This window comes from Garra rufa, chromosome 10 (genome assembly GCF_049309525.1).
Source record: "Garra rufa chromosome 10, GarRuf1.0, whole genome shotgun sequence".
NCBI lineage: Eukaryota > Metazoa > Chordata > Actinopteri > Cypriniformes > Cyprinidae > Garra > Garra rufa.
Genome location: NC_133370.1, coordinates 14,824,425 through 14,894,348, shown reverse-complemented (window position 1 = coordinate 14,894,348; position 69,924 = coordinate 14,824,425). Strand labels below are relative to the sequence as shown.

At 35.0% G+C, this 69,924-nt stretch overlaps 7 protein-coding genes across 9 annotated transcripts; 4 read left to right on the top strand and 3 right to left on the bottom strand.

The window, feature by feature from the left end:
• The first annotated feature begins 2,134 nt into the window (after positions 1–2,134).
• apoda.1 (apolipoprotein Da, duplicate 1) lies at positions 2,135–3,261 on the top strand. Its single transcript, XM_073849784.1, has 4 exons — positions 2,135–2,256; positions 2,332–2,453; positions 2,539–2,624; positions 2,759–3,261. The coding sequence occupies exons 1-4, from the start codon at positions 2,146–2,148 to the stop codon at positions 2,992–2,994; spliced, it is 555 nt and encodes a 184-aa protein (XP_073705885.1). The 5' UTR covers positions 2,135–2,145; the 3' UTR covers positions 2,995–3,261.
• Positions 3,262–3,682: 421 nt separating this feature from the next.
• On the bottom strand, positions 3,683–18,860 carry copa (COPI coat complex subunit alpha). Its single transcript, XM_073848815.1, has 29 exons — positions 18,642–18,860; positions 18,082–18,195; positions 17,931–18,004; positions 17,453–17,533; positions 17,284–17,360; positions 16,281–16,390; positions 13,623–13,732; positions 13,393–13,492; positions 12,374–12,592; positions 12,139–12,289; positions 11,981–12,047; positions 11,820–11,895; positions 11,656–11,738; positions 10,924–11,149; positions 10,661–10,799; positions 10,400–10,562; positions 9,142–9,288; positions 8,844–9,033; positions 8,104–8,199; positions 7,932–8,020; positions 7,735–7,858; positions 7,547–7,636; positions 6,759–6,865; positions 6,503–6,652; positions 6,059–6,382; positions 5,474–5,584; positions 5,211–5,372; positions 4,209–4,403; positions 3,683–4,040 (listed from the first exon to the last, which is right to left on the bottom strand). Exons 1-29 carry the CDS (start codon positions 18,679–18,681, stop codon positions 3,981–3,983), a joined length of 3,675 nt encoding a protein of 1,224 aa, XP_073704916.1. The 5' UTR covers positions 18,682–18,860; the 3' UTR covers positions 3,683–3,980.
• A 1,650-nt stretch (positions 18,861–20,510) lies between these two features.
• Positions 20,511–26,145, bottom strand: pex19 (peroxisomal biogenesis factor 19). The gene is made up of 8 exons (XM_073849251.1): positions 26,081–26,145; positions 25,544–25,635; positions 25,224–25,386; positions 25,039–25,124; positions 24,443–24,613; positions 24,151–24,309; positions 23,878–23,922; positions 20,511–21,872 (listed from the first exon to the last, which is right to left on the bottom strand). The coding sequence occupies exons 1-8, from the start codon at positions 26,139–26,141 to the stop codon at positions 21,786–21,788; spliced, it is 864 nt and encodes a 287-aa protein (XP_073705352.1). The 5' UTR covers positions 26,142–26,145; the 3' UTR covers positions 20,511–21,785.
• A 1,147-nt stretch (positions 26,146–27,292) lies between these two features.
• Positions 27,293–31,090, top strand: tspan37 (tetraspanin 37). The gene is made up of 7 exons (XM_073849763.1): positions 27,293–27,462; positions 27,899–28,087; positions 28,170–28,244; positions 28,321–28,419; positions 28,492–28,644; positions 29,832–29,915; positions 30,005–31,090. The coding sequence occupies exons 1-7, from the start codon at positions 27,400–27,402 to the stop codon at positions 30,080–30,082; spliced, it is 741 nt and encodes a 246-aa protein (XP_073705864.1). The 5' UTR covers positions 27,293–27,399; the 3' UTR covers positions 30,083–31,090.
• Positions 31,091–31,200: 110 nt separating this feature from the next.
• Positions 31,201–39,962, top strand: elavl1a (ELAV like RNA binding protein 1a). Of its 3 annotated transcripts, none has more exons than XM_073848346.1 (7): positions 31,201–31,297; positions 32,919–32,978; positions 34,255–34,432; positions 34,868–34,971; positions 35,390–35,543; positions 35,628–35,853; positions 36,843–39,962. In XM_073848346.1, the coding sequence occupies exons 2-7, from the start codon at positions 32,943–32,945 to the stop codon at positions 37,168–37,170; spliced, it is 1,026 nt and encodes a 341-aa protein (XP_073704447.1). In that variant the 5' UTR covers positions 31,201–31,297; positions 32,919–32,942; the 3' UTR covers positions 37,171–39,962. The 3 variants fall into 3 exon arrangements, with proteins under 3 accessions (XP_073704447.1, XP_073704445.1, XP_073704446.1); XM_073848344.1 differs by having other exon boundaries at positions 35,625–35,853; XM_073848345.1 differs by having other exon boundaries at positions 31,213–31,297; positions 32,772–32,978; positions 35,625–35,853.
• Positions 39,963–40,535: 573 nt separating this feature from the next.
• slc1a8b (solute carrier family 1 member 8b) lies at positions 40,536–52,474 on the bottom strand. Its single transcript, XM_073848930.1, has 13 exons — positions 52,303–52,474; positions 51,674–51,729; positions 50,535–50,785; positions 49,520–49,599; positions 48,651–48,866; positions 46,192–46,234; positions 45,891–46,101; positions 44,744–44,843; positions 44,120–44,353; positions 43,303–43,497; positions 41,917–42,051; positions 41,709–41,826; positions 40,536–41,239 (listed from the first exon to the last, which is right to left on the bottom strand). Exons 2-13 carry the CDS (start codon positions 51,705–51,707, stop codon positions 41,087–41,089), a joined length of 1,770 nt encoding a protein of 589 aa, XP_073705031.1. The 5' UTR covers positions 51,708–51,729; positions 52,303–52,474; the 3' UTR covers positions 40,536–41,086.
• Positions 52,475–56,571: 4,097 nt separating this feature from the next.
• On the top strand, positions 56,572–62,817 carry LOC141344750 (receptor expression-enhancing protein 6). Its single transcript, XM_073849644.1, has 5 exons — positions 56,572–57,854; positions 59,103–59,196; positions 59,369–59,507; positions 62,121–62,277; positions 62,443–62,817. The coding sequence occupies exons 1-5, from the start codon at positions 57,737–57,739 to the stop codon at positions 62,475–62,477; spliced, it is 543 nt and encodes a 180-aa protein (XP_073705745.1). The 5' UTR covers positions 56,572–57,736; the 3' UTR covers positions 62,478–62,817.
• The last annotated feature ends 7,107 nt before the right edge of the window (positions 62,818–69,924 follow it).

The following is a 69,924-nucleotide window of genomic DNA, read 5'->3' as shown; positions in this document are numbered from 1 at the left end:
ATAGTAAAAATATTTCAGACTTTCACTGTTTTTGCTGTACTTTGGATCAAATAAATGCAGGCTTGGTGAACAGAAGAAACTTCTTTAAAAAACATTAAAAATCTTACTGTTGAAAACTTTTGATCAATAGTGTATATGTCTGTATGTATGTTAAGTTATTTATTTGTTGGCTTGTTGGCAAAAAAATAAAACCTCCTACATTGTTGTTGTTGTTTTTAAACATATAAGATGTTATACAATTTTTTTCCATTCATTGTTTAGTTATGAAAGGGGTGTGCAAAGTGGTCATGTCACACGAGAATCCTTCATGTTCTTATCACTCCAGTGCTGTTTAACTTATCACAAACACCTCCAACATGCAAAACACTCAGCTACACGTGAGGACAAGGTCCTTATGTAAAGACATAGATTTACTACAAAAATTTTGGGAAAACATACATGATGTGACAGGGTTTTTTTTTTAAGACAAAAAAGGTAAAAAGTGAAAAGTTTGCGAGGTGAAGGTCACCCTTTCCTCTGGGCTTAGTTAGGTTATTCCATCTTTTTTATTAACACGGAAGTAAGCCTATGGGTGAGACTTCTGGTTAAGAATATGGTAAAACTGTTTTTCACTACAAACCAGAGTGTTCATAATTAAGATAATACATTGAACTAATATGGTAAGAGGCACCAATTTGTAATATCAAGCTGCGAAATGAGTGTTTTGTACAGCTAAAAATAGCTGGACGCAGATGAGACTGGAAGCCAGACCCATAAAATTTACAAATGGCTGCACACACTCTTACCGGAAGACAAAGGTGGATAACAGACTAGATCTTGCCACAGAGGAAAACTCTTCATTTTAATCAGTGCTCAGACCCAAAATGACACAACAGTAGAAACTAAATATGAGTTTAAAAAGGATAATGTGAGAGCTGTTTCAGATACAAAATCTCATAATGTCACAGAATCTTTTTTGTCAGCAAAACTGTGATCAGAGAGATGAACATTCGCCTTGATATAGCGCCCTCTGTCTGTCAGCATCACTATCATTAAGCCTGATGCCGATTCCTCCTCGATTTCAAAGCACAGGTTCATCGTCACAGATCACTTAAAGGAGTAGTTCACTTTCAGAACCAAAATTTACAGATAATGTACTCACCCCTTGTCATCCAAGATATTCATGTCTTTCTTTATTCAGTCATAATGAAATTATATTTTTTGAGGAAAACATTTCAGCGGACTTCTATGGTGCCCCCAAATTTGAACTTCCAAAATGAAGCTTCAAATGGCTCTAAGTCTAAACGATCAAAGGAAATCCGAGGAAAGAAGGGTCTTATCTAGCAAAACGATCGGTTATTTTCTAAAAAAAAGACAATTTATATACTTTAACCTCAAATGCTTGTCTTGTCTAGCTCTGTGTGTACTCTGTGTAGAGATTGAAAAGTATATAAATTGTAAATGTTTTTAGAAAATAACCGATCGTTTCGCTAGGTAAGACCCTCCTTCCTCGGCTGGGATCTTTTAGAGCCCTTTGAAGCTGCATTTAAACTGCATTTTGGAAGTTCAAACTCAGGGGCACCATAGAAGTCCATTATATGGAGAGAAATCCTGAAATGTTTTCCTCAAAATCATCATTTCTTTATGAAGAAAGACATGGACATCTTGGATGTCAAGGGGGTGAGTATATTATCTGTAAATTTTTGTTTTGAAAGTGAACTATCCCTTTAACAACTCACTGCCCTAAACTAGCGTATGTCAAAAATAGGTTGAACTTGAAAAACACAAATTGAATATTTAGAAGAAGAAAAAAGGCTGTTTGAAAGACAAAGTTTAGTTTAGATATTCACAACAGAACATTCTCTCATGACTTCAATTTGCTTAATCACTTACTTCATGTCAGGAATAAACTCTGGCCTCACAAAGACTCCTTCATGACATGTCTTCTGCAGTCACATGATTCAAATAAATAGTCTGAGAGCTCCACAGTCCATCTTATATTCAGCACGACTTTAAGAGGTAAGGGTTTGTTTATTTTTTTTCAGTCAAACTGAAATTTTGAATTTTGTGTATGTACATCTTGAAATGTATGCTGTATAACTTTACTTAATATTTTACATTTATATTCTTTTTTCTTTTATTTTGGCAAAGGGCAAAACTAGTAAAATGAAGGCCTTAGTTGTTTTTGCCCTTTTTCTGCCCATCATAAATGCTCAGGTGCCTCACTGGGGGCCGTGCCCAGAGCCTGATACTCAGCCTGCATTCAACCTAAAGAAGGTAACAACTGCAACACAAGTCTACTACTTTGCTCTTAAACATTCTCATTGTTTGCTTTTCTGTATCTTAATGTAGTTTATGGGTAGGTGGTTCGAGATCGCTAAACTTCCAGCACAGTTTGAGCGAGGGAGATGCATCGAGACTAACTTCACTCTCAAGCTGGATGGAACGGCTCATGTAAAGAGCTCTGAAATCCTGTGAGTACCAACAGTTAAATCACAGTAATTCCTTAAACTTTTATATAAAACATAATTGTTAAACTATAAACTTTATTTTAATTAGAAAAGGAGAGTTAAAAACAATTGAAGGGACAGCTGTGGTGGAAGATAAAAGAAATCCAGCAAAGCTTGGAATCAGTTTCTCTTACGGTACCAATTTGATTTTCTTTTTTAAACATTAAATGCTTTGCCATTGCCATGACATTTCAATTTCAGAATTAATAGGAAACAACATGTAAGCCTAAATCATAATTTGTGTTTTGCATCTCTACTTAAATTGACAGTTTTGCCTTACACGCCATACTGGATTTTGTCAACTGACTATGAGAATTCAGCGCTGGTGTATTCATGCACTGATGTCTTGAGACTGTTCCACGTAGACTTTGCTTGGATTCTGGGCCGCACCCGATCTCTGCCTGATGCCACCATCGACCACGGAAAAGAGGTTTTCACCAATAACAACATTGATGTGAGCCGGATGATCTTAAGCAGACAGGAGGGATGTGACAAAGAACCTTAAATGACTGTCTGACTGGAAAAACCTGTTTCCAGGTTTGAACTGCAAAAAACCTGTGGACTACAAAAATAGTGTACTATTCCTTTTAATAAAAACACAGCTTGGTGAATAAACACTCTTATTTAAGTTTTGAATTAAATGGCTATGGAATCTTGGATTTGCTACATTATTTTTTCAGGTTTGCAACCAAAAATGTAATCCATCGTCTTTGTGAGTTATTGTACAGAACTGAAAGCACAAGTTTCTAATTGATCAAAATAAATTTGAGCACTAACCAAAACCATGTGAACTTGTTTAGCTTAATTCTCAGTGACTTTTGTACATTTAGCACCTCCTTGTGGTCATATAGGGAAAAAAACATAAACACGAAATAAGTACAGGTACTTTCAAATCACATTTACTCATTAATATCCGCCATGTTAGCAGTGTTATATATTGATATGCTTTTATAGCTTTTGTTAATGTATCTGCTTTATTCTTCAACGCAAATGTAAACTTATGGGCGAGACTTCCGGTTCCGGATTTTTTAATGTTTGTTTTTAGTTTGAACCATTTTAGCACCTAAACTTACCATTTTAAATATATATTTTTTAAATTGTAAACGTTATTAAAAGAAATTAAAAGTTTTATTTCAAGTAATGATTTTTTAATGGTTTTAAAAGTATGGAGAAGAAAAACACATGGTTAAACATTTGTTTACCAGATTTTTATTTCAATATTTAAAGAGTTTCACAGGAAAGGAAACTTGTTTTGCACTGATCGACAGAGTCACAGATGTACACTTAATTATTCAGATTAATGAACTAGAAGCAAGCATACACTGTAGAGAGCTCAGATATAATAACAGAAAGCACAGTCATAGATTAGTCATGTAACAAGGTATTTTCTTGAATTTTCTCATCTTAACATTTTTATTACTTCATCTTATAAAGGAAAAGCATAGGTGAGAGAAGCACGTTTGTTTTCATCCATGTTTATGCAATGCTTGTTCAACGGAACTGCAGAGGGCTGACGCGCAATCCGATCACATCTTTACCAATCTCGGTTACCTAGGAAACAGCAGAGAGAGCCAATGAAATCGATCATTCACTTTATAGCACTGCATGATCAGACAAACCACTGAACAAGGGGAAAAGCAGTTACTTTGTCACAATTATAACAATATTATATTTTCAATTCTATCTTTAACAATAATTAAACATGGACTTGCAACTAACCTGTGTGACCCTGCAGACCTCTCCTTTGTATTTGGGGCAGTAGCAGGCTCCAGACAGGGGACATTTCTCTACTGGGCGCCCACGGTACAGAGGCGTATAAGAGGCTGCGCAGATGTCGAAGGGATTGTGGGGGTCGTAGTTCAGTTGGTGAGCATCTGTCAGGCTCTTCTCACATGCTGCAAGGATCTTTCGTGTCTGAGAAAGTAAAGACAGGGAACAACAGGTTATTAATGAAGATGTACACAACGGAAAAACCAGGGTGCCTCAACATACTTCCATGATGGCTTAAAATCATTCAATCTAGGGTTTGTTTTTAAGGACTTCAATCAGAGATCTCACTTATTATACAATATCTTCTTTTTCAAATTCTAAAAGTAAATAAAAATATACTAATAAAATCTTTTAATTGAATCTGTTTTATGCTAGTGAATCGCTTAAAATGAATGATCGAATTCACAAGTTTGACTCACTCGGAGCAGTTCCAGCATAAATGACTCAATTGATTTGGTTCATCTGTTCCTCTTTTCGTGTTTTTTTTTTTTTTTTTTACACACCATTATCAGTACTACTACTAGTTTAGCTCACTAGTTTTATGACATTAACTGTAATAAGCCACACAAATTTCTTGAATTGTGATTTTTGCATGAAAAGATATTTGCTTATTGAAAAAAAATTCAACATTTTATACACTCTTTCAATATTTCAAGCCCTTAAAAAAGTAGAATTCAAGTACTTAAAGCACTTTAAGCACCTTGTACCAACCCTGTCTATCATTAGTAAATATATTTTAATTTAAAATGATAAAAACAAGCTTTAAAAATAATAATTTTATATTTAATGTTTTTTTTTATTAAATGCAATTTTTTTTATAAGAAAGATTTTTTTTGTTTTACATAAAATGTTCTGACAAATATAACACTAAAAACAAGTTAAAGATTTTTTTTTTTTTTAAATACCAACACATTTTTTTTATTTTTTTTTAAATTACAATTATCTGTTTACCTGCTGTGCAACTTCTGGTTTGGGGCCCAACTCAAGCAGACGGCGAGCGAAACCTGCTGCTGTTTTGAAGTTACGCAGTTTGAAGAAAAGATTAAGTGCTGTTCTCAACACCAACACCATGTGGACAGGTTGCAGACTGCAATGTGTGAAATATGCTGCCATCTGAAACACAAAGAAATGTGTATTAAGATAAGATTCAGTGCACATACTCAAAAAAAAAAAAACCCATTTAATTACCAAAAAAATGCTTAAAATACACATACCTCACAAAGCCTCTTCTGCTGATCGAGAGTGTCTTTAGGAAGTTTCTTCCTCTCTGTCTCCATGGTTAGGCCAATAATATACTCTTTACAGATAGTGATAAGCTGTTGAGCCTGAGTGAAAGTAAAGACAATGTTTAGTACTTAACCACTATCAGGGTGATAGGAATTCAGGAAATGAATGAGGGTTTGTGGCAAAAATGCCACAAAATGAACAAAAATGCCCCATAAATTCAAGACAGAGGCAAAAAATGCCCCTGCACAATTAAACAATGTATTACGGCTGTCAGGTTTAAAATTACATGCGAAAATAAATGAACAGTGTCGATTCACGGAATTACATTTAGATTCACTCATTTAAAGAGTCTACTGTTATTGAAAGTTTAAAATATTGACAATAAAGACAACATCATATGGTTTTTATTATAATAAGGTGATTATGTAAATTGCTTACACAATTGTAAAAAAACAAATGCCCCTGGAAATCAATTCCAGGGCTAATATTGCCCCTTAATGGAAAAGTTAATTTCTGACCCTGGCCCCTACCTACATAAAACAATATACCACTCATCCTGAATAAAAACACACCTCTGCAATCTCTTGTTTGTTGTCGACCACAAGCAGCGGCACGGAGAGGAGAATGGCTCTGAAACGCTCAACGGCATCTTCAAAGCGCCCCGCTGTGGTCAGCTGATAGCACTGCTGCAGGCGTGAAATGAGATCAGAGAGACGCATGCCCACCGCTGGAAGACCTCCTTTGGCCCCACTGTCCTTCCAGTTCCTCTGGGGGTAACTGTGCAAGCAGGGCAGAGACGGCAGGCCCAGGTAACAGGTGCGCCCACGGGACAGAGTCTGCATGAACAGCTGCTTATAGGGTCCAAACTGAACCACACCAACCTGGTCATGCAGTAACTGCAGAAAGAGAGAACGAAAAACATTAGAGGCAGCAAAGAAACATCTGCTACATTTCAGTTTAGACTCTCCACATCGAATCATGCAGCCCTAATTTATAGTTTTGTGAAATCCCTTTACCCTCATAGCAGTCTCAAAAGATCCAGCCAATATGTGATCCACAGACAGCTGAGAGTTGTTGCACCACATCTGTGTGGGGCTTGTGCCCTTAGTGGGCGGCACAAAGAAGCCTTCACCCTCTGCGCCACCTCCGCCAACAGAAGGTACGTCCTGTTGGTTAAAGTAAAGACAGCAAGATATTAAGTTACTTAGGATTCTGTATAAATCCAGTCACAAACAGTAGTGATTCTACATTTTGGTTTTACATAAGACTTACTAGTTCTGGCGGGAGGTCCAGATCTTCCTCAACATCCCAGCCTCCTCCTTCCTCTTTCCCAATAGCTCCCTCATCGCCCAGTCCCTCTTGAGCATCCATGAATCCATCTGAGGAAAGCATGAGATATGAAACAATTAAGTTTTGTTTGGGTTCCCCCTTCAAAAATAGTTTAGCGATGTAACAATATCAAAATCTCTTCTTAACTAAGAAAACTTGACCTGAACTTTAAAGGGGACTCAACCCTCTTTATATCTGTGGTATACTGTCTCAGTCAACATTTTATATTATTGTTATTCCTATAAAAGTAAAACCCATATATTGTAAATTAATTGCACTGTAAAATAAATGAAAATATATTTCATTGGTATATATTTTTTTGTTTAAACTACAGTAAATAAATTACCATACTTTTCTAATTTCTACACTTTTGAATTTGGACTGCAACCCATTTGAACTGCTAGCTCTCAGCAATTCATACTGCACTTTTAAGCTTTTATTTTGACGGAAATGGCAGTAGAGCTTTTATTTTGACTGAAAACTCCAGCAAAAACAGGTTTACAAAAACATATCTAGTTAAATGCTGCAATTATCTGCCACGAAAATAAAACATAGCTGTGGGCGTTGCGTTCCCAAACGTGTTAAAGGAGTTCACTGCATTCACAGCGAAAACAGACTTGATGAAAGGCCATAACTTCATAACTTTTCATGTGACCACGATAATACCAAGACAGTTTTGTTATCGCGATACCATGCCTAATAGTTTTACTATAAAATATGATAGTAAATACCTTCATCTGGATTAAGTTCTACATCTTCACCCCAGCCTTCTCCTCCTGTAGCATCCATGTCCAGGTCAGCAACCATCTGGCCAGCACGTCCTATACAAACAAACACAAAATTACACATTCTTTAAAATGAGATCCAATTTAATCCTGGTTACCCACTCTGAGCCAGTATGTGTATCACAAAACCTCACCTTTGGCAGCAATGGCTCCCTCGAAAAAGCCCTTGGAGACAGTGAGCAGAGGCCAGTTGGTGTCCAAGGGGTTGATGGGAGGTGGTGGCTGCAACAGCTGGGCATTGGGATCCACTTCTGGCACCTGCACATGGATGGAACCTATCGCTCAATTGCTCATCTACAAATGAGTAAATCCCTTAGTATGGAGAACATACCATTTCTTTTTCCAGGTCAAAGGTCTCCTTCAGGGCTTCAGCCTCCTCATCCATCCCATGAGTGGCAGCAGTCAGGTAAGCCAGAGATTCTGAGAATGTCATACAGATGTTATTTTCTTTAAATAAGTCTCATTAAAACATTCATGTGAACAAAATAAGTGGCAGCACTCACTCTGTCCACAGTTCTTCAGGATTCGAACACGCTCGCTGACATCACCCAGGTAAAGAGCGCCCTGATAGTGTCCACTCATGTCCTTTCTTATTTCAGCTGTAACAGGAAATGCAAACATAATTTTAAACAATCCATAAAAATATATGTGACCCTGGACCAGTCATAAGGTTAAATTTGACAAAACTGAGATTTATGCATCATATGAAAGCTCAATAAATAAGCTTTCCATTGGTGTATGGTTTGTTAGGATAGGACAATATTTGGCCGAGATACAGCTATTTGAAATCAGAAATCTGAGGATGCAAAAAAATCAAAAAGACTGAGAAAATCACCTTTAAAGTTGTCCAAATTAGGTTCTTAATGCATATTACAAATCAAAAATTACATTTTGATATGTTTACAGTAGGAATTTTACAAAAAATCTTCATGGAACATGAACTTTACTTAATTTCTTAATTATTTTTGGCATAAAAGAAAAATATAAAATTTTGACCCATACAATGTATTTTTGGCTATTGCTACAAATATACCCCAGCGACTTAAGACTGGTTTTGTGGTCCAGGGTCACATATGATCCTTAAAGGCAACCTCAGATATTAAGACTTGTATGGCTTAATATAAGAAATGATTAATATAAGAAACCCATAAAAAATATACTGATATGATGCCATGTTGTGCGGCTTTTCGAGTGTTTTAACTTTTGAGCGGTAGCGTACTAATGCTTTTTCCTTGTCACTCACCTATCTTCATCATCTTCCTGAGCTTGGTCAGGTTGCCAGTGATGAGGTACAAGAAGGTGAGTTTGTCAAAGTTCTTGGTTCTCTGGTAGCACATCTCCACAACCTGGTGATGGCCCTGCAGAAGAGCAGCCTCACCAAGACGCTCCCAGCAGTTTCGTTCATCCAGGGCTTTTGCAGCCTCCAGTGCCACCTGCAGGAAAAAAACAAACAAACAAAAAAAAAAAAACAAGATTAAATACCTGTTCAGATAAGGGTGTTGAAGACTTGCTCCTCCATAAATGTCAGATTCCTATTATACCTCAATGTTTCCACACTCCAGAGCCAGGCTGAAACGAGTCTTCTCGTCTTTGACAAAGTGCAGCGCAACTTCTGGGTAGCCCTTCTTCTGCAGGTAGGCAATGATGGACTGGCCAACCAGTTTTGCATTACGGACCATATGAAGAACCTGTGAGTGTTGAGTAGAACAAATAAATAGAAAAATGGTCATTAACAGTGTTATTGTTAACTAAAATAAAATACATAAAGGAGGCCAAGATAATTAGAACACTTGTTATTTCTATCGTTTGTCAGTAGGAAATATCAGTTTACATTTCCAAACATTCATTTTGCCAATAACTTTAAAAATCCAGTGAGATTTTTGTTTGCACAAGGAGTTTGACAACAGTCAGTGCTCCACACAGAGATCGGATCTCATCATCATCCAGTCTGTCTGGAATGACATGAAGAAACAGAACTGAGACAGAAGAACTGTGGCAACATCTCCAAGATGCTTCATGGAACCTACCTGCAAAGCTACAGTAGTGTAAAGTTTTAGGCAATTGTGTAAAAATGCTGTAAAATAATAATGCTGTCGAAAATAATGTCATGAATAGATTCTCTTCATCAATGAACTTCCATTAACTAAATTAAATCAACATTTGGTATGATCATCCTTTGCGTTTAAAGCAGCTTTTGCCCTAGATGCGCAAAGTTTTTCAGGTAGCTTTGCAGGTAGGTCTCTTGAAGCATCTTGGAGATGTTGCCACAGTTCTTCTCGATTTAGTCTGTCTCAGTTTGTTCAGTTTCTTCGTGACAGACCAGATGATGAGATCCTTGTGCAAACAAAAATTTTACTGGATTATTACAACTAATGGCAAAATGAATGTTTGAAAATGTAAACTGATATTTCCTACTGACACACTACAGCAAAAGATAGAAATAACTGACTAAAACCCATTTTTGACCACCATAAAAAATAAAAGCAAAATACAAAAAAAGTTATAAAATTACAAAAGCACTTTAACCTAAAAAAAAATTGATAAAAGCCATTTCAAAATAATAGCTATTAAAGACAAAATCAAAATGATTTTTACTGTTACTGACTAAAAATAACTCTCCTGACCTGTTTCAGTGATATCTTTCAGGTTACAAAAACATTTTATGTGTAAGTAAATAATTAAATAAATAAATAGCTAAATTAATGTACAAAATTATTGGAATAAATTTTAATTATTCAAAAAAATAAAAACAATAAAACATAGAAGGTGCAACTGTCAATGTTGAAAATACGCTCTGACCTCCTCATATTTGCGATTGACCAGAGCCAGTTTAAAACGGTACTCTGTGGGGTCGATGTTAAGCACTCGTGGTCTGCACTCACGATCCAGACAGTACACACTGTTGCCCCTGACTCTTGTTACATAGATGGGTAGATCCAATGTACGGATTATACCATGATCGCTGTAAGAAAAATCAATTTAAAGATCATCATTTCATTATTAACAAAACTGTAGGTTTTCATAATGACATAGTTGAATGTGAGGCTGTTGGTGCAGTACCCGGAGGTGAGGGCATATTTGATGTGGTTGGAGGTGGTGTAGATGAAGACTTCATTCTCAGCCCAGGCGCCGCTCTTCACTCTGATGTTCTCATGGATGTTACACAGGCTCTCTAACTTCTTGTTGCAGATCATGATGGCTAAAAAGCAAAAGCAGAGAGTCAGATGTGAGTGATAATACAAATATGTGGGATTATTCTAGTTGATACAAGGCAAAAATGCTTGTACAACCCTAAAGGGTGGGTATTGGTGAGTTCTCAGTACCGTGTTTAGCCAGCAGGGCCACATGGTTGGCATCGGAGCTCCACACCACATATTTGACTTTAGCGATTTTGACTGTAGCGAGGGATCGCTTCTGCTGCACGTCAAACAGAGTGACTCCTTCAGCATCACGCAGCAGCAGAGACCCAGTTCCAGCGTAGAAAATCTCCTCACAGCTTGGCACCTGGACCTTCTTCACAATCTCATTTTTCAGGTTCTTTATCAGGAGCTGGAGCAGGACAAGCATAGAGAATAAGCCTTTGGGTTTAAGTACGTGTACAGTGTCATACTCCTTTTTTGATAGTATAGAGAAGGAGGGATGACATTTTTGTATGCCATTTTAGCACTTTTGGCTTCATCGTCCTAAAGTCAATGGGTTTTATGAATGGGTTTTTGGTTAAATGCCTGAAATAAGGAACTGTGCAAGTTCAACATATTGTCATGTTTTATTGTAAGATATAAAATACATCAGTTATACCCCCTTGTGGTTGTTTTTTTTTAACCTTGTACAGTTTCAAATAAGTCTCTAAATGGGACTAGAGTAGCTGTTTGGCTTTTACTTCTACAGAATCTGTTTAGGCTTTAAAATGTATTAAAGCTGTGTTTATTAGTGAAGATTATGCAAGTGTAAGAATGTGTAAGAATCAAACTTTGTGAAAAATTGTATTTGGGCTTTTGCAGAGGGAACCATGGTAATGCCATTTCTTTTAAATAAATGTAGCTTGATTCACTTACCGAGTGCATGCGGTCAAGTACAGCAAACCGGTTCCTGGCCACCCAAACGGCAGTCAGACCAGAGGAACGTTTTCCCTCAGGAGCTGAAAATGCATAGAAAAAGTTAACGATTCCATTTTGCACAATAGCTTAGAAAATTCTAAAGAGAAAGGTCAAAATGTTACCATCAGGGTTCTGGGAGTCACTCTCTCTGGGAATGGAGTACAGATCATAAGTGCTGTTTTCAAGGTTAGTAGCTCTCTGAAACGGAAAGAGGAAGAAATGAACAAATACACAACTGAACCTTGATTTGATTAAGCAGACTGATGGAGTCTACAATACTCACAGTGCACAACAGCACAGCATTTTCTGCAGGGTTGTAGGACATGCTGAACACTGGGAATTTGGATCCACTGTGAATATAAACGAAAAAGTTCAACGGAAAAGTTCAACTGCACTACACCTTTTGCAGATGCACATTTAGGGTTTTTAGACTCCACACACCTGCGCAGTTGCATGACGGCTGTATCCTTACTGCTGTTGAAGTCTAGCTGACGCAGGAAGCGGTCTTTAACATAGTACAGCATGTTACCGTACACGGCATAAGCTGGACGTTCCCTTTCTAGTTTAAACACCAACATCCCACTGTCATGGCCTGGAAAAGAACAAAATTACACTTCAATGAATCTCATTTCATTGCCAAAACCACTTGCTTAACTACTTATTGCTAGTAACCTACCAGCAGCAAACAGGTTGAGGTTGGGGTGAGCCCCCAGCACCCAGAAGCGGTCGTGATCTCTGCGAAAGGTCTGGACGCCTGTTCTCTTGGACATATCCCATACACGGATACTCTTGTCCTCAGAGTTGGACAGGATGAGCTCCTGACGAGGGTGGAACACTGCACAGGACACATTGTTGTAGTGCCCTCGACAGGTGTCCAACTCCCATGCTTTTGACTCTAGAGGAAGGAATAAATGGCAAAAAAGGAAAATAAGAACTAATACATAATGGGTGACTTTAGTTATAAACAAACTTGAAAAACATCAGTACTTATTTTGAAATGTCTAAGCTTTACTATTATCAGCACAAACTGAATTTAAAACAGATTCAGGAGTTTAGATGAGGGTCAAAGAAAGCAACTGTCTGTGTAGGCAGTAGACAGCAAGGTAGTTCAATAGTAGGGCCCTATGATTTCCACGATGCAGAAAACGCAGACGGAATTGTGGAATCAAGTCATAAAAATGGACTTCACTGTATCTGCCACCTCAATATATAAATACATAAATACAAAGAGTCTCTAGAACTGCTAGTCACTTCATGAGCTATTTACAGTTTCTTTTGAGAAAAACTATAGTCATATAATATACAAACAGAAACTAAAAGTCTTCACAGCAACCTGTCAAAATATAAGTTTGGTTTAACTTGAAGAAACTGTGACAGAAATAATTACTTAATGTAATACCACAACTACTACTAATATAATTATAACTACACATTATTACACAGAATTTGGTAAAAAATAAAAAGGAATTTGAGAAAAAAAATTAAATGCATTTCATATGGCCTATTATTTTTTTACCATTACAACAATGCAGAAAAATTAAAACGGACAAAAATGCAATGTAGAAAAAAAAAAAACTTTTTTTAGGGCCCTACAATACATTTTGGAGCAGACTGAATATATTTTAAATATTTGCAATGTATTTTTTTTTTTTCAAATCAGAACAGTGACAGCCATTTTTCCATGAGAACATGTACCGTTCATCCTCCAGATCTTGACCTGCCGGTCATCTGCTCCTGACACAATGAGAGGCATGCTGGGATGAAAGGCTGCCCAGTTTACGCCTCGATCGTGACCCTGAGACCGGAGCAAGAGAACAAACTTTTATTCATACCAACAACAAACTTCATTCATTCAAGCCCAACCACACTTTACAACACAAAGTTCCAGTGCATTTTTTTTTTGGCCATCACAACCATATTCTTACCTCCAGAACATGCTTCACTACTGCATCAGATGCCCCAAACAAGTCGACACCAGAGATGCCGCGCACCTCCGTGTCCACAGCACCCGGAGACAAGTTCTTCTTCCTCAAACCTGGAAGCAATATTTACAGTCCGACACACAGAGGACCGTTTACAAAATACACAGGAACACCCACATACCAGGGAGGGAAGAGAGAGGAACAACATTACAACTGCTACTCAAAAACACATATGTGACAGTGAACACAAAAACATTTTGTTGGGCTGTTAAACATTCACTGGTGCTCGAGAGCACAAACACAACAAATGTCCTCCACTTGGTCTAAACCTGAGTTAAGGAAAGTACAGTAAACCTAACTCCCAGATTAAGAGCAAAGACAACAATCAATCATTTAAAATCACAACATAGATAAATTACAATCACAGAGAGATCAAAATCACTTGAGATTGGGTGAGATGCATGTAAATCAACGACAGAGATAATCAGCTTAACTCAGGTCAGGACGCAGAGAAAAAGAGAGGAGAACAGAATGTGTGTCTGAGATCTCAGCACTCTAGATGACTGCTAAATGAATAAAAGTCCAACAAAAGCTGCACTAGAAACCAATGTACAGATGTGGATGTTTCCAGAGGGGCAAAGGAGCTGAACAGGAAGTGAGCAGGGATGGAACTGAATGGTGGATTGATGGGGGTGGAACGTGTCAAAATGTTCTCTGGAGGGGCACTGGATGTTAAACAAGTGAGGAAGACTCTAGTTAAGTCATGCATTTGTTATTGCATATTGTAATGCATTATTAGATGGATTCCATCATGCATTCAAGTGGTGTTATGAGACTTTTAATGATTAAATAACAATCTATGTTACTGTTACTAATCGATAAGTTGCATTCAGATAGATGAATCAACTTGGATGTATTTAACCAATAATATTATTTATGAATGACAAATGCCATCATGCAAGATATTAGAAAGCATTCAAAAGCTTAGAGTCAGTATAATTTTTTTTGTGGGGGGCAAAGAAATTATTTAAAATTAATACTTTTATTTAGCAAGGATGCTTTAAATTGATCAGAAGTGATGACATTTTTTTTTAAAAAAGGTTTCTATTTAATATAAATACTGTCCTTCTGAACTACTTTCTAATAATCAAAGAAACATCATGATAATACTAAATGTTTTGTTGAGCAACAAATCAGATTATTAGAAGGATTTTTGAAGGATCATGTGAAAAATATTTCAAACTGTTGCTGTACTTTGGATCAAATAAATGCAAGCTTTGTCAGCAGAAGAGACTTCTTTAAAAAACATTAAACACCTTACTGCTCAGAAACTTTTGACTAGTAGTGAATATTTTAATATCTATAAAGAATATACACTTTTCAAGTTATGTCAGAGAAATTCAGCAATTTTGTTTTTACAAAATCTCTGTATAAACCTTATCCATTAAATCATGAATGAATGGAAATGTCATGGGGCTTTTGAATATTGTGGTGGAGAATGGGGGGCCTAGTAGTCAAAAAGGTTGAGAACCTTGTGTTAAAATAAAGAGAATGCAAAAAGAATTTAGTTTTCATTATCTCATACAGTCGCATACGAATGCGTATTACCCATGCAGCAATATATTAATTTTTATATTTTTATGTGAAGGGGAAGAAGATAGAGAGAAAGAACTAAGTGTGAGTATTTGCTCTCAGTCAGTGCAGACAGCAGCAGTTTAAAGGGTTAATGAGCAAGAAAGAAGTTCAACAATGAAAGCAAAGGATATAGACATTGACAATATCATTAAAACATGCAGAATCTTAAAAACACCTCTGACATTCACTTTTTCTTAAAGACTTGAGCATTTGACAATATGGTAAATTTTTATTTTTAAAAGTTTCATGACTTGTTTGATGCATTTAAACATCACATTTTCATGGTTTAATTATCTTAACATGATTATTTTAAAGGCATAGTTCACCACAAAATTAAAATTATGCAATAAATTACTCACCTTAATGTCGTTCATGTTTGTTTGTCTTCGGAAAACAAATTAAGATATTTTCGATGAAATCCATGAGCTCTCTGACCCTTCGTGGACAGCAAGAGTCCTACAACGTTCAAGGTCCAGAAAGGTACCAAGAACATTGACAAAATAGTCCATGTGACATCAGTGATAAAACCCGATTTTATAAAGCTTTAAGAATACTTTTTATTCTGCAAAAAACTAAAATAACAACTTAATTCATCTATTTTGTCAAAGTTCTTGCTACCTTGGACCTTGAACATGGTAGGGCCCTTGCTGTCTATGCAGGGTCAGAAAGCTCTCGGATTTCATCAGAAATATCCTAATTTGTGTTCCGAAGATGAACGTCTTCCAACATGAGGGTGAGTAATTAGTGACAGAATTTTCATTTTTGGGTGAACTATCCCTTTAATCTTCTCAAGAATAACAAAAATAGCTAACAAATCACTAGACAAATGCTTGATGCTTATGGCCTGACTGTGAGAGGTATTTTTGCTTTGAGCCCACAGAGTTTTGTTCTGTACACACTGTGGAAAGAGGACACAAGGAAGAGAATGCCATTTGGCAGCCTCTATCTTCCTCCATCCTCTCTCTCCATTCCCACCTCCCCAGCCTTCCAAAAACTACTCAATCCTGTCCCCCAAAGCCTCCTCACCGGAAATATCCCACACGCGCACAGTCTGATCCAGGCTAGCCGACACCACCAGGTCCTCAGATGGATGGAACTGAGCGCACATCACATAGTGATTATGCCCCGTCAGCACACTACAGAGAAGAAACAGCACAGAGAACATATACAAATCAGTTTCACTAAGCTAATGGTAATAACAGTGCTGCTCAGGTCAGACAAAATGTTTTGACAAACAATTTAAGCTTTAAGTAATTAACTTCTGAAATAGTCTGAATATAAAAACTATAAAAAATTATAGATGTACTGTAGTGATTCAGGATAAGCCAAATACATGGTTTGGAAAATATATTCATATAAATTTTGTACATTTTGAACACAAAAAAAATGTTACAGACTGCAGCTTTAACAAGTAAAAAGAAAAAACATTTTCAGTTTATTTCCAAATATTAAATCCTCAACATTGGTTTCAAAATAATTTTCAACAAACTATAATTGTCTCAAAAAATAAAATAAAAATAATAATCAATTAATATATGTGACCCTGGACCACAAAACCAGTCTTAAGTCGCTGGGGTATATTTGTACCAATAGCCAAAAATGTATAGTATGGGTCAAAATTATTGATTTTTCTTTTATGCCAAAAATTATTAGGAAATTAAGTAAAGATCATGTTCCATGAAGATTTTTTGAAAAATTCCTACTATAAATATATCAAAATGTAATTTTTGATTAGTAATATGCATTGTTAAGAACTTAATTTGGAGAACTTTAAAGGTGATTTTCTCAGTATTTTGATTTTTTTGCACCCTCAGATTCCAGATTTTCAAATAGATGTTGCTCGGCCAAATATTATCCTATCCTAACAAACCATATATCAATAGAAAGCTTATTTATTGAGCTTTCATATGATGTATATATCTCAGTTTTGTAAAATTTAACCTTATGACTGGTTTTGTGGTCCAGGGTCACATATATATATTTTTTACTTGTGTGCATCCGCTAATTCATAACCTATATAAAGACTCACCAGACACATGTTCTGGACTGCCAGTTCCAAATGCGAATAGTTTGGTCATCCGAGGCACTCAGGATCCAGGGATACTCCTAAAAAATGATAACTATAAGTTAGTCTCACTGATTAAAAAAACATAATGAAAAGAATTATTAAAGATCATCACAAAGTTGACAGGGCTCACATGGTGAAAGAATGTGGTACGAATGTAGTCAAGATGTCCAAGAAGAGTGAAGAGACACCGACGCAGCTTGTAGTTCCACACCTAAAAATCAGAGTCAAATAAATCGTCAGCAAAAGTCAGCAAATCAAAATGTATGAAGGAAACTCTTTACAATAAGGTCCCATTAGTTAATGCATAAGTATAAATTATGAGCAATACGCTTGTTACTGTATTCATTAACGTTTTTTAATGCCTGTTAATAAAAATACAACTGTACATTGTAAGTTCATGTCAGCTCAGGCTCATTAACTAATGTTTTTAATAATGCATTGGTAGTAATTGAAATTATCATTAAGATTAATAAATGCTTCAGAAGAATTTATTTCATCTTGATAACTAATTTTAATTTATTGTATACGGTTACCAAAAATTCACATGAAACTATATGGCAGGTGACAAATTTAAATAACAGTACTTAAAAGTAAGCAAGCAAGCAAACCTTGATCTTGTAGTCATCTCCTCCTGACACAAACAGTGGCTGCTGCTTATGGAAGTCAATACCTCTGACAGGGCCTAAATGAATTCACAATATTATGAGGACTCAGAAGAAAATGACAAGACACTGAATTCGTTAATCAGCTGTTTCATACCATCATGCTCGTCAAATTTATCGATGAGGGTGCACATGCGATAGTCCCAGAGCTGGATGACACCGTTGTGCAAACTAGCGAGAATCCAGGGCCGTTTCGGGTGGAAACTCAGCCCTACAGAAAAAGACATAACAATCAATTCAAGTATTTATTAATAAGAAGACAATCCATACGATGGTGTTATGAGAACATAATGATGACACTGATTTAAACAGATTTGTATTATCATTAATACTTTATTGATAATAACAACCTGGTCAGGTTAATTTTATTAGCGTGTCATCAATTAAACTAATCTTAAAAATAATCTTCGGCATAGAGGATTTTCACTGCAACGTCTGGATGGCTAACAAATAATAGCTTTGTGCTAACGCCGAATGACATAACGTTACAGTATTCAATAATATATTATTGATTCCTTACTAAAAAGACAGCATATTATATTTGTACAAAAAATAAGAATAGATATAAATCTGACAAATGTACATAAAAGCGTTCGTAATAATTACATTAACTGTTACCCAGCAGTCAAGTGAAGCTAGCTAGAGGAGTTATCTTACCTTTCACTCGGGCCGACTTTGTCTCAAATTTGGTCAACATTTCCACTGACAATAATAACCGAACAGGAATGCGTAATGTATGAAGATATAGCCTTGTTTACGTGAATTTAAATCCTAAAATCATTCCCCGTTAGGAAGGGATTTTGCGTGTATGCTTCTGCAGCCCAACTTCCGTAGCTGACACGTCTACTGAATCCACTCAGCTCAACCCGGGCCGCGTTTCCGTGTGCGTCTGTGCGAACAAATAAAGTTTGACGATTCAAATGCCAACATCGCAAAGTCCACGTCATAGAGCCTTCGTCATCCGCATTTTAAAAGATACAAAAACATTTTTTCAGTCAGTTTTTTTAAATAGTTGGTTTGATAAAAATATACTTTTAGTCTGTCAACTTTTAGATGATCGTGGTGTCCTTTTTATTTATGAACATGCAAGATTTTCCTTTCCCATTCCCTCCCAAGAGAACATGCCATTGTATTAACTTATACCTTTAGTCAAGTCTGGCCCTAAAGGATCTTTAGACTCTCCTATTTTTGAGTAACTTGTTGACCAAAGTCTTCTCAATACCATGTCAAACAAAGTCATTCCTTAATTACTAAATCTCAGATTTCTTTACCTGCTTGTGAGTTTTTGTAATAACATATTTGATATAGAATGGGCTTTGGCTTCTTCAACAAAAATTCTTCTTATCTAATAAAGTTGTTGAAGTCTCTATCAAAATTATCTATAATTGCTAACTTGCTTAATTTAATAACAGTATTTCCCCCAATTGCTGCTTTTGTCTTCAGTCTGAAGAAACAATCAATCATTTATTTTGAACCTATGCCTATTGTAAATTGTTCTGGGTTGACTTTTCCAATTTTGTTAAAAAATATTTTAACATAAAACTTCTGTATAACCCCCCAAAATGTGTTTTTTGTTCGTTGTATCTAGACCATTCTCACTGTACATTTATTATTAATTTATTGCTATTTCTTGCTAAATTTTACATTTATAAATGTAAATTTTCAAAGACAACTCCTTACCTTTTTGTTTCCAGTAAAGATTTTGATATCCTATATGTAAACTCTTTAAGAAATAATTCTATTGCACGTAAGAGTCTTTCATGGTGTGAGTCTTATAAGCTAACATAGTACTTTGGATTATTGTTTGTAACCCTCATTGTCTTTTGCTCAGATTTTGTCTTTGTATTTGTAATTGTTGTTCTTTTATTGCATAATAAAAAATAAAAATTTTTTTTATCAGTCAGTCATTTTCAAGACCATTTTTAGTAAACGGAAATAACAATCAGGAGTAAATAATTACTCCGTAAATACTAGTTTATGGCATTGTTCCTTATTTTAGTCTTTTAATTATATTATTAGTGCCAATATATATTATAATTTTTTTAATGAAATCCACAAAAAAATGTATTTTACAGTTCTGTATGTTTCCACTAGTGTTGCAGCATTTACACTTTTCATCTGGAACGTCTCATTCATAACCGGATGTCACAATAATACAACATTAAGACATTAATTGAATTGATTTAAACAAAACAAATGCATTAAAATGCATAAAACATAAACATGCTATAATGGTCAAATTTATTTGATAATATATTGCTTCATGCTTAAAATGTAGTAGCCTATAATTAAAATATTCAAAACAGAATGAGCATTAATCCTAGAAAAAAAAACTATATACAACAGGGCCATAAACACATAACAAAAATCTAAGTCTCCTTACTAATTTAGAATGTGAATGTGTTGAAGCCATAAAATGGTGAAAAAAAGCTAAATCTCAGAGAATTGTGTGTATAGTGGTGTAAGTTTATTTTGACATGTCACAAATGAAATTGGGCAGGTAAAGAAGAATAAAAAAAAAACCAATGCAAGTTTCTAACATTTATTTAGATTTTTGAGAGTTGCAGTTCTTTCATATGGTGAGGTGCGACAAGACCAATGAACTGTACAATGTACATCTAAGGGAACATTTTACAGGATAAATAATATTGATGATTTAAGTGCTTGGGTGTTTGAGCAACCCCTGAGTGTTGTAACCGTTACATGTTTTTGTCCAGCTCATCTGCACGCCCATTCTATCCTTCGCACAATCTTTATATTGGCCACATAATACCATACTGACGTGTGAAAAAAGCAAACTGATAACCATTTCCACAGTTAATCCTGTGAAAGAATACAATTTGTATGCATTCAAATCTGTGTGCGCATAAGAGAACCATGTAAACATCTCCTCAAAAGCAATGACTGCAAACTTTAACTTACTTTTAAAGTAACCTGGGATTTAACATGATGTTCTTTAAATGTTAATACAGAGTATTAGTTTTAATCTACGAAACAATGTTCTTTCAATATTCAAAGCAAATTAGGACTATTGTGACAATAGCACTCCCAAATAGGCACCACCATAGGAATGATGGGAATTATTTAAACTGACATGGCAACACTCCAAACTGCTCTATATGCAGATCGATACAGTAACCATTAGAACATAGGAAGAGAGAATTATTCCACATAATTACAAATGCAGTCTATGGGTCAAAGAATAATATAAATCTGCATCTGAAGTTAGTTTTTTTGAAATGGCTGAATCTAAAAGATCCATTAGTTGAGATATAGTGCGAGTATAAATGGACATTACACTGTATATTAAAATAATTACATCAATCTGATGGAAGCTATTTGTAGACCCTAATCATTCTTCTGAGATTTAAAAATTAAACCAATCAAACTGTAAATACCTTTTCTGTCCATCTGTGCTCCACTTATTTGTCTCTACTCAAAACACAATCCACTGCAATACCTGTCAAATGTGCTTGAAGTAAAAGTGTAAAACCTTTACAAAATTCAGAAAACGGATTTTTACCAAGCTGTCCGCACACGGAGATACCAAACTTCACTCAAAACGTTAAGAGCTGCTCTACAGTGAGGACAGTGAACGGATTAGGGATGAATATGAAAGGAACCCCTGTGGACAAGAACTACGAAGTAAAATTAATGTAGTGAACCTTCACAGTTTCAGTGCAGACACAAAAGCACACTCCTTTAAAAGGGGAGCATGATCAACTGTGTCCAATTCAGGTTCAGGTAATTAGCTTCAAATTGTTTTGTTTTCAAACGTACATTAATTTGACCTCACTGAGATCACATGATTGAGCACTGCTCTGGTCCTGGGACTCCTTGCGCTCCAGGAAGATGCAAAGATTCTGGGTCAAAATTCAAGCCAGGAGGCTGAAAATACAAGAGGTTTATTGATGAATATAACATAACGATTATTAAATAAATGTACACTACCAGTTTTTGGACAGTAAGATTTTTAATGTTTTTTAAAGAAGTATCTTCTGCTCACCAAGCCTGCATTTATTTGATCCAAAATACAGCAAAAACAGTAAAGTTTTCTATTTAAATATATTTTAACTTATTCCTGTGATCAAAGCTAGATTTTCAGCATCATTACTCTAGTCTTCATTGTCACATGATCCATCGGAAATCATTCTAATATTCTGATTGGCTGATTTTATTATTATTATTATCATCAATATATAAATAATTGATCAAAATGGATGCTCAAGACATTTATAATAAGATTTGTAAGATTGGAGGTTTTTTTAGAAAATAAATTATAGAAATTAATCTATATTGTTACAAAAAAATATATTTCAGATAAATACTGTTCTTCTGAACTTTATTTTCTTTAAAGAAACCTGGAAAAAAAAATCCACTCAGCTGTTTTCAAAATAATAATAATAATATTAATAATAAATGTTTTTTGAGCAGCAAATCAGAATATTAGAATGATTTCATAAGGATTATGTGACTGGAGTAATGATGCTAAAAATTCAGATTTAAAAAATTTTTTTTTATTTTTTTTAAATTGTACTGTTTTGCTGTACTTTGGATCAAATAAATGCAGGCTTGGTGAGCAGAAGAGACTTCTTTAAAAACATTAAAATCTTACTGTCCAAAAACTTTTGACTGGTGGTGGAAAGAAAGAAAAAGAAGAAAGAAAGAAAGAAAGAAAGAAAGAAAGAAAGAAAGAAAGAGAAGAAAGAAAGAAAGAAAGAGAAGAAAGAAAGAAAGAAAGAAAGAAGGAAAAAGAAAAAAAAGAAGAGAAGAGAAAAGGAAAAAGAAAAAGAAGAAAGAAAGAAAGAAAGAAAGAAAAAGAAAGAAAGAAGGAAAAAGAAAAAAAAGAAGAGAAAAGAAAGGAAAAAGAAAGAAAGAAAGAAAGAAAGAAAGAAAGAAAAAAAAAAGAAAGAAAGAAAGAAAGAAAGAAAGGAGGGAAAAAAAGAAGAGAAAAGAAAGAAGGAAAAAGAAAGAAAGAAAAAGGAGGAAAGAAGAAAAAAGAAGAAAAGGAGGAAAAAGAAAGAAAGAAAGGAGGAAAAAGAAAGAAAGAAAGAGAAAGAAAGAAAGAAAGAAAGAAAGAAAAAGAAGAAAAAATGCAAGAAAGAAAGAAAGAAGAAAGAAAGGAGGGGAAAAAAGAAGAGAAAAGAAAGAAGGAAAAAGAAAGAAAGAAAGAAAGAAAGGAGGAAAAAGAAAGAAAGGAGGAAAAAGACAGAAAAAAGAAAGTAGGAAAAAGAAAGGAAAAGAAAAAGAAGAAATAAAGAAAAACAGAAAGAAAGAAAAACAAAAGGAAAAAGAAAAAGAAGAAAGAAAGAAAAGAAAATGAAAAAAGAAAGAAGGAAAGAAAGGAGGAAAAAGAAAGAAAGAAAGGAGGAAAAAGAAAGAAAGAAAGGAGGAAAAAGAAAGAGAGGAAAAAGAAAAAAGAAAGTAGGAAAAAGAGAAGAAAGAAAGGAAAAGAAAAAGAAGAAAGAAAAACAGAAAGAAAGAAAAAAAGGAAAAAGAAGAAAGAAAGAAAGAAAAGAAAATGGAAAAAGGAAAGAAAGGAGGAAAAAGAAAAAAAAGAAGAGAAAAAAGAAAGAAGGAAATAGAAAGAAAGAAAGGAGGAAAAAGAAAGAAAGGAGGAAAAAGACAGAAAAAAGAAAGAAAGGAGGAAAAAGACAGAAAAAAGAAAGTAGGAAAAAGAAAGGAAAAGAAAAAGAAGAAAGAAAGAAAAACAGAAAGAAAGAAACAAAAGGAAAAAGAAAAAGAAGAAAGAAAGAAAGAAAGAAAAGAAAATGAAAAAAGAAAGAAGGAAAGAAAGGAGGAAAAAGAAAGAAAGAAAGGAGGAAAAAGAAAGAAAGAAAGAAAGAGAAAAAAAGAAAAAGAAAGAAAAAGAAAGAAAGAAAGAAATACTCACTGCCTCTCCAGCAAGCTCTTTTGGAGGCTGACCCAAGTCTTGCAGCTAAGAAGACATTATTTCCATGAACAAAAATATTAATAGTGCTTTTACTAAAAGGTTATATTGAGTAATATTATTGAAAAAAAAATTTTTTAAGTAAAATGGGTACAAGAAAAAGATTTTAATTTATGCATTTTGAGCACATTATCACTAAGCAGAATGAAAAAGACTGCCTCCAAATTATTTTATAAAATAAATAAATATAGTAGTGAAACATATATGCTTTTTTACCTTCTGCATGAGTTCCAGAATGTTTTCAAATGTGCTGTCTTTGTCTCCATCTTTCTCAAATTGGGTGCATATTTCTCCCATTATTTTATATTGTTGCTCATACCGCATGAACTGGTCTGTGGGAAGGGATTGCTTGTTGCTCTCCAACCATTCAGGGTACTAAATGTAAATTAAATTATATTAGTGCATTTGTTTCCAAATATTAAATAAATGCTCTGCAAGATTTTTTGAAAGGACATATTTAATTAATTGCAGGCATATAGCAGCTTCACTGGAACTGTAAACAACTCACCTTCTCAGTTATCTCTTTAAGAGAAGGGTATAGAACTTCTTTGGATAAAAGGTTCTGCATGATGGACTGCATAATTGGAAGAATATTTCCATCCTCTCCTCCCTCCCCATTTTCATTCAAACCCAAGTTCTCCAAGGTCTTTACCAGATCATCTCCAGCCAGTCCTGCACTCTGCATTTAAGAGTTAAATTCTGAATGTTCATCACATTTCTTTACATATCTTCTGACATTCATTACCATTTGCATGTTTTGGGTCAGTAAGATTTTTTTAAAAGAAATTAGTTAAAACCTTTATCCAACAAGGATGCTTCAAATTAATAAAAACTGTTTTTTTTTGTACTTTATTTATCAAAGAATCCTGGAAAAAACATGGTTTTTCACATATTTATAAAAATAAATGTTTCTTGATCATCAAGTCATCACATCAGAATATTTCACAATATTACTGTACATTTGATCAAATAAATTAAGCCTTGATAAGCATAAGAGACTTCTTTCGAAATTACAAAAAATCTTATCAACTCCAAACTTTTGAATTGTAGTTTATTATTAAAACCACTATTTCCTAAAATAGAAGAAATTCCAAGTTGGATTACCTGCAGGTTGTCTGCATTTTTTGCCAAACCACTAAGGGTCTCTTTAAGACAGGAGGTGAACTCTTGTTGTGAAGCTACATCTGTGCCTAAATTAAAAAAAAAAAAACAATTGGAAAATAGACTAATAACTGAGCTTGAATATCTTTATCCAACATTTATGAACTGCTCCATTTCAGATCACTCACCTACTTTACCTGCTGCCTCAGAAAGCTTATTAAAATGCTGTAGAAGCTCAGGTTCTTCTTGCGCTAACTCAGCCATGGCTTTCTCCCACTCCTCACGTGCTTGATTGGCCATCTCACCATCAAAGAGAGCCTCAAAGAACTTACCGTCTTCCAGCATAGGAGGCTGAGGGTGAAAAGAACAGAAAACAGATACATTAGCCAGCATCAATGATGGAAACAACTCACTGTAGAACTGCTAGAGTCCCTAGACAATTTTGAAAAGATAATACAATGTTATCTGATCATTGCAGTTGATTTCAAAATGAAAATGTGTTTATTACCTTCTCATCACTTGCCGTTCCTGGACCAGGGGCAGTGGGGGCCTCAGGGGCCGCAGGAGGCACACTGGTCTTGTCAAAATCATCAAGAGCACCTGTAGTTAAGGAAACACTTACATTGGAGTACCAATCGTTTGTGTATATTTGTTTTGATTGTATATTATCATGTGACTGATTTCATCCAATCACACGGCATGACTAGCAAAACTAGCAGTACAAACACAGCAGCTCCGACATTAAGCTCCGTTTAGATACAAATCCTGGTTGGACATTACTTGCGATTTTTATGTATCTGTTAACTATAAGAAAAGACAAAATGACGGTCTCTAATTAAATAACTGATGCACATTAAATGCTTTCACGTTACTAAAACTTCACTGAGACAAGCGTGAGCACCAGACTAATAGCGTAGCAACAACCACACTGTGACAACCGCTTCGTAAACGCTAGTTTACCAAAGCGTAACATTATTAAAGAGATAAAACATTTGCACATTATAACTGTGGATACTGTCATATTCAAATCATCCTCAAACCTTACTGTCTAATAATTCGTCCAGTTCGCTGTCTGGAACACCCTGATGTTCTGATGCTGACGCCATCTTGCTTCTCAATGACAAGAAATGCAAATTTGTCGCAAAATAGTGACGTCCAATAAAAACAGCGTTGATGTTTTTTTTAAAATCTAATTTAATTTATGTGTTAATTGTATTTTATAATTTATCTGATTGCAACCTAAATCGTTTTATAACAATATGCTGCAAATATAAGAAATGCGTTCGCTTTCAACAGTAATTAAATAATAGATAGTCTAATCTTCATGGTTTTTACCGTTTCTCTTTTTTATGCGTTTTGAAGCTTTATTATTCTTTATTATTCTATCTATCTATCTATCTATCTATCTATCTATCTATCTATCTATCTATCTATCTATCTATCTATCTATCTATCTATCTATCTATCTATAGGCCTACATACATACATACATACATGCATACATACCTACATTTAAGTAAATTACATTTCCCTTCATACAGTTTTTTCTTTCTTTTTTTTAATTGCAGAACTTCTAAATAACATACAAGGGAAATTAGCATTGATAAATTCGTACAAGAAACAAACATAGAGATAAGGATATAAAATTAATATTCTGGATTTGCGTTCATCAAATTATGGTATTATCCACACAGAAAAGAAAAGTATAAAAATAAATTACACCCTTTTAGAAAGGTTGTCATAATGCAACAAAAATCTGGCACTCTTTTTGTTATTTGTAAGTCTAGATGAAACAATATAATCAAGTTCAGAAAGAAAAAGGGCAAAAGACAGACGAGATTTAAGCCATTTTTCTTTGAATGAAGAATTTTGCATTTAATATAAGAAAATTAACATATTCAACAGATAATAGTTTTCGATTTTCATAATAAAAATATAACATTTGTAAGGCTTGAAACATGTTTAAGTCAACCCATAATTTGTTGGTTAGGCCTACACGACAATCAAAAAAACTAACGGGCAACTGTTTCCTCAACAAAACCACAAAACGAGCGAGACTCATCAACATCAGAATATTTAGAAATAGACAATTTATCGGGATAAAATTTTATGAAGAATTTTATCTCCTTAACCGTATCAGATATACAAAATGTACTTGGCATTTCCCTTCATACATCGTTTTAATGGTTTTGTTTTGATACACTGCCCCCTACTTGCTTACTCTTTATTTCGGTCACTTCCGCAGTTTTATATGGTTTCGATTTAAATCCTTCGAGGACGATTGAACTGGACCGGCTTTAACAAACCCGTGATTATGTGTTCATAGATTTTCTCGCACTCACGTAAATCGATTAAGATAGAGCCATGTTGGCTCTAGCAAGAAGAGTTTTAGGAATTTTTATTAGGATTGCTGCTCTACTTTTGATGGTGAGACTTGACTTCATCAGGCACTGCTTTGTTTTGTTTGTCAAAATCCTAATGCATTTGTTATAATGACTAACATACTTGTATGTTGTCTCTAAAGAGGGCTTTGTATGTTGGTTTAAAACGTCCGTTATATTAGCTTTTGAGAATTCTATAAACCAAATTCCAATATCGCCATATTTTTGTAATAGCTGTTAAGTAAACAAATGAGCACACGAAAATGACTCCAGGATACATTTAGATAAGAGTAAGCTGTTGTTTTTCATAAAATGTCCCTTGGAAATTAAATATTAATAAAGTAAAGTGTGACAACTAGCCCTAGTTTTTCATGTGATGTGACCTCTGACACATAGGCACATGACAAGAGACAGCATTTATGAAATACATGCACTTTTTGTTTCCTCTAGTTTTTAACTCCTTCATTCTCCACTTTCTACAGCTGGCTGGAGTTACAGGTCTGGGTGGTTCATTCTTCCTGCACAAATACAAAGTTTATGGTGTGTTCTTTAGCAGCGTGTATATAACTCTCCCTGCCAAGCTCGCTGTTGCTGGAGGAGTCCTACTTTTAATCAGTGGATGCACTGGCTGTTTGGTGTCCACCAAAAAACCTTCATGTGGACAAGGATTGGTAAGATGGAAAAATACTTTGTCTTTCTTTTCAAGATTTAAAGGTCTGTGGTGTTCATATTTGTACATTTCTTGTCTTTCAGTTTGTGTATCTTCTTATTATTGTGTGGTGCATTGTGGGTACCACTGCTGCATTGGCATATACTCATAAAGGGAAGGTAATTGAAATCTTATGTTATTTGGCTATATACAGGTTGCACAAAAATGGTTTGACATTAATTATTTTTTTTTTAGATTCATGCAGACTTGGCTCCCCTTAAAGATGTGTTTCAGAACTATAGTGGTAACAGCCAAGATCCTGATACCAAAGCAGTGGACGTCCTTCAGCGTGAGGTATTTGCACAGAAGTCTATATGATTTCTATGTGTTTGGCTAAATCAAACTGTTACACTTTTTTTGTTACAGCTGCAGTGTTGTGGTCTTAGGAACTACACAGACTGGTTGGAAACACCCTGGTTTAATCAAAGTGGGAAATATGAAGTTCCTCTGAGCTGCTGCAACAAAAACATTCACTCCTGCAATGGGACATTAGACTCGCCCCAGTTGCTTTATAATGAGGTATTATATGAACATTTTCCTGCTTGATTTTACAGAAGGTTATGCTATTAATTATAGTCAGCATGAAATGAAAGCTGGTGAAAAATTATGTAAAAAATGTAAAATTCTGTTACACTTGGATGTATGTCACATAAAAGGAGCATTATAGGTTAAATGCAAGTTTAGCTACAACACCAGGCAAACGTTTTTGAACAGTAAGATTTTTAATGTTTTTTAAAGAAATCTCTTCTGCTCACCAAGACTGCATTTATTTGATCCAAATTAAATTTTGAAATAATTTTACTATTTAAAATAACTGTTTTCTATTTAAATATATTTTAAAATGTAATTTATTCCTTTGATTTTAAGGCTGAATTTTTAGCATCATTACTCCAGTCACATGATCCTTCAGAAATCATTGCTGCTCAAAAAAACATTTATTATTATTATTATGTTGAAAACAGCTAAGTAGAATTTTCAGGTTTCTTTGATGAATAGAAAATTCAAGAACAGCATATATCTGAAATAGAAATCTTTTGTAACATTATAAATGTCTTTATCATCACTTTTGACCAATTTAAAGCATCCTTGCTAAATAAAAGTATGAATTTCTATCATTTCTCTTTTTTGTATCATTATGTAGTGTATAATGATACAAAAAAGCTTTTTATTTCAGATAAATGTTCATCTTTAGATCTTTCTATTCATCAAAGAATCCTGAAAAAGTGTACTCTGCTGTTTTAAATATTGATAATAATGATAATAAAAAGTTTCTTGAGCAGCAAATCAGCATATTAGAGTGATTTCTGAAGGATCATGTGACAATGACCGGAGTAATGATGTTGAAAATGTAGCTTTGATCACAGGAATAAATTACATTTAAAATATAGAAAAGAGTTATTTTAAATAGTAAAAATATTTCAAAATGTTATTGTTTTGCTGTACTTTCAGTCAAATAAATGCAGACTTAGTGAGCAGAAGCAACATTAAAAATCTTACTGCTTAAAAACAAAATGCAAGTTTAGCTACATTAGCTAAATTAAGTTTAGCTAAATTATCATTGTGTAAAAAAAAAAAAAAAAAAAAAACAAGAAAAGATCTTGACAGTTGTGCAATTACTGTAAACTTAATACAAACACATAATGGTAGTCTGCCAGTATTGTATCTGAGTGTTTTGAGCAAGATTCTACATTGTTTTTTTATTCTAGGGCTGTCAAATTAAATTTGAGGAGAAATTACTACTTTCAGTGAACGTCATCATTATAACATCTTTAGTGGTTCTCTTTTTACTGGTGAGCTCTGTGACTTGTATTATATTTAATTTATACCCATTTATCTTTTACAAGATTTCTAATGTCATCTCTGACCTTTCTGTCTTCAGGTACTGTCTTGGATTATCGTGGCACAGCTAATGAGGCATCAACCCCCACAAGAGTATCGAATCCTGGACCAAGAATAGAAACCGCACATAATTTAAATTCGCACATGGAATTAAATTCTTGTGACTTTTCTTCTGAATAAATAAGCAAACCTACATGCATTCATACACTATCAGTTAAAGATTTTTTATGTTTCTTAAAGAAGTCTCTTCTGCTCACCAAGCCTGCATTTATTCATTCATTTTACAGCAGAAACAGTAAAATGCTTAAATGTTTTTACAATTTAAAATAACTTTTCTATTTTAATATATTTTAAAACATAATTTATTCCTGCTATTTCAAAACTGAATTTTTAGACATCCTTCAGAAATCATTCTGATATTCTGATTTGCTGCTCAAAATCATTTATTATTATCATTATGTTGAAAACAGCTGAGTATAATCTTTCAGGTTTCTTTGATAAATAGATAGTTCAGAAGAACAGCATTTATCTGAAATAGAAATCTTTTGTAACAATATAAATGTCTTTGTCATCAATTTTGAACAATTTAAAGCATCCTTGCTAAATGAAAGTATTAATTTCTAAAAATTATTTCAGAAAAACTCCAATCTTTTGAATGGTATAGTGTATAATGTTAACAAGTTTTTATTTCAGATAAATGCTGATCTTTGTGTCTTTCTATCCATCAAAGAATCCTGAAAAAAAAATTACTCAACTGTTTTGAATATTGATAATAAAATGATGTGACACTGGAGTAATAATGGTGAACATGTAGCTTTGATCACAGGAATAAATCACATTTTAAATATATATTTAAATAGAAAGCAGTCATTTTCAAAAGTAACAATCTTTCACAATATTAATGCAGACATGATGAGCAGAAGAAACTTCTTTAAAAACATTAAAAATCTTACTGTCCAAAAACTTTTGACTGGTAGTGTACATTTCACTGTGAATTACTTTGATATATTATTCAGTTTACGTCTTACATTTCTACAAACTGTTATGTCTCTTGTTCTTTTATAAATATTTTATATGCACGCCCAGAAATTGCGTTTTACTTTGCACAATAAAGCTGAAACAATCGAAAAAACGTGTGATTTTATTCTTAGCGATTGTTGATCTGAATCTGAATGGATTACGAAAGTGGGAGGGGTTAAGACTTCCGCTTCCTCGGCTGAGTTCCCTTGTGGCGTGCTTTTTGTGTCACGAGAGCGCAGCGCCAAAAAGCCACGTTTTGCTAACGCTCCGTGTGTGTTCGTCCTACTGCAGATTCGGAGAGACGTTGAAGTTGGTAAGGCGCCAAATATACATCTAAACGTTTGATTTTGTTATATTGAACTTGTTTATTAGGATTTAGTAACGTTTATTAATCAATTCGGTGTTCGAGGCCTGGCTTTATTTGGGTTAGGCCCGTTAGCGCAGCCTGCTCGAGTTTGAACTCGAGAGTTGCATGGGATTTACAGGGCGAGTCGTCGCGAAAATATGGGGACGGTGTGTGGGAAACGAGGCCTCATGTTGTGTGCTATTTTATTTTTCGACCTATTTTTGAATCGATGATTCTTTACAAGCGCGCTGCTGTGTAATGCTGCAAGGTTGTTGTTCTGTAGCTAAGAGACGAAACCGTAACAATGGCGAGGTAATCTAGACAAGCATGACCGGAAGAGCGATGTCCTGCTGCGGGCTACTTGTAAATTTTGCGCCCCCACGATTAGGCAGAATTACAAATATCTTTTATTCAGTTTTTCCAACAGCCTGCAAAAGAATGAATCGTGTTATCAGTATTTATGGCGTAGTACATTTCGGTACGTTGAACAAGCTCAACCGCGCTCTAAAATGCAAATGCATATATTTTGCCGTGAATGAATGAAATGTTAAATTACACGAAACGGTCCCCTAGTTAGTATTTTTTCGACCTCTATGCTATCAGTTAATTCTAACAAATTGTTGCACAAAATATTTTTTACAAGTCAGTCGCGTTATGCCAGTTTAGGATCAGAGATAATCGGCCATTTTGTGTTAAAGGGTGTTTTTTAATCATTATTATGATCATTGTTTGTGACCCTGGACCACAGAACCAATCGTAGATGGCACAGGTTTATTTGTAGCAATAGCCAGTAATACATTGTATGGTTCAAAATGATCGATTTTTCTTTTATGCCTAAAAATCATGTTCAATGAAGATATCTTGTAAACGTCTTACTGTAAATGCATCTCAACCTGTTTTTGATTAATGCCGATTGCATTGCTAAGAACTTAATTTGGACAACTTTAAAGGCGATTTTCGCAATATCTTTTTCTTTTTCTTTTTTTTTGCACCCTCAGATTACAGATTTTCAAATAGTTATATCTAGGCCAAATATTGTCCTATTCTAACAAACCGTACACCAATAGAAGGCTTGTTTTTGGTTTTATTCAGCTTTCAGTGATGCATAAATCACAATTTAAAAAAAATTAATTGACCCTTATGACTGGTTTTGTGGTCCAGGGTCACATTTGTTCAAACAAAAATAGTTTCACAGAATTATGTAGATTTTATGACATGGTGATTTGCATTTAAGAAGATGATAAAAGTAAAACACTTATTTATAAACCTCTTTATTTCCAAAAATAGAGTGTAAAGAAATGTAACAAATACACCATGCATATAATCTCAACATAGAGATTTTCTAAAGACAGAACAGACTCAAAGTGAGGTGCTAAAAATACACGCTGATGCTACACCAGTCTTAATGGCCTATGGTTGTTATTCTTTTTTTTTTTCACAGGTTTTATCAGAAGGCTCATCTTATCTTTTTGCCCTTTTATTTTAGTTTATTTACTTTGCTCTGAACCCCCCCAAACCTTGCCTTCCCTATTGCCCCTTCTCGTCAGCGTGTATTTTTATTGCCTTATTTTGTTTTTGGTATCTTCAGAGTCGGGATCTGTGACAGCTCTTCATGGCAATCAGAAGGGGACACGTTAGATACATAAAAGTGAGTAGAATTTGCGTCCATCAGGGACTGAATGTCGATTTTAAACCATTTATATATCGTTACACTCACACTAGTAGTGTTTAGTGCTTGTAGGCTGTTTTCGTCCATGTAGTGCTGTAGCCTGTGTGATAAGCAAGCTGTACTTAAGGTTTAATGCTCTCATCCAACTAGACGCACTAGACATCTTATTAGGTGTTGCATAAAGTCAGCCGAAGGTATTTGACCTGGCAAATCCTGCGAAGTTTCAAACAGCTTACGATTGGATGGAGAGTGACCTGAATTGTCTGAGCGATTCAGACCACTTTATCAAAACCTCCAATGTTGGGTTGTAGGAGGGTCAGTAATAATGCTTGTTTGTTTCAGCCTTGAAGGTTGACTGGCTACTCGTGTGGAATACACAATAAGACCTCTCTTCTAACATGAATGGGACGCACTGTCCGATATCAGAATAATCACGATAGTCACCATAGTGACTGGTTTCTTCATCTTCACCTAAAATGACTGGATGGGGTGCTGTTAGACATCCAAGACCCATTTTTTAATGTATGCCACCTTATTTTTATTTTTTTTTGTGGCAAATAAATTGATCACATGCCGTTTCAGCTGGTCTCCATTGGAGGCAGTGTTGATCATAGCATGTGAAATAAAAGCAGTACAGTGAGTCCCATTGACAGTTTCTTTTGCTCACATTTGTATGAAGATATATGTTCCTGGTTGAAGATATTTAATTATGGATGTGGTGTTACTTTTTGTGTTGTGTAGAGTGGGAATGTGGAATTAATGTTATGTAAATTAATAAAATATCTACTTTCTGTCTAATCACTGATGCATTTGTAAGAACTGTCTTGCAGATGCTTGTAGTTGCATTACTTCATAAAATATAAAATGCAAAATTCACAAATTAGCCATAAGACTTTTTTTATTTTATAAAATTAAACATTTCCTTAATGAAAAAGGTAATAAAATATAGCTTTAAGTATTAGAATATTAATGTAATCTTCCACAAATGTAAAGGAGTATTTTATTTTATTTTTATTAAATAATAGCATGTTTGTCATTGTTACTGGCTTGTAATTGATAAGCAAGATTTAGGCCTAATTTTGAGGCTCTTTACACAACTTTATGCAGAAAACTGTCAGGTATCAACAGCAAGTAATGAGTAAAACTATTTACCACATTTTCCCAGGTTTTAAATGAGTGCAAAATAAGTTTGCAATTATATCCAATAAATGTTGATTTTTCTGCTCTCACAGAAACCTGTTTTTATTCTTTCCAGGAGGTCTATGACATGTCGAACGGTTACGAAGATCACATGGCCGATGAGCCTAAAGATGCCAAAACCAACCTCATCATCAACTACTTGCCTCAGAATATGAGCCAAGATGAGCTGCGGAGTCTCTTCAGCAGCATTGGGGAGGTGGAGTCTGCTAAACTTATTCGGGATAAAGTAGCAGGCAAGTATTTACATTTGCTTTCAAATCGTAAAAAAAATAAATAATTAATAATGTTGAGTGGAAGATCTGAGAAAATGCTTTGTCTTCGTTGGTTTAGGGATGCAGTTTCTTTATTTGCGGAGTTCGCATATAGCCGTGATGTTGCTAAAAAATGTTTTTAAAGTTTTGCGACTTCGGACGCACTTAAGTGTTTCTTTACAATTGTGTAGCCTTCATTTCGGTGTTTACAGAAAAAAAAACGATTTATTTTTAGTTTCTTTTCTCAGGCCTTTCCCACATATGTGTAAGTCAATGTGGATTTGTTTGTTTGGTGGAACTAATTTTTTCCCAAGAAGTTTAATATTTGATACTAGGATGTTTTTTTCCTTTGTATTTGGAACGTTTCAACCTTTTTTTTGTTTTGTTTGTTTTATTGTTTTCCTTTTTTTTCTCTAGGCCACAGTTTAGGGTACGGATTTGTTAACTATCTTAACCCTAGTGATGCAGAAAGAGCAATCAGTACTCTCAATGGATTGAGACTACAGTCTAAAACTATCAAGGTAATGTGACAAAAGGTGCTCCTGTGTAAAGTTAAATGTGTCTTTGCTTCAGACCGCCGGTTTTGAGACCAAGGCAGCGAGAACAAAGTAAAGTTGTTGAATTGCTCAGACCTGATGGAGTCTTGGTTGTGGCCTTTTTTATCAGGCTTTTCAATAATTAGATTTATCAATTTCAAGATTTTTATTTTATCTGTTTTTTTTTTTTTGTTTTACGTGTTGCTTTAATGCAGTTTAAATTCTATAGAATATTTTCTATAAAATAACATTTTTGTAAGACAAAATTCTTAATTCTTAATTCTTATTTGGAAAACAAAACCGTTTTAAAAACAGTTTTTACATTTTAGTTTTTTTAAATGATTCCCCTCCAGGGGAGGTGTTTTTTCATGATCTGATCTTTCAACTTTGCTCTTCCTGACAGGTGTCATATGCCAGGCCAAGCTCTGATGTCATAAAGGATGCCAACCTTTACATCAGTGGGCTGCCTAAAACAATGACGCAGAAAGACGTTGAAGAAATGTTTACGCGTTATGGCAGAATAATCAACTCCCGTGTGCTTGTTGACCAAGGGTCAGGTTGGTAGAAAAGCACAGTTGCGTCTGTCACACTTGCAATGTCCTAGTGTACGTTTAAGTGCTTACAGTTTATTATTTTAGCAGGACTCTCTCGCGGGGTGGCTTTCATTCGTTTTGACAAGAGATCAGAGGCGGAGGATGCGATTAAGGACTTGAACGGGCAGAAGCCGCAAGGCGCTGGAGAGCCAATCACTGTTAAGTTCGCTGCCACTCCCAACCAAGCGAAGAACTCACAGATTATTCCACCGATTTACCACACACAGCCTCGCCGCTTTGGCGGGCCCGTCCACCACCAGGCCCAGAGATTCAGGTGAATGAAACTTGGTTGTCACATCACTCTTAAACAGGGTTCGTACAAGGTGCCTAAAGTACTTGAATTTGACTTTTTTTTTTTTTTTTTTAAGGCCTGGAAAACCCTTGAAAATAGCAATGTTACTTAAAAGTACTTGAAAAGTGTTTAAATTATTAAAAGAAAATGTATCTATGAAATAAGTATTTAATTTTGTAAATAAGTAAATATTTCACAGATAATTCACGATTAAAAAAAAATTAATCTTTGTCTTTTTTTTTATAAATTTGAAAGACATTTTTCGATAAATAAGATATCTGACTGAAGTCCTTGAATGTCCTGGAATTTAATTTTACAGTATCTGTGCGAACCCTGCTTAAACGTTTACTCTCCCCCATGTCATCAAAGATATTCAATGGTGGCCAATGGTTTGAAGGTCCAAATTGCTGTTTTAGTGCAGCTACTCAATGTCATTTTTTCCTCCAACTTCAAAATTGTCCGACACATGTCCGTTGTTCTACCTTTGACTTTCTTGGCTTGTTCACTTTTCTAAACACTGGGTTGGTACTTCCGCCTGTCATGCACGGTGATTACATAATGCTCGACATACAGTCAAGTTAGTGTAAGACCAGCATTTGTGGTTAAAGTATTTATATTTTTAGAAAATTACCTTTCACTAGATAAGACCCTTATTTCTCGTCTGGGATCATATAGAGCCCCTAGAAGCTGCATTGAAACTGCAATTTGGACCTTTGCAATTTGAACCCCATTGAAGTGCACTATACGTAGAAAAATTATTGTGGGATGTTTTCCTCCAAAACCTGAATTTCTTTTCGACTGAGGAAAGAAAGGCATGAACATCTTGGATAACATGGGGTGTGAGTAAATTAGTATATTGGAAGTGAACTTCTCTTTCAAATGGATCTCTCACCCAAAAATGAAAATTCTTTCATTTCTTAAAACATTGTGCGTATCTAATAAACTAAGAGAGGTAATCTTTCTATCTTCAGGTTCTCTCCAATGAGTGTGGACCACATGTCTGGTGGCATGTCTGGGGTTAACGTGCCCGGAAACTCCTCGTCAGGCTGGTGCATTTTCGTCTACAACCTGGGCCAGGATGCAGATGAGGGCATCCTGTGGCAGATGTTCGGGCCCTTCGGTGCAGTCACAAATGTCAAAGTGATCCGCGACTTCAACACCAACAAGTGCAAAGGATTTGGGTTTGTTACTATGACAAACTATGAAGAGGCAGCCATGGCTATCGCCAGCCTCAACGGCTACCGCCTCGGGGACAAGATTTTACAAGTGTCGTTTAAAACGAGCAAGTCGCACAAGTAGATAGCAGGGTTGGCAGGAAAATGAAGGAGAGGGGTGTTGTCTGCGCAGTTTTGAAAAAGAAAACTATTATTTTAGTGTAATCAAGTCTTCGCAAATGTTCATGTTTCTAAGTCTTGTTTAGACATCTCGTTTTCGTTTCTTTTAAAATTCAAGCTGTTGGATGCTTCAAATGCAAGTGTTTTAGGCGTTCTGGTTTATCCCAATATTTGACCAATTTCGCATTTGATATAAATTTGTCTCTGATGTTAGCCTAATATTGTCGCTATGTGCCATATGTGGTCGGACACCTCGTTCACCAAATGCTGGATTTAAAACTCAGACTTTTGTTGTTCTTTTGTCAGTATCTTCATCCTACATAGCTGTTCAGTATTTACAATGCCTTAATTTGATGTCATTTTTTTTCCTCTTTGCCCTCAATAATGTAGCACTTTTTGCTTTGTTAGGAATCTCACGATCCATCTCACAACAGTTCATTTGTTTATTAACATCTGAGTTTTAAATCCAGCATGCTGAGAGGTGATGGTAAAGAAAGCAGAGTGTCTATAAATAGCCTGTGTTCAGTGAGAAGAAAGTCTTTAACTGACTTTTTTGTAAGGGACCCTCTGAATAGACTGATAAATAAGGACCAAAGACATGAATGAAAAGTTTAGCTTCCCCCAGCCAGAGGTGCAGGTTGCACACCCCTAAGCATATTCCAAAAACATTTGGACATCTGAATACTAGGTACTGAGTATTTATGTAAAAATGTAATCACATTTGAGCATCAGCATCCTATGTTTATGGTTTGCGTTTTCTTTCGTTTTTGTTTCTGTAGGCTAAAACATACATACTAAGTTTAGGTTGGTTATTTGAACATAGATATCCAGTACTAATGCATATGCTTTTTAAGACTGCCTTGTGATATTTTTGTGTTTTGTTCTTTTCTTTTTTGCTTTTGTGTTTCCTTTTGAAATCTTTTGTTTCACTTGGCATTTACAATCATTAAATTTTATTTTGTTTTGCTCCACGTTTTTTGTTTCTTTATTTTCTCTTTTAATAAGTTCTTTATTTTATCCATTTATAGGTGCAGTGTAAGTCAACACAAGACTATTTCCATATTTATAGTAACTGTTTTTAAAGACCTCATGAGAAAAATGTGGTCACCACATTTCATGATTTTAAAGAGAGAGTTCACCCAAAAATCTAAATTCTGTCATTTATTACTCGCCCTCATGACGTTCCAATCCTGTAAGACCTTCATTTATCTTCCAAACACAAATTAAGATTTTCGATGAAATCTGAGAGCTTTCTGACCCTGCATAGACAGCAAATTGACTGAAATGTTCCCAGACCCAGAAACCATGTGAAGTCCATGTGACATCAGTGTTTATTTTACAAAGTTACTAGAACATGTTGTGCACAAAGAAAGCAAAAATGATGACTTCCTTTATGACTTCTCCTCTGAATCACATCTTCCGCCATTTTCAAGAGTACCTGTGCATGTAAACATTGCATGATGATACTCTCGATAATGGTATAATACGTGTTTTGGAGAGGAATTGTTGAATAAAGTCACAAAGTATTCTCATAGCTTTGTGAAGTCGCAGTTGAACCACCAATGTCCTTTACTACGTTTCTGGATCTGGGAACATTTCAATTGCATTGCTGTCTATGCAGGGTCAGAAAGCTCTTGGATTTAATCAAAAATACCTTAATTTGTGTTTTGAAGATGAATGAAGGTCTTACAGGATTGGAAGGACATTTTGGATAATCTGTCCCTTCCAATTGAGTATTTTTAGGACTAGTATTTGTATTTCAAGCACTGGACCAAATCGTGAATATACAGCTTGGCTATCTGACAACGGTTAGTTTGTGCACTGGAGTGCCGTTTATTTACACTTTCTTAATATTTCAATTTTCCAGAGATTTTCAGATGTAGATCTCACCAATGAGCAGTGGTGAAGCTAGAAACAGGATGGCAGGCTCACTCATAGTCTTACAGTTGTACAGTCATGCCTCTCAGCTTGGACTCTCCCTGAGGTCTTCCGAATAGCAGCTTGTAAAATCCCACATAGGTTCTCCTGTAGTTAGACAACCTCATGAATTTTCCAAGATGCCTCATGTAAGATCATTTTCAGCACAGACATGCTTATGCTCCCTCTGCTACAAGACTTAAGGTTGGTATTGTGTGCGTGCATATATTTATATTATTGGTTATTAATTGTCTGTTTTTGTACGGTGACACACTATATTCTATCTTGTCAGGTTTGTAATAAGCAGCAGTTTACTATACTTGGATCAACCAGTGTCATCTGTTACTTTACGGTTCATGTGAACCTGTTAGCAGCTTTACAGTCACTGTTGGTTACACGTCATTGATATGAAACACTTTTAACCTTGGCATTCTCTCTTTGTGCACGTTTTGGCATATGTGCAATATTAAAAAGTGACTTCGTAAGAATTAGTAGTAATTATAGCAGACTTTTCCCTGTCCATCTTTTGATATCCTGATGTTTCAAAGACTAAAATCACCCAAGAGTCAACAGAGATGCCAGTTGTGAGAATATCAAGTAGAATTTACTGGATGGTTGCTTGTTTTAAGCCTTAATTTATGTAGGAAATACTGGAAGATTATTGAATGGTGGAAATATTTATTTAGCTTATTGTGTATAGTTTTGTTGATATTGATGAGTGTGTCTTAAATTTTTTTTTAATGAAATACTTTTTGATTCTACAGTGAACATCTGTTATGAGCTACTGTCTAATATGTAGTTGTGAAATAAAATATCGGGCATCATTGCAAATCTGGAAAATTGTGTCTTGGTCAATCAAGGAGGATCATTTTCAGTTATATACAAGTATTTTCTACACATTTGTGACCATGGACCACAAAACCGGTTTCAAGTAGCATGGGTATATTTGAAGCAATACCCAACCATCCACTGTATGGGTCAAAATTATCGCTTTATTATATTAAGTAAAGATTATGTTCCATGAAGATATTTTGTGAATTTCCTACAGTAAATATATCAACTTAATTTTAGTAAATATGCATTGCTGAGAACTTCATTTAGACAACTTTTTTGGTGATTTTCTTAGTATTTAGATGTTTGGTTTTTTTGCACCCTCAGATTTCAGGTTTTCAAATAGATGTATTTCAGCCAACATATTGTCCTATCCTAACTAACCATCAATGGAAAGCGTGCTTATTCAGCTTTCAGATGATGTATAAATCTCAATATCAAAAAATGTACCATTATGTCTGGTTTTGTGGTCCAGGGTCACCGTTTTGGTTTGTGATTAGAGAAGGTTTTCGGTATAAAGTATAAACCAATAACCAGTAGTTCTTGTTCTTTTACAGCAAGAATAACAACGCAATGTTGAATTTTTCATTTTTTATTAAGAAAATAAACAATTACAGTGTACAACGACTCATTCAAACAGGATAATCTAATTGCCATCCCAAATGAATTAAAGACAGGAATGGTGCACATGAACATAATGAAGAATGACACCATCTCTGTTCTTACAGTCAATACAAATCCTTTTTTTTGTCGTCACCGTAAACTGTATGACAAGGCAACTGATGATCCATATCTGGAGTCCCAGTCGACTTACTAGTTGCGTAATGTTTCTTTTATGGATGTGGTTTTGTAGTTGTGCTAGTATTATTATTATTGTGGTCTGTCATTAACTATTGCATTTTAAGGCAATTCTAGAAGATGAACATTTTCAAAAATGAACATTTATAACGCCCATGTTAAGGTGTCGAAAGCACCCAAATGTCCTAATTTTTCAAGTTCCCCAAAGGCAACACTTCAGGTAACAGTAGCATCTGTGATGTAGAAATACAGAATGGCACAAACATGTAACAAAGGGGGAAGGTTTTTGTGAAGTCAAGGCAACTTCTGTTCCTGCTTAGTATCATCTGTCAAAGTTAGACTTGGCAGAGATTATAGCAGGTAGTCGGCCTCTCAATCACCTGATCACCGACAACTTCTAAAATGTAGTCTCTGTTTGCCAGAAGTGGAACCTCAGATGTGGGAAAACTCTGCACGCTTTGGTTTCCAAAAGAAATCACTGTATCTCTCTGTAAGAGACAAAATATGGCCATTATGCAGCTGTCAAATAAGCAACGACTGTAACGATACTTGCTTATTTTCTAGTAAGAAATATAGATATATGTGACCCTGGACCACAAAACCAGTTGCAAGTAGGACCCCTATATTTGTAGCAATAGCCAACAATACATTGTACTTAATTAATGTCATTAGGATATTAAGTAAAGATCACGTTCCATGAAATGTCCTACTATAAATATATCAAAACTTTGCTAACATTGTTAAGAACTTTATTTTGAACCCTCAAATTCCAGATTCTCAGAAAGTTGTATCTTGGTTAAATATTTTCCTATCCTAACAAACCATACATCAGTGGAAAGCTTATTTATTCAGCTTTCAGATTTTGTACAAATCTAAAACATAGTAAAAAAAAAACCTTATGACTGGTTTTGTGGTCAAGGGTCACATATAAATGAGCAAATGCTGAATATATCTTACTCTCTCTGAGTTGGTTGTGGATGGGATGTCTTTCTGGAAGTCCTTTCTACACAGATGAGCCATGATTCCTGCGGCTAATGCGTCTCCAAGCACATTGATCATTGTTCGAAATCGGTCCCTGATGAAAAACAATGCGTGAGATTGACTTTTATTGAGTTATGTGTGTATATGCGGTAGTATTTAAGTGTATTAAATCGGTTGTACTTACAGGATCCAGTCGATAGCTACAATAAGTGAGATGTCATCTGGAGGCAAACCCACTGAGGTAAGGACGATAACCATGGTAACAAGACCAGCCTGAGGGATTCCAGCTGCTCCGATACTTGCCGCTGTAGCTGTGATACTGAGAATAGAAAGACGAACGTCAAGTCACATGCAGCTTTCATTGGTACATGCAGCTTTGTGTCACTGTACACTAGTGGTTAAAAGTTTGAAATAAAAGATTCGAATGTTTTATTCCAAATCAATATGATCAAAAATAAAGTAAAAACAGTAATATTGTGAAATAATACAAATTAAAAGCAATATTTTTTTGTTTTCCATTTTCCATATTTTATAACATTAATGTTCTTACTTTTTTTCATTAATAAATTCAGCCTTGGTTAATCATAAGTCATCATAAGACTTTTTTCAAAAAACATTTTTTTTTTTAATTATTCCAAACTTTCGACTGCTAATACACTGCCAAAAAGTTCAAAAGTTTGGGATCAGTAAGATTTGTTATGCTTTTTAAAGAAGTTTCTTATGTTCATCAAGGCTGCATCTATTTGATCAAAAATACAGATAAAAAAAATTGTGAAATATTGTTGCAATTTAAAAAAAGAGGTTTCTATTTTAATATAGTTTAAAATATAATTTATTCCTGTGAAGCAAAGCTGAATTTACTCATCATTACTCCAGTCTTCAGTATCACATGATCCTTTAGAAATCATTCTAATATGCTGATTTATAATCAATGTTGGAAACAGTTCTGCTGCTTAATATTTTTTGGGACCTGTGATACTTTTTTGCAGGATTCTTTGATAAAAGAACAGTGTCTATTCAAAACAGACATTTTGTGTTACAATATACACTACTATTTAAAAGTTTAGTCATTTTTTTCTAACTTTTTTTTGAAGAAATTAATATTTTTATTCAGCAAGGATGTTAAATGGATACAAAGTGAGAGTAAAAACTTAGATTGTATTGTTAGAAAAGATTTCCAGTTTGAATAAATGCTATTTATTTTGTATTCATCAAAGAAGAAAAGTATCACAGATTCAAAAAATATATATATATTAAGCAGAACAACAGTTTCGACATTGATAATAAATCAGCATATTCGAAAGATTTCTGAAGGATCATGTGACACTGAAGACTAGAGTAATGGCTGATCAAAATACAGCAGAAATCAATTATATTTTAAAGTATATTAAAATAAGAAAACAATATTATAAATTGCAATACTGTTTCACTATATTACTGTTTTTTTCTGTATTTTTGATCAGCATAAGAGCATGAGAGACTCCATAAAAAAAACATTACAAATATTACTGATCCCAAACTTTTATACGGCACGTAATATATTATTCTGAATGTAACTGAAATACTTTACCTAATAGTAACAAGTTGTCCAAAGTCAAGCTCGTACTCATTGACCTGGGCAATGAAGATGGCTGCCACTGCTTCGTATAACGCTGTGCCATCCATATTGATAGTAGCACCCACAGGAAGTACAAATCGAGCGATTTTCCGATCCACATGGCAGTTTTCCAGTAAGCACTTCATTGTTATGGGCAGAGTAGCTGAACTGGAGAGAGAAGGATTATTTAAATATGCAAATTACTTTATAAAGAATAAAACCATTTGTTGCTTATTTCAAATTTTAGAATTCTAAATGTTAAAGCGATGGTTCACCCAAAAATGAAAATTCTGTCATTAATAAATTCACTGTGGTAATCGCATAAATGCACAGTAGAAAATGACACAGAAGAGAAGAAATTGTTGAATAAAGTTATTTTTGTTTTCTTTGCACACAAAATGTATTCTCATTGCTTTATAAAAGTACTGATGTCACATGGACTATTTTAACAATGTCCTTACTACCTTTCTAGGCCTTGAATGTGGTAGTTGTGTTGCTGTCTCTGCAGGGTCAGAAAGCTCTCGGATTTCATCAAAATGATCTTAATTTGTGTTCCGTAGATGAATGAAGGTCTTACGAGTTTGGAACGACATGAGGGCGAGTAATTAATGACCGAATTTTCATTTTAGGGTGAACTATCCCTTAATAATCATTTAGTACACTGGAAGAAAAACACTTTAATTATTTAATTTAATGTGATTCAGTGAAACTATTCCCTGAAATAGATCATGAATTAACATCGTGTTTGTGTTGCGGCAAGCTGAAAGGCTGTTCAAACCAGCTTCCTTACCTGGATGAAGTTGCCAAAGCGATAACCAGAGCCTGGAGGAGGCCACGGATATAGCTAAAGGGGTTTTCCCTGGTGAACAGGAAGAAGAACAGCGGCAGCAAAATCACACCATGGACGAACAGTCCTGCCAGAACAGTCATGAAGTACATCCCCAGCTTCTCCGCAAGGACCGCAGGATCATGCATGTCTAAGATCTTCCCAGCAACCAGAAATACAATTCCAAATGGGAAGTACCTGTACAAAAAACAAAAACAATTTATATTTATAATTTGCTTATTGCACTTAACTGTGATTTAAATGCATTACTGACTGACTAAATCAGCTTTTCAGCTGGCTTGACTCTCTTAGATCAGAACACCTTTCCACTGCCAACCCCATTTAGTAGAATAAGGAGGCTTAGAGTTGTTTTTAAACTATTACGCTGATGTAAGAGACAGCTGGCTCTTCATTTGTTTTGGTCTGGGTTTCTGCTTTATTGGTCAGTCACATGGTACTTTAATAGGTTTGCATGACATGTCCTTGTAGTTATGTGTAGTATGTCCAATACATAGTTATCATAGTTGAAATTACAAATATCTAGTCACAGGTAGTTCATTTTGGATGAACTAATCCTTTTTTACTTACCACATAGCAGCATTGATGATCTTCATGACACATTCATTGATGCAAAGACACACATTCACTAAGGGTGAACCTCTGGATCCCATTCTACCAAGCAGGAGACCTGGGGAGGCAACAAAAAGGGGGTCAGTGATTTTTTTTTAATTAGTACTTTTATTTAGCAAGGACTTAAAGGGATAGTTGACCCAAAAATGAAAATTCTGTCATCAATTACTCACCCTCATGTCGTTCCAAACCCGTAAGACCTTCATTCGTCTTCAGAACACTAATTAAGATATTTATGATGAAATCCGAGAGCTTTCTGAGCCTGCATAGACAGCAATGCAACCGTAATATTATGAAGCTATGAGAACATATTTTGTGTGCAAAGAAAACAAAAATAATGATTTTCAACAATTTCTTCTCTACCGTGTCAGTCTTTGACATGCGTGTGTGCATTCTTCTGCTCGTAAACAAGGCTCAACGCATCCAGGTTCTGTCAGAACGTCAGCATCGTAAACTTGCTTTGAAGATTGACACGGAAGAGAAGAAATTGTTGAATAAAGTTATTTTTGTTTCGTTTTTTTTTTTGTGCACAAAAAGTATTCTCGTAGCTTGATAAAATTACAGTTGCACCACTGATGTCACATGGACTATTTTAACAGTGTCCTTGCTACTTTTCTGGGTCTTGAACATGTGAGTTGCGTTGCTGTTTACGCAGAGAGCTCTTGGATTTCATCAAAAATATCTTAATTAGTGTTCTGAAGATGAACAAAGGTGTTATGGGTTTGGAATGACACGAGTTTGAGTAATTAATAACAGAATTGCAATTTTTGTTAATTCTTTTTAAATATCCTGTTTCAGTAAATAAGTTGCAAAAACTCTTTAATGTTGATCTAAGAGTTTAAATTGTACAATACATCTTTGCTGTCCGACTGAAACAAAATCAACACTGATGGTCACCATTTTGGATGCTAGTCCCCAACATGGGATGCTGGTATACTGGTGTTCCCATTAGGCTTTTCAAGTAGTTTAACCAGTTATAAACAGCTAGTTTTAATGGTGAACTCCTTCACCATAACCCTAAATCAACAGTAAGGAGCTTAATCTGGCCTAAGATGATCTTTTCAGCTTTATAGTGCAATATATGACAGTTCTCTTCTATACGCACCCATAGTGGCAGAGAAAATGACAATTCCTAGCACATTCATCCCATTGCTTTTCCCTGGTACAATCTTGTAGAGGATTTCAGGCGGAGGAGTGAGTTCAAGAAACACTGGGTGACCCATCTTGGGGTTTTCATAGTCTGGCATGATGTACACAAAGTTGGCTTGTGATGATTTTGCACTGTTTTTAAAATTGGGCACAAGCTCTGTTTTATACTGAAACAGAAGAGCACAGATGGAGAGGAATTAGATACAAAACACTGTAGATGATTAGTTTATTTACTTGGTTCTTCGTGTGTTTCTCACCTGCTGAAATGTGGCTTCAATCAGATTGGATGGAATCATGTTCCTGTTGAAAAAACAAAAAACTGTTCACAATCATGGACCTTTTAGCAAAACAGTTAGTTGTCCTGAGTATACGACTATTATTAGACAGTTTTCTGAGGCCAAAACATCAACACAAAATTGTTTGTTTTAGAATCACTAGATTTGAGTATTGTACAAGGCTGTGTCATGGCCTGCTAGGTGTTATTTATCTCAGAGGCTATCAGCTAATGCTTTATTTATAAAGCACCAATTCTACTGGCGTGTCCCTGACTACAATCCAATTAAATCTGGTCTGGAGCTCAGGAGCATCTTTCGCATTCTGGAAAAGCCGTGTCATTCACATCCTCTTAAGTAGCTCTCTAAATATACCTAATTCCAATCCTTCTGTCCAGTGACAGTATAGAGCAAAAGCGAAGCTTAACCTTTGAAAGCTTGACTACAGCTCGAAAGCGGTTATGTAAGTTTAATGCGCTTCTTATACTGATCAATAAAACTAAAATGAACTGCTTACAGTTTGTTTTTTGAATAGGATACTAAATAAAGTACAGATATGTGACCCTGGACTACAAAACCAGCCTTAAGTAGTACTGGTATATTTGTAGCAATAGCCAAAAATACATTGTATGGGTCAAAATTATTTTTCTTTTATGCCAAAAACATTTGGATATTAAGTAAAGATGTTCCATGAAGATATTTTGTAAATGTCCTACTGTAAATATATCAAAACTTAATTTTTTGATTAGTAATATGCATTGCTAAGAACTTCATTTGGACAATTTGGGTGATTTTCTCAATATTTAGATTTTTTTGCACCCTCAGATTTTTAAATAGTTGTATCTTGGCCAAATACTGTTCTTGTCAGGTTTATGTCTGTGTTTTGTCCTGTTCTGCTCTGTTTTCCTAGTGTTTTTTCCCCTATTTTTCCTTGATAATGGTTTAGTCCTTGTCTCCCCCTAGTGTTTAGTTCCTTTTGGTTTGATCATGCCCATATTTGTATTTCCCCCTCGTCATACTGTTATCTCCTTTGTAACCACGCCCTGTCTTTTGTGTATTTAAGTCTGTGTCTGCTCACTACCCCTTGTCCGTCGATAACGTTACAAGTGCTCGTTTCTTGCTCCCGGTTTTTGTTTGTTTGTAATCATTTTCAGTGTTTTGTTTAATAAACTTTATTTATTCATTTACTCCGGTTCTCCTCCTCCATCTCCACTCCTCAACCCACCAGAGTGTGACAGTTCTATCCTTATTTATTAAGATTTAAGATTATTTATAAATATCAGTTTTAAATAATTGACCATTATGACTGGTTTGTGGTTCAGGGTCACATATTTTATACAAGATATAAAAACTTTTGATATAAGATATAAAAGATATAAAAACAAATTGAAAAATAATGCAGGGCAGAACTAAGGGAAGGGAAACTAATTGGATTTTGTAAAGTGAATGTTATATACCAGAATGCGCATGCTAGTTTGCTGAAACAGTGTTTAACTGGCTTTTTGTCTATTAGTTTATTAGTCTATTATTAATGCTATATTCACTATATTTTTACCTAACACCTTGTCTACTACGGATACGAGCGAAGCGATATGGCAAAAGCTGTCTACACTCACTGGATGCGGCCCGGCCTGACATGACTCAACAAATAATTTGATGTCTCATTTTATTTTTGATGTATTGACACAAAGTTCAAATGATTTGCAGCGTCCGCTTTGTCGAGTCCAGTGCCGATAGCTGTTGTTGGACAGTTGTCGCTTCCGATGTTGACACGATGTAAGTGAGGTGGAAAAAAACTGACCAAGTTGTTATATTCTGATTTACCATTTTAAAGACAAAAAACACTGATGATTCGTAATAACATCGAGAAAGAAACATTAAGATCAAAATTAGCCTAAGGAATTAGAAACGTAAATAGAATCTAATTTCATTTACATTGACTTTAAAGAAATAACGATAATGGCGAAGACATAAAGCTTGTTTGTCTAAATTTTTGTCCAACACCACACTTCAACAAAATCCCTAGACGGCCATCTTGACAATGACCCTAGACACTGGACTGACTTACCTTAAAAAGGGACTTTTTTGAAAAAAAAAAAATGTTAAAAAACAGTCCTTTTCTGCCTCACTAAGGATGACTAAGGAGTAAAGTATAGTTGTTTTCTGCTTGAATAGAGAAACATAAATAACATATTTAAAATAACCAATACATCTAACAGGTTTCACGTTTCTCTAGCTAATGTGTATTTGCATTTGGAGTGCAATGAAACAAAATTCCACCTGTGCTAATAAGCTGACTGGCTGACTTATAACTGAAGGCCGGGACTTCCTTTCCTACAGCTCCCATATTTTGTTCATTTTTCTAGAAGTGGTCCGTCCCCTTCTCTTTACACTGTTTCTGCCAAAAACTGAGAGGTAGGTTCTAATATTATTCTGAATAATACCTGATCAAATCAAGCAGGGCATCGGCAGACGTCATCACTGGCCCTCCTGCGGCTTTATGTCCCTCTTTTTCAGTGCCGGTTCCAGGATGAATGATCAGTACCAGAATAATCCCCACAATTACAGCAATGAAGGTAGTCCACAGGTAATATGTGATGGTGAGAAGGCCCAGGCGTCCACTGGCCTTAGTGTCCATAGCAGACAAGCCAGACATTAAACTGTAAGGAAAGTGTTGGCGTTTCAATCATTATTTTAAATATTCTCACATATCCACCTTATTCTTCAGTGCGGACGTAAGTCTACGGGCGCTATCGAGAAGAATAACAACATGCAGTTAACTGTAAAACTGTTTGCACTAGAAACCAGTGCGTTCATAATTAGGATAACACGTTACATTTGATAAGAGACACACCAATTTGCAATTTCAAGCAGCAAAACTAGCTGTTTCGTACAGCTAAAAATAGCTGGACATGGAAGAGACCGGAAGCTAGACCCGTAAAATTTACAAATGGCTGCTCCAGCTCTTACAGGAAAAATATAAGGTGGATAGCTGCCTCCACTAATTGCAGATAAGTTTCTTTTCAGTTTTAATAATGGCTGACTGCAATTTATTTCCATAATCTATAATATGTTTCAAGTGTTTTTCAAATTTTAGACTTTATAATATGTCTTATGTAACAATCAACTATCCCAGTATTTACTGAAAAGGTTTTAAAATGTCAGAAATTAAGCATTTCTCATGATCAAACGTTTTTTTTTTCTGATAGATGATATTTTGTTGTTTTCTCAAAAATGTCAAATACAGTCTATATGTTTGGTCTCAGGAATGCTGACATCTTGAATAAAATAAAAGCCACTGGTGTGTAGTTACCTGGATGTGATGAGAGGAAGAATCAACATTTTCAGCATTCTCATTAGAAGTTCTCCAGGAAAAGAAAAGTAGATTTTTGCCTGAGGGGAAAGAGAAAACATGGCTTTTAGTGACTAAATTAATTTCAAATATTTAAACTCTACTAGAATTTCAATATTTATTATTTCTGTAATATTCCTGAAGAATTACGTCAGTTGACTTTTCTAAAGTGTGTTTCTCCTTAGCTGACCTTGTAAGCAGTTTGGAGTTTATTTATGGATAACAAAGTCAGATGTTACATGAATAAGACATAGTTTTGAGTATACATGCAACAGAAATGTGTGTATATTTTATATTTTTTACCAGACTTCAAGAGCAAAGGTCATCAAAAACAACTTAAAATGAAAAATGTTCCACCTTCTAAAGATAGCAAAACACTACTGACAGCAAATGTGGTACGACCGATATTTTAAGTCATCCCTCAGTTTTTAGAATTTTTTTTTATTAAAGCCCTTCTTGGTTCTTCTTTACAAAATGTTGTTACGTTGTGTTTTTTGTTTTAGTTTTCTATATCGTCCTTTTAGCAGCTGCCCTTCCACTTATGGTTATGAATTTCTGATGCACTTATTTTATGTAAACAGTGCATATGATTAATAAGTGATTTTACCATGTTATCTATGAATAATGTTAAGGTTTTGTGGCTACAGTGTGTATTTTTCCTGCATGCGCACTGCTTTGTCCTGTAGATTTTCAATGTAAGTGCATTACTGTAAACTTAGCTTTTTCATTTAGTGATGAGTCTAAATTGTCTGTGCAAATCCGGAACATTCTTTTATTCAATTACTATAATGGCTGTACTTAATGTTAAGTTGCTGGAGCATATATTTTTATAAGCCACACACAATTTAAATTTTAAATGAGCACCTTTTAACTTCTCTGTTCTAATGAAAAAAAGAAAGAAATGCACCCCCCCCCCCTCCCCAATCTATTCAAAAACCCACAAACATAAAAAAACAAGCTTTATGTTCCATGTTACCTGTGTTGACAAGTTCAAGCTTCTTAATGTGAATCCCACCACACAGCCAGACATCACTGCTAACACTGATAAGGTGAGCAAGCCGTTCCTTTTGCAGTAGTCCTTTAACCATTCGCGAAACTTTGGAGATATTGAGTTCATGATAAGGTTCTTGAAATATTCCACCATGTTTCTCAAGGGGCTCGCAGGTGGGGAATGGCCCTGGGAAGATGCGGGCCTTGAGCTGCTCCGATTCTCATCCATCCTAAGACCTGTGTGGGCAGGATGTGTTGCGAGAGACTTTCTGTGTAAACCTTTTCTAACAACAGATTAAGCAATCAAGTATAGATCCAAACCACTGCCTTCACGACAGCACAGTCAGAGGCGATTATAAGGAATAAGGGTATTAAAAGAACCTAGTCAGAGTCTGGAGGCCATTGACTGTGGAAAGATAAAGTGGTGAAGCACTAATCCTAGAATACGAGGCCAAGGTCAGTGTGGGGTCAGTTTCAAATCAATGCGAGTTTAAAAAGTCATGGTTTATTTAAAACAAGGTGACATTGCACGAATAATGAAAATTTCACATTTCCATCTGGAGGAAGACTGAGCAGGCCACGCTCAAATTCACAGCTGAACATCTGGAACCTATGCACTAACCACAGCTTCAATTAGTTTTGAGTTTAAAAATATATTAAACATAAACCAAAACAGTTTTATGTAATCAAATCAAATTTTGTGTAATCAGTTTTAAGAGTATGTAAGTAGATCCATCAAGACTAGAGAATCTTAAAAAATATATTACTGAATAGGTCATGTTACTTTAATAGAGCCACAATTAAATCATCCAGTCGTATAACAATATATAATTACACCACACAAAGGAGAGGAGCAGTTCAGAAGAGTGAGTTAAATGCATTAAATTGCTGTCAATTTGTCCTTTTCCTACAGCAGTTCTAGCTCACATGGAAAAAGGATGTTCTTTAGTTTTGACAGCTTTTCATGGCTGTACTACTTTTACTTAGAACACATGGGGTGGAGGCTATTCGGAGATAAAGGACATGCCCCTTATTAGTTTGAACGTCATGCCTTAATGGGATTTCTGCCGCTGCACTACAGGCATTTCCAACATTGGCGTGTACTGCGGGTATTGATTTAATTACCAGACGGCATTGGAAGGACTCCAGTCCAGTCCATAAAATGAAGATTTGTTTGGGTTCTGAAAGGTAAAAGTAACATGCTTTTAAACAAGATATACAGTTGAAGTCAAAAGTTTACATACACCTGGCAGAATTCTGCAAAATGTTAATAAGTTTATCAAAATAAGAGAGATATAAAATGCATGTTATTTTTTATTTAGTACTGACCTGAATAAGATATTTCACATAAAAGACATTTACATAGTCCACAAGAGAAAATAATAGTTGAATTTATAAAAATGACCCTGTTTAAAAGTTAACATACACTTTATTCTTAATACTTTTTTTGTTTAGTGATAGTTGTTCATGAATCCCTTCTTTGTCCTGAACAGTTAAACTGCTTTCAAATAGAATCCCTCAGGTCCCACAAATTCTTTTTTTTTTTTTTAAGCATTTTTGTGTATTTGAGCCCTTTCCAACAATGACTGTATGATTATAAGATCCATCTTTTCACACTGAGGACAACTAAGGGATTCATATGCAACCTTACAGAAGGTTAAAACACTCACTGATGCTTGAGAAGGAAATATTATGTATTAAGATCCTGGGGTAAAAACTTTTAGAATTTGAAGATCAGGGTAAATTTCACTTACTTTGTCTTCTGGGAAACATCTTCTGTAGCTTCTGAAGGGCAGTTATCGAGAGAGAGAGAGAGAGAGAAAAAAGATATTTAGGCAAAATAAGAAAAATGTACAATTTTCATTTTGTTCAAAAGTTTACACCCCCAGCTCTTAATGCATGATTTTTTCCTTCTGAAGCATCAGTGAGCATTTGAACCTTCTGTAGTAGTCCCTCAGTTGTTCTCAGTGTGAAAAGATGGACCTCAAAAGCATACAGTCATTGTTGGAAAGGGTTCAAATACACAGAAATGTGAAAAGCCAAAGAATCTTGGGGACCTGAACATTTTTTTCTGAAGAACAGCAGACAGTTTAACTGTTCAGGACAAACAAGGGACTCATGAACAACAATCACTAAAAAAACAAAAACAAAAAAACAGCTGTGGATCATTCAGGTAACAACACAATATTAAGAATCAAGTGCATGTAAACTTTTGAATGGGGGTCATTTTATTAAATTCAACTATTATTTTGTGGTCTATATGTAAATGTCTTTTATGTGGAATATATTATTCAGGTCAGTACTAAAAAAACAAACAAACATGCATTTTGTATGATCCCTCTTATTTTGGTAAAATAATTCACATTTTGCAGATCCTACAAGGTGTAAACCTTTGACTTCAACTGTATATAAATAGCATAAATAAATAGCAAATAACCTCCCCAAAAACTACAATAAGTAGGCCTAAATCTTTGTATTCAAATAAATTTCAGTGTTCATGTTACAGTGTATCCACCTTATTCATCAAAGCGGGAGTAAGCCTATGGCTGAGACTCTAAAGGGAAATAAAGAGAAGAATAACAATGTGCAGTAAACAGTAAAACTGTTTGCACTACAAACCAGTGTGTTCATAATTAAGATAATACATTAAATGAATATGGTAAGACAGACCAATCAGCAAAATCAAGCAGCAAAACGAGCTGTTTTGTACAGCTAAAAATAGCTGGACACGGATGAGACCGGAAGCCAGACCTACAAAATTTGCAAATGCCATTCTTCCGGAAAAATAACGTGTATAGATCATTTCATTATGTACATGCAAATATCATTGATTTCTCCATAGGAAGCTGACTCACCCACTACATGCGGAATCGGAGTAGACTTGAGAGGCTGGACTTTCTCTAAATGTAACGGAAACCATCACAGGTGACGACAGCGGTGTCCCGGGTGCGATCAAATACTAATCCATTTACTAGGAGCGGATATATTTACTGACTGCATTGTCAACTTAAATAATCACTGCAACAGTTTTGACGTCACACCACTTTACCCTGCGTAAAGCACACAGGAATGGAGACACTGAAAAATAATTTGTCACTGACTATGTGTGACACGATTAGATAAGTGAATGACAACTGTAAACACTGTTATGGTAGACTGATACTCAGTCAAAAAAATGCTTTTCAGATCATAATGTATACCTATGCTCTAAATCCATTTGGTATTAGATGTACAGAGATATTAAACATACAGTAATGAATGAGGCACAGATTCACACAGTATGGGCAATGGTGGTGCTAATTATCAGGTAAAAAAGTCTTCCCCAATTCTATGAAAAGAGGATTAAGTCTTCTGGACAATTAGCACATCCTCTGCAGGCACAATGTGGTGTTGTTATCCATTGCAATTTGGCCTGATGAGTTTTTAAGAGTTAGGGTACACAAGCCTGTCCCGTTTAGTGACATTGTTGGCATTATGAGATGGAGATGTGCAGTCAGGAGATGTGCAGACACGCGATAGTCTCTTTTAACTCAGACACACAACTATTATAGATCAACTAAATTCAGCGGTGTGCGTGGTTCAGAGGTGTTTTAATACTGGGAGGAGTATTAAATGGATTAATGCTGGCCTAACCTCAACAAAAAGTGCAATAGGCGAAACAAAACTGAAATAAAATCAGAGGACAGAAAACCAAAAAAAATCACACTTTAATATGATTTACGACTAAATTATTTACATTAAATCACAGTAAATCTGTTAAATTCTTTATGCTTGTTTATCTATTTGATCAAACAATGGTGTAAGTCAGCCAGGTGTATAAATGGCTTAAGAGATTAATATCTGGATTTCATATTACCACATCCTAATTCAACACAAAAGCTTTCAGTGCTGCTAAAACCAATAATGATAATCTACCCAAAGGTATTAGTATAATTTTCTTAGCGCATGTAATCTTATTGGCAGTTGAAATCTGTTTTTTGGGATATTTGTGGATATCTATTCACCTTGTCTCCTCACAGCAATATTTGGAAAGAGTAATAAGCTAAATGCTTGTCATATATAAGATGTCTGGTGATCATATGGTTACTAGTACCAATCACCTCGTATACTTTCTGAGCAGCATTTTTAATTCATTAATTAATCAATTCAATAATTTGTCAGACTGGTGTTTTAAAATCTGCCAAACCAATCTGCTCTAACAAAACAGGGCCTTGAGTTCTGATAGAAGCAACAGAGTGTTTACATGACACGCCAACAATCGGCCATATTGGCAGCACTGAATGTAAGCAATGCCACTGAACCAAACAAAACTTGCATATGTTGCTGATTATTGCTGCTGAAAATGGTCACTTAATGTCATGTTTTGGGCTCTACTAATCGGACCGGGAGTGCAAAAAAATGGAGGAACCATTGTTTGGCCAAACTGAACCAGGATTTCCAGGGCAAGAATCTTGACAACATTGATGTTTGTTCTTATCATTTTCAGCCATGTAGGTGAAATATCAGGCTAATATCTTAATTAATACTGCTTGTACATATCTTTACCACCTATTAACTTTAGTTGGTCAAAATATTGTGCCCTTTTCTACTTACTAAGTCCTTTTCTATATGATTTATCAGCTTCAACACATTTTTCTGTGGTTTACACAGCATAAATTAACATAACAACGTATTCACTAGTACATTAACCGTGCAGTACATTGCTGTTGTTTACATCTGAACATCTCCAATATAGCCAGGCATCCAGGTAACTGACTTATCAAATGTGTTACGAAATTACTTTTGAAAAAACTTAAAACAGACCCTCACAAATAATTAATAAAAGTCATTTTGCAATAATATAGACCTAGAATATAGAATTCTAAAATACAGAATAATAAAAATGCTTTTTAAGGTGGCTCATAATCTTAATAAAGATGTTACAAAGACGTTTGCCTAGATTTTTACTAAGACGTCAAATGACCCTGAATTGAATTTACCGAATGACACATAGACTTGTGGCAATTATTAATGGCTGTTATTGTTATGTAAGGGCAATAAATCATTAAAAATCTCTCATGTGTGTCATATTACCTGATGTCCTGTCTTCCCTGAAATAATTTTGTAAATAAACGCGTAGACATTCAATCAAAAGACTTATCCAGCACCTAAAAGAGCATTTCATTTAGGACAATATTAATAAAATGAGACCAACACAGACAATTGTAGTAAACTACATGAATAGGGACATCATGAACGAAGAGGAGAGCACCCTCCCCTGGCAAGTTTGAAATAAACAGCTAAACCAAGTGCATAAGACATTTTATGAAACCCAGTTAGGTGTTTTAAAACTGAAGATTAATGGCATATTGACAGATCAATTGATATTGACAATATGTAGGATGGCTTAATCACATAGCCCATTAGAGCTGTTCATATGACTATCAGAGCTTTGGGTTCCCTTTAATTTTCCTATGGGTTTTTATGATGGTGGTATTTATAAGTTAAATCAATATATCACATACAAACAAATCTCAAACGTGAATTTTGAAATTTTTGTTTCTACGTAATGAGATGATAACACAAGGACAAGTTAATATGTCGTTGTAGTCTGAGGGAACTCATGGCAAAAGTCTTTTGGACTGGACTGGCCCTAAACTTTCGAAATGTAATATAGAAATTTTAATTTATTCGCATTCCGTTTATATGCCTAATGCCAGGATTGTAGCGGATACATAGTGAGGAAAATGTAGGAGCACGTTTCTTCTGAAAAAAAGAAATCCATTCTTTCATCAAAAGCTTTCCAACACGCCTCCTTCCTTCAAAACAATCGTGCTCTCAGTCAAAAGCACAACTCCCTACTCAGCATTTCAACAGAATCGTAATCACCTGTGAGGGAGGTGGAATCATATGTTTGTATTAGATTCCATTGGCCGCCGTAGATTTTGTGCGCAGCCGCGTAGTGGCCGCCTGTAATGAGCCAGTCCAGTGCTGCTGGTCTGCTGCGAGGGGACAAACTTTCCGCAAGTACAGTGTTAGTTTAGTTGGCTTGGAAAACTGTTTACAATTCTGGTCTTGTTCACTACATTGTGTTGTAGTATCAGTGGCGGTTCTACACGGAGGCCAAGGGAGGCCCGTGCCCCTGTAGACATGTCCTTGGCCACCCCTGTGGCCCCCCCGTACTGACCAAATAAAATAAAATAAATTAATTATGGTTTTACACACGAGCGCCAAAAGCGGAACTAATGCGACGCATCGTTCTACTTAAATGGGTAAATAAGAGCGGCGCACACAAACACTGCAGCAACAATTAGAACTACTCTCGGATAGAGGAGCTACGATTTATTTCTCCTGTTGCAAGAGTCGAAAGTAAGCAAAACAATTTCATTTCGTGAGTGACTTGTTGTTCTTGCACAAAACCGTGTTACTTTTGTTTTTCACACTGATAATTAAATCAAGTTTGTAAATGGCTTTGTAAAATCTTTGTTAACGTTAGTTAATAAAAATATACAGCTGTTCATTGTGATCAAGTGCCGGTTTAGTTCTGCTGAAACTCTACACCTCTGAGAACTCTCTCATTAAAACAAAGAAAGTGTAGACATGATGTAAATAAGAGATTAATTGTACCGTGTAAATGTGATTTCATTACCTTTTATTAACTTTGAGAGATTGCGATGAACTACAGTAATGTATGAGTGACAGCTTTCCAGTGATTGTAAGGGGAGCGCGCACTTTTAAGACTATAATTAATTCAGAATTTGAATTCATTTATTCATGGATTCACTCTCTGATAACGCAACATCGCCGTTGCTATCGTGCAGCACATAGGCTACTACATCAGTTACACAAACTAAGAGAAGGTAAAGCAGGTGCTTACTCATCAAAATATGTCTAAACAGCCGCACTGCACGTGTCCACACGCGCCCGTGAGTAAACATTATTTTTTTCTTTCACCATGCAGCAAACGTAAAAAATAATTAAACCGTTTAACTTATAGTACTTCTTACTGTCGATTAACAGTGAACGGTCAATATGAGCATCCCTAAAATGTTTGTATGATTTTAAAGTAAAATAAAGTTTATAATCTTTAAATATCACTTGTTGTCATTTTTTAATGTGCCCCTCTGGTTAAACACTGGCCCCTCCTTGGCCCCCCTAGTCAAATTTGTCTAGAACCGCCACTGTGTAGTATAAACGAGGAAGGACAAAATGTTAAATACTGTTACAGAACGCTACGACGCGTTTTTTAAGCAGAAAAATGTGTTAACGGATTTTCTAGCGGTTTTGGAGGAAAAAACGGGAGTTCAGAAACAGTACATTGCAACAGGTACGTGGTTCTAACATTTCGTTTGAAAGCTGCTTTAATTATTTAGTCAGGATTATAAATCGTAAATTATGCATTGAAACTGTGGCTATCAGCTGTCAAATTAGTTCTTTGTAAACATTACCATCGAATATTGATTTTCTTAGGCAAAGTATGAGTTTATTTTTTTAACACGTGACTTAAGTTACAGCCACCCATATGTAAAGCCTTGCTGAATGTTGCAAATGAGTGCAAAGGGCTCTAGGAGTCATACTGATAAGACCAGTGAAGTCCGAGTCATTTCTCTGAATCGATTCTTTTAAAACTGCTGGTTCGGAACAAAACAACAATTGGGCGGATTCTGACTTAAGCTAATATTAGCCTACTACGCGTTCTCCGATATACTTTGTTCTAAGAAGTTCAGTTGTACAGAAATATTGTTGTTTTGGTGGTTTTTGGTTAAGATTTTATCAAGAGAGAGTTCATGGTTCACTGAAATGAATTGTTGATTCTAGAACCACTTAAGTTGATTCAGTTTGTTTCGTTGAATAGTCCGTTCGTTAAATGGTGCGTTTCAAAAAAGCATCGTTAGATAACTATGGTCGTTCTATTTAACTCTTTTGGTAACGACAGAACTTGAGACCGCAGTTACTTTTGGGAAGCGCACCGCACCCAGAGACGGTTTTAAGAATCGGTTCACCCGATTCACCAAAGAGCTTCGAATTATTAAAAAGGAGTCACTAATCATTACTTTGCTTTGCCTGTGTGACAAGAACAGATGCCGTACGAACAGTTTTCTCCCTGAGGGCTATCTGTCACTTCCCCGTTGCATTTACATCTGTTTATCTGGTATTCTTTGTTTTAAAACCAAAAACACATGCTGGTTTGAGAAGCATCAAGCAAATGATCCAACAAGTCAAGTGCCATTGTCAGGTGCGTTATTGGGTCCAACTGTGCAACTGCATCGACTGGTTCCCTGAAGTGTCTAATGTGTGGTGTAGCTATTTCTTGTAAGATCTCTCAGGGTCTAATTTCTTCTACCAATAGCCGCTCCCAAAGGGTTATTTTTAAACATGTAGTGTCCTCAAGTATCTGCAGAATTGCAGTGGCTAGACTACACAAATAAGAAAACCTGCCTTATGTTCATATATAAACAAACATTGTTTGTGCTTCTTCCATCCTGTTAGGTGTCAACTCTAACACCAAATACAAGTGCTTGCACTTCTTCATTTGAATAATGGCAGTGATCATGTGTCTCTGTTTGTTCTGCAGGTGCAGTAACTATTGTGGCACTCTATCTGTTATTTGGATATGGTGCCTCCCTCCTCTGCAACTTGATTGGTTTTGTATACCCAGCGTATGCCTCGTAAGTATGCGTGATATGTCAAACTTCACAATTGTCTAGTATGCATCTGGTGCAGATGCCAGACCTGGAAAAGCCCACATATATATTTTTGCACAGCATTTAGGAAGCACAATAATGAGAGCACCCCACATTGACAGGCCTGTTTTCACATGTCATTCTGTTCCTCATGCAGCATCAAAGCCATTGAGAGTAACAATAAAGAAGATGACACCAAATGGCTAACCTACTGGGTGGTTTATGGACTCTTCAGTGTGTCTGAATTTTTCTCTGATATCTTCCTCTTTTGGTTTCCCTTTTACTATGCTGGGAAGGTAAGGTTTTAGTATCAAAATATATTTAATTTATGCTTCTAATGTGTATTTGGATGTTTTTGAGAGAGTTTAGAAACCATCCACCTTGTTGTATATTAGCTTGCTGTAGGGGGACTGTAAATGTATTGGTATGTAGGTCATGCTGAGAGGTTTTGCATAGTGTATATTTAGTATGCCTGACTAACTGCCAACTCGACCAACAGCCTCATTTCAATTTTGATCCTTGTTCTAAATTTGACTGAATGCTTTATAGCCAATTTATACAAATGAGGTAGCAGCTGACTAAGATGAGCTGAGATCTTAAATGATATGCATGCCTTATTTCCAATTTCAGTTGCCTAATTAAAAATCATTCTTAATTAGATGTTTACTATGGCATGATACGTCCGTTGAATTTGGAGAGTTTGATGTGGATGTGCTTAGAATAGATGTTAAAGCATGTATTGATTAGTTTGACATGAGGTAGGTGAATTGTATGTCAAGGCCAAGCGATTGTTTGAGCACTAAACTGTAAATAATCAGGGGCAGAATTCACAAAAATATTCTTAAGAAAGAGATCAAGACATTTTTTAGGTAAATTCCAAGATGCTTGCAAGAATGTTCTTTCTCAAGAAAGAATTTCTCAAGAAAATTTCTCAAGAAGTTCTCAAATATTTTCCTAAGAACATATTTCTCTTTTTTTTTTTTCTTCTCCTAAAGAAAATTGTTTTATCTGATAAATTGTTGTTGGTCAAAGTTGAGTGTGTGTGTGTGTACTGTTACAGTGAATGCGGGCTGTATATGTATAGTCTGATGAATGTTGCAGAAAATTGTTGTATTTATAGGCTAAGATTAAAGTGATAATTCACCAAAAAATGAAATTTTTCAATTACTCACATTTGACCTTTGTTCATCTTCGGAACACAAATGATGACATTTTTGATCAAATCCAAGAGCTTTCTCACCATGATCAAGTTCTATAAAAGCAGTAAGGACATTGTTAAAATGGTCCATGTGACATCAGTGGTTTAACTGTAATTTTACAAACCTATATGAATATTTTTGTGCGCAAAGAACATTTGTGCATAGCCTCACCTTTGCGTCATTATAGAGAAGAATTGTTGAATAAAGTCATTGGTGTCACTTCAGAGAACTCATGCATATCCCTAGAAGAAGTAACAAGCATTATAGCGTTATGTTGTGATGCTCAATTACAATTAATATAAAATAACCCAATCAATTTATAAAATATCTTCCCAAGTTATCCTTTTTTATATTTACAGTGATTTTAAAGAAGATTCTTTACAAGAATCACAATTTTCCTTAGTTTTTGGCTTAAGAACAAAAAAAAGAGATCATTCTTTAGTAGTATGTTGGGGAATACAAGAATTTTCAAAACCAGGAAAGAAATGGCAGTTAAGAAGTGTTTGTAAACCTAGAATGTGGTTAACATTTCAAACTACACTTTTTAATTCTTTTTTTTTTACTCAATTATTTTGTAAGATGAATTTGAATGCTGTATTCTTTAACTCAAAGTTTTAATATTACCACATTTTAGAGCATTTCAACTCTGATATTATACATATACACTACTGTTCAAAAGTTTGGATTTGATGTTTTTGATAGAAGCATCTTATGCTCATCAAGGGTGTTTTACTAATTCTTTTTATTTATTAAAATTACACTTAGAGTAAAAATTACAAATAGAGTAAAAATGTGAAATGTGAAATATTACAATTTAAATTATTTTCTATTTCAATATATTTTTAAAAAGTAATTTATTCCTTTGGTGGCAACGCTGAACTTTCAGCAGCCCTTACTCCAGTCTTCACATCATCCTGTTTTGGTGTTCAAGTAACATTTTTTTATTATTATTATAAAAATTAAAATGAGTCCTGCTGCTTAATAGTTTTTGGAAACTGTGATATGTATTTTTTCAGGTGAGGAATGGAGAGGTAAAGCATTTGAAATATTTTTATTGTCTTTACTCTCACTGTTGATCATTGTAATGTACATTCATCAAACTTTAAAAAGATAGTTCACCAAAAAATGAAAATTATGTCATTAATTATGCACTCTCATGTCATTTCAAACCAGTAAGTCCTTCGTTCACCACCAGAACACAAATTAAGATATTTTTGATGAAATCTGAGAGCTTTCTGACCCGCAATACAACTGACACGTTCAAGTTCCAGAAAGGTAGTAAGGACATTGTTAAAGTTTCATAACATTGTGGTTTAACCACTGATGTCACATGAACTATTTCAACAATGTCCTTACTGCCTTTCTGGACCTTGAACGTGTCAGTTGCATTGCGGTTCAGAAAGCTCTCGGATTTCATCAAAATATCTTTTTACCTTTCTGGGCCTGAATGTGGCATGTGTAAGTTGCGTTGCTGTCTATGCAGGGTCAGAAAACCCTCGGATTTCAAAAAGATATCAAAAATATCTAAACTTGTGTTGCGAAGATGATCAAAGGTCTTACAGGTTTGGAACAACATGAGGGTAAATAATTAATGAGAAAATTTTTCATTTTGGGGTGAACTAACCTTTTAAGGCAACAAAAAGTACAATTAAAGCATAATATCTTTTGAGAACAATGCCAGCAAATGTGAAGTTGACATATGTATTTCAGTGCCTGTTTCTGCTGTGGTGCATGGCTCCAGTCTCATGGAATGGCTCTCAGATCATATACACACGTGTGGTGAGACCATTCTTCCTCAAACATGAAGCAACATTCGACAACGTAGTCAGTGACTTGAGTGGAAAGGCCAAGAGTGCGGCACAGGAAGGTAAAGCATAACATCCTGTCATTAGAAATCCATCATCAGTTCACTTTCAGGCTCTTATTACATTAGTGGTTGTCTTATTTACTGTGATACTTTATTAATTTAGTTTTGCAATGATGTCTGCATGATCCAACTTTAGTTCTGTTTTCCTCTGCCTTTCTCCAACAGGTTTCACATTGCTGAACAGTGATAAGAATAAATGATTTGAAGGTGGCGATATGAGGAATCATTTTACCAGGAGCCTTGTGTTTACATTTGCCTTTTTATTTTTTGACTAGCATATTGTTTAAGTCACTAACCCCACTGAAAATATTCATCTTAACTGCATCTGAGCCAGGCAGCACAATCACCCAAAAATGTTACTTAAATGTTTTTGAACTTCTCAAATGGTCCACAGATGTTCTTGGGATACTGTTTAATTTAATTTCACATTTCTGTTTTGTGTTCATCCTATACTTTAGCACTTTAACCAATTTAAGAAAATGTTGAAGTCACTGTATTTTAATAAATAAAACTGGAAAGATCTGTGCCTTAATATGAAACCTGTTCTCCAAATTTGTATTAATAGTTTATTTTTGGCAAATTACTTGGAACTTTAAGATGTTTCTGTTGTGTCTCAGGAAACGTTAAACAGGCGTATCTTTATCATTTTGTCTCTTTTAGTGTATTGATATGTGATGGTGAATTTAAGGGTCTGAAACTTATGTGTCAGTGCTTGTCCATGCGTTATATCTCCCTTTCTGTAATGTGCTTTTAGGCTTGATCAGATCACTAATGCTGAGCTACAGGTATTTTAATTTGTGACTTTGAACTTCAGACTTTGAAGGATATGTTTTGATCAGAGTCTTTTAGATAGCCTATTTATGGCTTTAGTGATGTAAGTAGTGTACGTCTCGCCCAACTTGCTGAATTTCCTGGGTTTGAGGGCTCACCTTGTTTTCATACCATTTGCTTCAGAAGTTAGATGTTGGAGCTGGGATTGACATAAAATCCAAGTTACTAGTGTTCCAGTACACAAGTCGGAAAAACCAAGATGGACGCATCTATTGTTAGTAGTGCCTGTCAATAAAAACACACAAAAAGTGCAGATATTATTGATTTGACACAGATATACAGAAGTGCAAATAAAAAACATAGTGCCGTGCAAAAGTATTCATACCCCTTTGTCTTTTTTTCACGTTTTATGTTGCTGCCTTATGTTAAACTGCTTTTTCCACATCAATCTACACTCCATACACTATAATGACAAAGAAAAAAAAAAAAAAAAAAAAAATTATTCTATTGCATAATTATACATACCCTTATCTGGGACACTTTAGTTCAGAAGCATTCATATTGCTTGTAGATGTTATTAAACTGGAGTTAACCTGTGGCAAATTTAATTAAAAAGGTATAATTTGGAAAGGCACACATGTTTGATATGCAAAATGCATATCGGAGCAAAAAACAAGCCCTGATGTCAAAAAACTGCCTGCAGAGCTCAGAAACAGGGTTGCATCAAGCCACACATCTGGGAAAGAAAAAATTCTTCTGCATTGAAGGTTCACAAATGCATGTAGTCTCCGTTACCCTTAATGGAAGAAGTTTGAAACAACAGGACTCTTCCCAGAGCTGGCTTCCTGGCCAAACTGAGCAATTAATGGAGAAGAGCTTTGGTTAGACTGGTGACCAAGAACCTGATGGTCACTCTAGTTGAACTCCATAATCATGTATGGAGAAACCTACAGAAGAACAAACGTCACTGCAACACTTCACCAATCTGGGCTTTATGGCATAGCCAAAATCAATCCTCTCCTCAGTGAAGACCAGCATCGTGTTTAAAGGAAATCAGGCACTGCTCATCATCTGCAGGGTACCATCCCAAAAGTAAAGTGTGCTGGTAGCAGCCTCATGCTGTGGGGTTGTTTTTCAGTGGCAGGGACTGAGGAACTAGAGTAGAAGAAAAGCTCAATGCACCAAATGATTAAAAATAGCCTTAAAGAAAACCTAGTCTGGAGCATTCAGAACCACAGACTGGGCAGAAGGTTCATCTTCCAACAGGACAATAACCCTAAGCACACAGCAAGAGATAGACAACTCTGTGAATGTCCTTGAGTGGCCGAGCCACACCCTGGGCTTGAACCCAATCAAACTTTTCTGGAGAACCGGAAAGCGTGTGTCTGCCCCATCCAAGCTGACAGAGCTTGAGAGGTAAAGAGGTTTGTAGAAGAATGGCAGATAATTGCCAAATGCAGATGTGCAATACCCAAAAAAGACTTGAGGCTTAAAATGCGCTTGAGGCAAGTACTGAGTTACTTGAATACTTATGCAATGTACTTTTAGTGTTTTTATTTTTTTAAACACATTTACAAAGTTGTAACAAGTTTTTGCTTCGTCATTATGGTGTATGGAGTGTAGACTGATGTGGGAAAAAAGTAATTTAAAGCAGTTTAACACAAGGCAGCAGCATTAAAACAAGTGAAAAAAAGATACTACTTACTGTTTCACTTACTGTTGATGCACTGAGCAGTCATTTTGGATTCTTAAGTCTGTGTAAAACTGCTTCTAAACACATAATACATTTTAGAAATGTATTGCTGAAAACACGACTGTGAACCATATAGTACTGAATTGTGGCGTTAGACCATTAAACAGTTTATTACCATTTTTAATGTTTAGCCTGAAATAATTAATGTTAGGCCTGAAATCATGTCTCAATGACACAATGGAGCCACTGAGCATGGGTTCTCCCCTAACACTATAATAGAGCACAATAGCATCAGTGGTTTGCCTGCTCGATTGCAAGTTACTGTCATTACTGTTAGTTATAACAAACTACAGTTTTATAGCTAGCTGTGCCTTCATCATGTAAATGCATGTAAGGCTGTGTAAATGCTAGAGGTAGCATCTATTCAGGTTGTAGCAGTGTTTGACAGTTGTGAGAGGTAGCAGCTTTCCTGTGAGTGGGCATGCCCCCAGCATTTGAGAGCTGTTTTCCAATACACAGTGTTTCTGTTTATGGACAGCTACAGTAAGAATTTGATTATGACTAGAGTTGTTTTGACTAAACACCACAGACACATTTTAGCTTCACATGATCCTTGCTTTTTTATAACTTCACATGGTCCTTGTTTTTTAAATCTCCAGTTTTAGCCTTGCTATGAATAACTCTGTATTAGCAGTGCAATATTAAACAGAGTTAGGGTATCAAAACACTACATGGGTATTAGAAAACACAGTATAATATTTCCTTTTGGCTGTTAAGCTGTTATGCAACAAAGCTGTTATGTTAATCAGTTTTTTCTAGGGTAGACAGAGAAATATGAAGCCATTTTACACCCTTTCAGTATGCTGAACTCGAGAAGACTAATTATACCTCCTCAGGCTGCAAGTTTCTGTAAAAAAAACAGGCCATTGCTTTATGAGTCATTCTTTATAACAGGACATTTTGGAAGCGGTAATCAATAGATAATATGTGTACTTTTGCTCTTTTTACAGCACCTGTGACTCACATTCAGCAAAAAAACTGCATTGTCATAGTTGTGAATGATTAATGTCAATAAGATTTTACTTTGTGACATTTGTGAATCCTTAATTGTCTGCAGTCTTGAAATGATTTAAGTAACTTATTGAGGATCTCATTAAAACAAACCACAAACAAACTTTGGTGTTGATGTCTATATTATAATTTTTTTTTTTTTATATTTAAATTTTATGTAATTTGAGTGGTTCAATTGAAATGTTCTGAGGAAACAACTTTGAATCCATGCAATTTTAAATTCAAGACACAGCAATGCTGGAAATACAATTTTTTCATACTGAAAAGAGGTACCAAACAGGGGGGTTACTCTTTCAAAAGGTACTAAAACAGTTGAGGTCAAAAGTTAACATACACATTGTTTACACACAGTTTAATTTATAAAAATGCCCCTGTTCAAAAGTTTACATACACTTGATTCTTAATACTGTGTTGTTACCTGAACGATCCACAGCTGTGCTTTTTTTTGTTTAGTGATAGTTGTTCATGAGTCCCTTGCTTGCTCCAAACACTTAAACTGCCTGCTGTTATTCATAAAAATCCTTCAGGTCCCACAATTTCTTTTATTGTGTTTCCTTCGGGAGCAATAGTTGTCAGTGTGAAAAGATAGACCTCAAAATCGTACAGCAATTGTTGGAAAAGGGTTCAAATACAATAAAACAGTGAAAAAACAAAGAATCTGTGGGACCTGAAAGATTTTTCTGAAGAACAGTGGGCAGTTTAACTGTTCAGGACAAACAAGGGACTTATGAACAACTATCACTAAACAAAAAAACACAGCTGTGGATTATTCAGGTAGCAACACAGTATTAAAAATCAAGCATATGTAAACTTTTGAACGGGGTCTTTTTTATAAATTCAAGTATTATTTTCTCTTGTGGACTATATGTAAACATATTTAATGTGAAATATCTTATTCAGGTAAGCACTAAATTAAAAATAACATGCATTTTGTATGATCCCTCTTATTTTGGTAGATTCTGCAAGGTGTATGTAATATTTGAAATTCTAAAATACCACCCAGTGACAGGTTTGTTCTTAAAGTGTATGCATTTGGATATTAATATGCAAGAGCATTGTGAGCAAATACAGAGGTCAAGTATCTGCCGTAACACAGAGTGTGTACAGTGTTTAATTGGGCAATGACACTGAGTATATGCAATATTTGTTCAGGGAAGGCAACAGTTGTAAGGCAAGTGGGAGTTTGAGTGTACCACTGGGACTCCGAGCAAGAAGTAAACAAGGGTGTGAAGCCCTGACTGATTGTTTAATCATGTTAAAAGCTGAGCTGTAGTGGAACAGCATTCTCGGGTTACTTTTTTATTGTAAGAGGACTATGTAAATGGTAGTGGAGATGGCATTCTCTGTGCACCTGTTACAACAAGCTGTAGCTTTACTGAGAAAATGAGCCATGATAATAATATTGAAGCAATTGATTAATTTAAACATGGCATTTTTCATTGTTTAAGATCAGGATCAGCAGTGGTTGTCTTTAAACAGGCGGAGATAATGACCTACGCAATGGAGTAGTCGAAATCGATGATACACTTTAAAGTAAAAATATTTATGAGTATTAATGATAATGCTAAGCAAGTGTTGCCTTTACTCTGTTTCTGAATATAACATCTATCAGTTTTTAACAATGTAATACTGATTCTTACAGGAAGAGGGAGACAAGCAGTACTACCATTTAATATGACATCTGATGTAATCCGTCAAGACATACCAAAAATTAATCAGAGTCTTCAATTTGTTAATCACATTTCTCAAGAAAAACATAAATGTATTATGTTGCATCTTCCAGAAATAAACAAACCACTTACTTAAATCATCTACTCTAAAGCCTAACCAAATTTTCTATGCTGTTGTTGCTTAGTATTTGACATGGCTTTTTACAATTTAATTTCTTTGTATTTGCAAGGGAAAGAAATAAAGGCATGAGAGAGAGTATTGAATATACAAGCCTTATTATGAGGTGACTAATATCCCCATGCTGTTTGCGGCCTGGCCTCCTGCTTCCTGCAAGCTATTATCAAACTGTACACCCCAGCCTGTCTATTGTGATTATATTTGGTTGTCTACCGCCTCCATCTCTCCACACAAAAAGAGTCTGCATGTTTAATGAACTCCCAGTGTCAGTTTATACAGATTTAATGCTTACTGATTTGAGTTCTTTACTTGCCGATGTCTTTGTTTGATACTGTGTAAGTGTGCTGTTTGATACCTATACCTTATATAGATTTTTACGCAATATTCTGTCAGTTACTTTTATGGGAATGTGTCTTGTGAAACAAAGTAAAGATTAAGATGGGCCACCATTCTCAGATCTAGCTGTCAGTCGAAGAAAACTGAATTGCCTTAAGGAACTGTGCACCATTATCCGCTAAGATTCAACACAGGCTGATTCAGACTGTGACAGGGACTAACATTCTTCTGTCTGCCTTGTTAGCCACAGCCAAAGCACCTCCAGGCTCAGAGAAAGCGAGCACAAAATACTAAAAATTGAAACATAGTTGAGACACCATTGGGGAATCCCTTAGATTTTCACACCACTTGGACTATCTGCAAAACCTCTATTAAATACACTTATAGTACACAGTATTTGAGGCAACCTTATGGTGGTTCTGCCACAGTTGCAGTCTGATGAACCACAATGGTTTGCCAATTATCTTTTCATTTTTTAGATTTTGACACCCTGTATTTTTTTACATGAATTTTTCAGTGTTTATTTAAAAGTATTTTTTAAATGCTGTTTTTATTTTTTAAATTTTTTTCTATGTATTTATTTAAATTCATGTATGCATGTTTATTTGTAAAAAGTGTATTTAAATGTTGTATTTATTAAAATGCCTTTTAGATGTATTTATTAACATTAAATTCAGTATATTTTTAAATGTATTTATTTAAAAGTATTTTTTAACATTATTTATTTAGAATTGTTTATTTTAACTTACACTACAAGTCAAAAGTTTTTATACAGTACTTTTTTATGTTTTATAAAGATGTCTCGTCTGCTTACCAAGCCTGCATTCATTTGATCAAAAATACAGCAAAACGGTAAAATTTTAAAATATTTTTATCTTTTAAAATAACTGTTTTCTATTAGAATACATTTTGAAATGTAATTTATTCCTGTGATTTCAAAGCTGAAATTTTAACATCTTTACTCCAGTCACATGCTTCAGAAATGATTATAATATTCTGATTTGCTGCTCAAAAAAACTATTATTGCTGTTGAAAACAGCTGAGTCGAATTTTTCAGGTTTCTTTGAAGTATAAAATGTTCAGAAGAACAGCATTTATCTGAAATAGAATGTTTTTGTAACATTATAAATGTCTTTATCATCAATTTTAATCAATTTAAAGCATCCTTGCTAAATAAAAGTATTAATTTCTACCATCTATTTCCCCAAAATTATAATGACTCCAAGCTTTTTAATATTACAAAGGCTTTTTATTTTAGAAAAATGCCGATCTTTGGATCTTTCTATTCATCAAAGCACCCTGAAAAATATTTACTAAACTCTTTAAATATTGATAATAATAATACTAATAAAAAATGTTTCTTGAACAGCAAATCAGCACATTAGAATGATTTCTGAAGGATCGTGTGACACTGAAGACTGGAGAAATGATGCAAAAAATGTATCTTTAATCACAAGAATGAATTGCATTTTAAAGCATATTCAAACAGAAAGCAGTTATTTTAAATAGTAAAAATAGTTCATAATATTACTGTTTTTGCTGTATTTTGGATCAAATAAATGCAGGCTTGGTGAGCAGAAGAGAATTCTTTAACCCTCTGGTGCTCTTCGGTCACTTCTGACCGAAAAAATTTCTGTTTTGAATTTTTAAAAATCACTGCTTAATCGGAATGACATGAAACTCGGTGACTTTTATGCCATTTGGAATGTCAACACAAAAAAAAATTGAGGGCATGATTCAAGCAGGCTAAGTGGTCGTAAAAAAAATAGTCACACTTGTGCTCTTCGGTCTAAAATGACCGACCATAGGAAATGAATGGGAAATCGACAAAAATACAAATATTCAGAGAATTTTTGTGTGTACAATCTACAAATCCTCCACAATGCTGAAAAAAAGTACACAGCAGTGAAGGGGTGACACTCTAAAAC

Bases quoted from the DNA above. Each gene is read 5' to 3' on its own strand.
- copa (XM_073848815.1), bottom strand. From the start codon at position 18,681: ATGTTGACCAAATTTGAGACAAAGTCGGCCCGAGTGAAAG. The intron at 12,593-13,392 runs GTACATGTTCTC...TCCTTCCTCTAG, and splicing joins CAAGATCTGGAGGATGAACG to AGTCAAAAGCATGGGAGTTG. The intron at 8,200-8,843 runs GTGAGTGACAAG...TTCCTGTTACAG, and splicing joins CAGGAAGATGATGAAGATAG to CTGAAATAAGAAAGGACATG.
- LOC141344750 (XM_073849644.1), top strand. From the start codon at position 57,737: ATGTTAAATACTGTTACAGAACGCTACGACGCGTTTTTTAAGCAGAAA. The intron at 59,197-59,368 runs GTAAGTATGCGT...TTCCTCATGCAG, and splicing joins GTATACCCAGCGTATGCCTC to CATCAAAGCCATTGAGAGTA. The intron at 59,508-62,120 runs GTAAGGTTTTAG...TATGTATTTCAG, and splicing joins CCTTTTACTATGCTGGGAAG to TGCCTGTTTCTGCTGTGGTG.
- elavl1a (XM_073848344.1), top strand. From the start codon at position 32,943: ATGGCAATCAGAAGGGGACACGTTAGATACATAAAA. The intron at 35,544-35,624 runs GTTGGTAGAAAA...TTATTATTTTAG, and splicing joins GCTTGTTGACCAAGGGTCAG to CAGGACTCTCTCGCGGGGTG. The intron at 35,854-36,842 runs GTGAATGAAACT...TTCTATCTTCAG, and splicing joins CACCAGGCCCAGAGATTCAG to GTTCTCTCCAATGAGTGTGG.
- slc1a8b (XM_073848930.1), bottom strand. From the start codon at position 51,707: ATGGACTGGACTGGAGTCCTTCCAATGCCGTCTG. The intron at 44,844-45,890 runs GTGCGTATAGAA...TTGCCTCCCCAG, and splicing joins CATTTTCTCTGCCACTATGG to GTCTCCTGCTTGGTAGAATG. The intron at 44,354-44,743 runs GTAAGTAAAAAA...TTTTTTGTACAG, and splicing joins ATCATCAATGCTGCTATGTG to GTACTTCCCATTTGGAATTG.
- apoda.1 (XM_073849784.1), top strand. From the start codon at position 2,146: ATGAAGGCCTTAGTTGTTTTTGCCCTTTTTCTGCCCATCATAAATGCT. The intron at 2,257-2,331 runs GTAACAACTGCA...ATCTTAATGTAG, and splicing joins CTGCATTCAACCTAAAGAAG to TTTATGGGTAGGTGGTTCGA. The intron at 2,454-2,538 runs GTGAGTACCAAC...TATTTTAATTAG, and splicing joins GTAAAGAGCTCTGAAATCCT to AAAAGGAGAGTTAAAAACAA.
- tspan37 (XM_073849763.1), top strand. From the start codon at position 27,400: ATGTTGGCTCTAGCAAGAAGAGTTTTAGGAATTTTTATTAGGATTGCT. The intron at 28,088-28,169 runs GTAAGATGGAAA...CTTGTCTTTCAG, and splicing joins CTTCATGTGGACAAGGATTG to TTTGTGTATCTTCTTATTAT. The intron at 28,420-28,491 runs GTATTTGCACAG...TTTTTGTTACAG, and splicing joins TGGACGTCCTTCAGCGTGAG to CTGCAGTGTTGTGGTCTTAG.
- pex19 (XM_073849251.1), bottom strand. From the start codon at position 26,141: ATGGCGTCAGCATCAGAACATCAGGGTGTTCCAGACAGCGAACTGGAC. The intron at 25,125-25,223 runs GTGAGTGATCTG...TTTTTAATTTAG, and splicing joins TGAGGCAGCAGGTAAAGTAG to GCACAGATGTAGCTTCACAA. The intron at 23,923-24,150 runs GTAAAAAAGCAT...ATGTCTTCTTAG, and splicing joins TTCTGGAACTCATGCAGAAG to CTGCAAGACTTGGGTCAGCC.